At 43.1% G+C, this 72089-nt stretch overlaps 1 pseudogene; it reads right to left on the reverse strand.

Moving 5' to 3' along the window:
- Positions 1-1597: 1597 nt before the first annotated feature.
- Positions 1598-49799, reverse strand: LOC140203693 (sodium- and chloride-dependent neutral and basic amino acid transporter B(0+)-like; annotated as a pseudogene).
- Positions 49800-72089: the final 22290 nt, after the last annotated feature.

Below are 72089 nucleotides of genomic sequence, written 5' to 3' on the forward strand. Positions count from 1 at the left end.
GTGATTAAAGGCTGGCTTTTAATGGTGCAGGTGTGGAGGTCTTCCCAACATTCCCATATGGCTGTCTGGGTGTGGTCAGCCTTGTTTAGCGGGAAGACATTAAATCAAAGTTACATCTGTCATATCTGTGTACTTTGTCAAAAGAATGGACAGCCTGAAACAGTCTGTTGTAACTTAGCTCCATAAATGGACGTCCCCTCTCCCTTCTGTCTGACCTCACTCTCTGTCCGCTCTCGCCCTCAGTCTCGCACACCATACCGTTTGCATTCTCACGTACTGTATCTTTCCCTCTGTCTCATGCACACTGCACATCTCCCCAAGTCTGCACAACTCCCCTTTCTGTTGGAAGTCACAGAACAGAGTGGTACACAGGGCTAATAAACCAAAGTACATCTGGAGGGGATGCAGCTGGTTCACGCCAGAGGACAGTGAGCACTGAAGTTATCCAGGAATCTCTAAGCACTGCTGTAAATTAACATCAACGAGCACGAAACAAAAACCCCAGAGGACCTCAGTGGCTATGACAGAGATCGTCAATTCAGAATTGCACAGGAACTGATGCCACTACAGTGTGCTCTACAAAATAAAGGAGCATACAGAAGTGCTCTGACTAATGAGCACAATATCGATGGAACTGAGTGGGATCTATGTTTATTCATTATCAGTGCCTGAAGTGAAATGGAATTGAAAATAAAACAGCTTGGAGTCTGTTGCTTATCATTGCAGTGAGTTTAGATAGAAATGCAGATCTGCCTGGGATGAACATCCAGCTGTTGGAAGGGTGGACATTGGCCAGGAGGGGGTTCAGCTGGTCCCATTGCATTGCTGGGATTAGCTCAGTCAGACTTAGCACCAAACAACGTGCTGAAAATTGTCTTTGAATATTTTTCATTAAGTGTTCTGTTCAGCCCTGCTGCTCTTGAGGTCAGTTTCAGCTTGGTTCATGGTTGATTAGAACACATTAATTCTAACATTGTGATAATAATAAAAATATCTGATCAATGGGAATGAAGATTCGTACTAGTTGTGTAATTATCACATGAAAACTAGAAAAAAGGGTAATTATCCAAGAAAAGTTGCCCAGTTCACACTCAGCATCCTGTTTGATTTATAAAATCAAATCCAGCAATGATTCAGGCCCATTAGACAAGTCAAGTTGGAACCTATCAGCAAATTCTGACCATCAGCATTGTCTATGGACAGTCAATGTTTCCAAGTGTGTTGGCATCTGGTGACAAACATGAAGTGTATCAGGTCCCTTTGAACTTTGGCCATTGTGCAGGATCTCTACAACTGAATGATCTCTCCTGGATTCAGCCCACCCCATGATGATGTCATTGTGTGTTCCAGGGAATTCCTAGATCTTCTGAAGATCTTCCACTGAAGTTACAATGAAAGCATCAGAACGGCTGAAGATCTTCTCTTACAACATGTGGAACTCAGCAGGTCGGGCAGCATCCGTGGAAAAGATCGGTCGACGTTTCGGGCAGGAACCCTTCGTCAGGACTTCCTGCTGAGTTCCTCCAGCGTGTTGTGAGTGTTGCTTTGACCCCAGCATCTGCAGATTATTTTGTGTTGAAGATCTTTTCTTGACAGCTCACACCTCAGGGTCAGTAAGAAGTTTCACTTGGTTAGGGGCAACCACAGAATCAGGCTTGTTTTGGTATCTTTCTCTTCTGTGTTGTTCCAAGTATGGACCCCAATCAGGAGCTGGTGCACAAGCAGCAGAAATTTTCTGTGGAAATTAAGGTGAAAAGTTTAACACTTCGATATTTATTGACCATTGACTTCCATCAGAAGTCGTCCTGATTCAGATCAGATTTTCCTGTGGATTCTTCCAACACATTGGTAACCTAGGAACAGTACCTTTTTGCCTGCTCCTAGATTACCTCTTATTCATTTGGGAGCAAACAAGCAGCAGATGAATGAAATATACTGTATTTGTGCAACAGACATATGATCACTTTTGAAATTTCTTCCCAGCAACTATCTGCAAAACAATTTTGCAACATACACTCACTAAAAAATTAGGACACCAATTCATAACTCTCCAGTGTAGACTCTTCACTAGCTGATTATAATCAGCTTTTATCAGTGCCCTTTTCATGAAAGTGAAATCTGACTGGGGCTCTGATGTTAGCAACCCAGGCTGATGTGATTTTAGCTGAGCAGAAGATGGAATGATAAATTGGAGAAGGGTTCAAATGAATGCAATTTCTCTGCAACAACAATGTAGTTTGTCTCACTAACAGTAATTTGCCAGTCTTGTATACATTTTCTTTCTGTCACTGATCAAATCCCCCTTGGAAAGCCACAATTGAATCTCCCACTACTGCCCCATCAGGCAACATTAATGCTTGCTGTGTTGAGAAGATTTTCTTCACTCCATTGTAGGTAATGATCTTAAAGCTTTGTTTTTTGACTCTAGCACCAGTCCCAGCATCTTCACTCTTTCCCTGAAACCAAAGTTCCCCATCCATGGATTTATTTTAGTAAAACTTTCTTGGTCCTTCTCTACAGCCTTCACATCTTTCATGAGGATTCATGTCAGATTTTGGTGTGGCCATATCATGAGATGCTCTGTATACAAAGCCCAGGAATCAGTTTGCCTTTTAATTGGATTGTCAACCTGTTCTGTCACTTCCAGTGATTTATGCATCTGGGTTTCTGTTCTCACAGCTGCACTGAGCCTGTAGAACAAAGAATTGCAGAACTGTCTAACTGTGAAGCCTCTGCTACCATGGCACCTGACAACTGCAACATGCTCCTGGCTCATCTTCCTCATTCTGAGCTCTCATCAATCAAGGTTGTGTCAGTTTCTGCTGTTCATGTCATAACATTCACTAGACTCCACTTTTGCCTTGCTGTCCCAGCACCTGGTTAAATACTGCCTTGATTTTCTATGGCTTCACCACTGAGCCAAGATGAATTCTTCAAAAGATGAAGGCTGGGTGGAACATAGAAACATAAAAAGATAGAAAATAGGTGCAGGAGTAGGCCATTCGGCCCTTCGAGCCTGCACCGCCATTTATTATGATCATGGCTGATCATCCAACTCAGAACCCTGCACCAGCCTTCCCTCCATACCCCCTGATCCCCGTAGCCACAAGGGCCATATCTAACTCCCTCTTAAATATAGCCAATGAACCGGCCTCAACTGTTTCCTGTGGCAGAGAATTCCACAGATTCACCACTCTCTGTGTGAAGAAGTTTTTCCTAATCTCAGTCCTAAAAGGCTTCCCCTTTATCCTCAAACTGTGACTCCTCGTTCTGGACTTCCCCAACATCGGGAACAATCTTCCTGCATCTAGCCTGTCCAATCCCTTTAGGATTTTATATGTTTCAATCAGATCCCCCCTCAATCTTCTAAATTCCAACGAGTACAAGCCTAGTTCATCCAGTCTTTCTTCATATGAAAGTCCTGCCACCTCAGGAATCAATCTGGTGAACCTTCTTTGTACTCCCTCTATGGCAAGGATGTCTTTCCTCAGATTAGGGCACCAAAACTGCACACAATACTCCAGGTGTGGTCTCACCAAGGCCTTGTACAACTGCAGTAGTACCTCCCTGCTCCTGTACTCGAATCCTCTCGCTATAAATGCCAACATACCATTCGCCTTTTTCACCGCCTGCTGTACCTGCATGCCCACTTTCAATGACTGGCGTATAATGACACCCAGGTCTCGTTGCACCTCCCCTTTTCCTAATCAGCCACCATTCAGATAATAATCTGTTTTCCTATTTTTGCCACCAAAGTGGATAACTTCACATTTATCCACATTAAATTGCATCTGCCATGAATTTGCCCACTCACCCAACCTATCCAAGTCACCCTGCATCTTCTTATCATCCTCCTCACAGCTAACACTGCCGCCCAGCTTCATGTCATCCGCAAACTTGGAGATGCTGCATTTAATTCCCTCATCCAAGACATTAATATATATTGTAAACAACTGGGGTCCCAGCACTGAGCCTTGCGGTACCCCACTAGTCACTGCCTGCCATTCTGAAAAGGTCCCGTTTATTCCCACTCTTTGCTTCCTGTCTGCTAAGCAATTCTCTATCCACATCAATACCTTACCCCCAAAACTGCGTGCTTTAAGTTTGCACACTAATCTCCTGTGTGGGACCTTATCAAAAGCCTTTTGAAAATCCAAATATACCACAACCACTGGTTCTCCTCTATCCACTCTACTAGTTACATCCTCAAAAAATTCTGTGAGATTCGTCAGACATGAGTTTCCTTTCACAAATCCATGCTGACTTTGTCCGATGATTTCACCGCTTTCCAAATGTGCTGTTATCACATCTTTGATAACCGACTCCAGCAGTTTCCCCACCACAGACGTTAGGCTAACCGGTCTATAATTCCCCGGTTTCTCTCTCCCTCCTTTTTTAAAAAGTGGGGTTACATTAGCTACCCTCCAATCCTCAGGAACTAGTCCAGAATCTAACGAGTTTTGAAAAATTATCACTAATGCATCCACTATTTCTTGGGCTACTTCCTTAAGCACTCTGGGATGCAGACCATCTGGCCCTGGGGATTTATCTGCCTTCAATCCCTTCAATTTACCTAACACCACTTCCCTACTAACATGTATTTCGCTCAGTTCCTCCATCTAACTGGACCCTCTGTCCCCTACTATTTCTGGAAGATTATTTATGTCCTCCTTAGTGAAGACAGAACCAAAGTAATTATTCAATTGGTCTGCCTTGTCCTTGCTCCCCATAATCAATTCACCTGTTTCTGTCTGTAGGGGACCTACATTTGTCTTTACCAGTCTTTTCCTTTTTACATATCTATAAAAGCTTTTACAGTCAGTTTTTATGTTCCCTGCCAGTTTTCTCTCATAATCTTTTTTCCCCTTCCTAATTAAGCCCTTTGTCCTCCTCTGCTGAACTCTGAATTTCTCCCAGTCCTCAGGTGAGCCACTTTTTCTGGCTAATTTGTATGCTTCTTCTTTGGAATTGATACTATCCCTAATTTCTCTTGTCAGCCACGGGTGCACTACATTCCTTGATTTATTCTTTTGCCAAACTGGGATGAACAATTGTTGTAGTTCATCCATGCAATCTTTAAATGCTTGCCATTGCATATCCACCGTCAATCCTTTAAGTGTCATTTGCCAGTCTATCTTAGCTAATTCACGACTCATACCTTCAAAGTTACCCCTCTTTAAGTTCAGAACCTTTGTTTCTGAATTAACTATGTCACTCTCCATCTTAATGAAGAATTCCACCATATTATGGTCACTCTTACCCAAGGGGCCTCTCACGACAAGATTGCTAATTAACCCTTCCTCATTGCTCAAAACCCAGTCTAGAATAGCCTGCTCTCTAGTTGGTTCCTCGACATGTTTGTTCAAAAAACCATCCCGCATACATTCCAAGAAATCCTCTTCCTCAGCACCTTTACCAATTTGGTTCACCCAATCTATATGTAGATTGAACTCACCCATTATAACTGCTGTTCTTTTATTGCACACATTTCTAATTTCCTGTTTAATACCATCTCCGACCTCACTACTACTGTTAGGTGGCCTGTACACAACCCCCACCAGCGTTTTCTGCCCCTTAGTGTTATGCAGCTCCACCCATATCGATTCCACATCTTCCCAGCTTATGTCCTTCCTTTCCATTGCGTTAATCTCATCTTTAACCAGCAACGCCACCCCACCTCCTTTTCTTTCATGTCTATCCCTCTTGAATATTGAATATCCCTGAACGTTGAGCTCCCATCCTTGGTCACCCTGGAGCCATGTCTCTGTGATCCCAACTATATCATAATCATTAATAACAATCTGCACTTTCAATTCATCCACCTTGTTACGAATGCTCCTTGCATTGACACACAAAGCCTTCAGGCGCTCTTTTACAACTCTCTTAGCTCTTATACAATTATGTTGAAAAGTGGCCCTTTTTGATGCATGCCCTGGATTTGTCGGCCTGCCACTTTTACTTTTCTCCTTACTACTTTTTGCTTCTACCCTCACTTTACACCCCTCTGTCTCTCTGCACTGGTTCCCACCCCCCTGTTGTGAACTAACCTGCTCTCGCCTAACCTCTTTAATTTGATTCCCACCCCCCAACCATTCTAGTTTAAAGTCACCTCAGTAGCCCCCGCTAATCTCCCTGCCAGGATATTGGTCCCCCTAGGTTTCAAGTGTAACCCGTCCTTTTTGTACAGGTCACGCCTGCGCCAAAAGAGGTCCCAGTGATCCAAAAACTTGAATCCCTGCCCCCTGCTCCAATCCCTCAGCCACGCATTTATCCTCCACCTCATCGCATTCCTACTCTCACTGTCGCGTGGCACAGGCAGTAATCCCGAGATTACTACCTTTGCGGTCCTTTTTCTCAACTCCCTTCCTAGCTCCCTATATTCTCCTTTCAGGACCTCATCCCTTTTCCTACCTATGTCATTGGTACCTATATGTACCACGACCTCTGGCTCCTCACCCTCCCACTTCAGGATATCTTGGACGCGATCAGAAATATCCCAGACCCTGGCACCAGGGAGGCAAACTACCATCTGGGTCTCTGGACTGCATCCACAGAATCGCCTATCTGACCCCCTTACTATCGAGTCCCCTATCACAACTGCCCTCCTCTTCCTTTCCCTACCAGGGTGTGTTCACCAGCAGTAGCTGATCTTGGCCACAGGTGGGCAACATTGAGTGCAGCAACCATGTTTCCGCCCAGGACGCTCTCCCGGTGGTGTCTGCACTTAAAACCAGCTTCCTCGTAAGGGCTGGATGGAGAAACTCTCCTCAAACTGAAGCTGAAATGAAATCAAACTGGCATCATTATATAGGGTGAATTCTACACCAGGTGTCTCTCAATAGGCATTCAGAGCAATTGAATTAGAGTGAAAGATCAGTTACATAACAAAAGCAGGGAATAGTTGATAAAATTGATGGTTTGTAGGAACACACTGGAATCAACATCTAGAAAAGACCCTTTGGTCTCTCCCCCACAATTTTCAACCTTATGCACCTTAATATATTATCACTTAAGACTATGAGATCTCGTTGTGTGGGATACAAGGTGACAGACCAGATAAAATCCAAGTTGTTTTGGGTACAGAAAAAATTGGGAATTCTGCCTAGCTTGCTCAGGAAAATATGGGCCCCTGTGACTTTATGTCATTCCTTCTGCTTGTTGGATGGGATCACTACCAGAGATGCAAACAGCTCTTGCTTTTGATTGAAGAAATTAAATGAATTAGTGTCCACTGAACAACGTGGTAGCTTGTTTCAAAGATTTACAATGCATGGATCAATAAATCTAGTGAATCCTTTATTCCTGCTCTCTGCCTCCTTTCAATCAGCTAATCTTCTATCCATGCAGGTATCTTTCCTGTAATATCATGGGCTCCTACCTTGTTAAGCAGCCTCATGTGCAGCACCTTGTTAAAAGCCTTTTGAAAATCCAAATAAACAACATCCACTGACTCGCTTTTGTCTATCCTGCTGGTATTTCCTCAAAGAATTCCAACAGATTTGTCAGGCAAGATTTCCACTTCAGGAAACCATGTTGACTTTGGCCTATGTGCCTCCAAGTATCCCAGAACCTCATCCTTAATGGACTTCAACATCTTCCCAACCACTGAAGTCAGACTAACAGCTCTACAATTTCCTTTTTTCTGCCTCCCTCCCTTCTTAAAAGAGTAGAGAGACATTTGCAATGTTCGAGTCCTCTGGAACCATTCCACCAGAATATATTGATTCTTGAAAGACCATTAGTAATTCCTCCACAATCTCTTCAGCTACACTAAAGTGCAATATATATAGGTAGGGATGCTAAAATTTTTGCAGAGTACTCAAGTAATTTAATGTATTGCACAGTACTGCTGCCACAAAAAAAATTCATGATGTACGTGAGTGATGATAAACCTTATTCTGATATGGGTCTCTATTGTGGACTGAGAGTGGGAAGGCGATATGGAGTGGGAAATCATAGTTGGGAATAGGTGAAGGGAAAGTGGAGGGAGTGGGAAGCATTCTGTAATGATTAATAATTGTTTGGAATCACATGGTGTCTCAGGGTTGGGCATGTCTGGCTCCCTGTCCCTGGCTTTCCTCCTCTGCCTCTTGTCCCAAACACCTCGTATGGCACTGCACCCTCACCATTCTGAACGTCCTTTGCTCCTATCAGATTTACAAACTCACTCTCTGCTCCACATTGATAAATACAGTTCACCCTCGCTATATTTATGAGCCTAAGACTTTTGCACAGTACTGTACCATTTTCAGAACCCTGGGCTATAGTCTGTCTGGTCCAGGTGACTTCAGACCTTTCAGCTCCCCAAGCAGCTTCTCTTTCATAATAATAGCTACTCTCACTTCTGCCCCCTGACACTCTTGAAATTCTGGCATATGACTATAGTCTTTCGCAGTGAAGAGAGACACAAAATACTTATTAAGTTTGTCCACCATTTCTTTGTCCCACCTCAATACCTCTTTAGTGTCATTTTCCAGTGGTCCAATTTCCACACACACCCCTCTTTTACACTTTATATATCTGAAAAATTCTTTGGTATCCTCTTTTATATTATTGGCTAGTTTACCTTTATTTTCCATCTTTTCTTTCATTGCTTTTATAGTTGCCTTCTGTTGGTTTTTAAAAGCTTCCCAATCATGCAACTCCCCATTAATTGGTGCAATATTATATGCCCTCTCTTTTGATTTATGCTATCTTTGACTTCTCTTATCAGCCATAGTTGTGTCATCCTGCCTTTAGAATACTTATTCAACTTTGGGACGTTTCTATGCTGTGCCTTCAGAATTGCTCCCAGAATTCCCACCGTTGCTGTCATCCCTGCTCGTGTTACCTTCCAATCAACTTTGGCCAGCTGCTCTCCATGCTTCTGTAATTCCCTTTACACCACTATAATACTGATACATCTGACTTTAGCTTCTCCCTCTCAAGCTGAAGAATGAATTCTATCATATTATGATTACTGGCTCCTAAGTGTTCCTTTACCTTAAACTCTTTAATTAATTCTGGTTCATTGCACAGTGCCCAATCTAGAATTGCCTTTCTCCTAGTGGGCTCAACCATAAACTGCTCTGAAAAGCTATCTTGTAAGCATTCTACAAGATCCCTCTTTTGGGAACAACCTGATTTTCACAACATACCCGCATATTGAAATCCCCTATGACTATCACAACATTGCCCTTTTTATAAGCCTTTTCTATCTCCCTCTGTAATTTGTACCCCATATCCTGGAGCTGTTGGAAGGTCTGTATATAAACCCCATCATCCCGATGATCCAGAAATCTGATACACTGTCCTGCACCAATTCCTCAACCACTCATTCATCTGCCAAATCATTCTATTCTTCCCCTCATTGACATGTGGCTTAGGCAGCAATCCAGAATACTAACCTGGAAGTCTAGCTTCTCAGTTGTCTACCCAACTCCCCATGTTGATGGTACCAATATGTAGCATGACTCCTGCTGCTTACTGCCCCCATTAGACCTGATCCGAGACATCCCTGGCCCTGGCACCTGCGAGGTAACATACTATCCAGGTGTCTTCTGCATGTGCACAGAACCTCCTGTCTGCTCCTCAGACTATGGAATCTCCTATTACTACAGCACATTTTTTTTCTTCCCTTCCCTTCTGAGTCACAGAGCCAGACTCACGGCCAGAGACTCGGTCACTCCAGTTTCTCCCTCCTATGTCGCACCCCCCCCCCCATATAAACAGGATCCAAGGTGGTAAGTGTTATGGGGGACAGACACTGGGGTGCTCTGCATTGGCTGCCTATTTGCTTTTCCTCTTGACTGTCACACAGGGACCTCTCCCCTGCAACTTAGGGGTGACTATCTCCCTGAAGCTCCCACTTATCACCTCCTTATTCTCCTGCACGGGCCAAAAGCCATCGATCTGCAGCTCCTGTTCCCGAACGCGGTCTCTAAGAAGCTGCAATTCAATGCACTTCATGTGGATGTAGTTAACAGGGAGAGTGGGGGTCTTGCAGAGTGCCCATATCTCACATGAAGAACATACCACCAACCCTGGACCCATTCTGACCACACCAGCGATGTACTTGTAGACAAAGAAAGAAAAAAAAACTTATGTTGGCCTTCACCCCTCCTTGCTGAAGCCTGTTGAGCCAAAGTCTGACCACTCTAACACTGTCCACTTCAACAATGGCCGCTCCACTTACACCTTGCTTCTTTTTATTGTGCTTTGCCCAGTGTCTAGTAGATCATTATGATTGCAGCTGCCAAGAAGTCCCAAAAGGATGATCTGAGCTCGTTTTAAACCTCACACCACCTCAGCCAAACAAGTGACTGCTCACAATGATTGTAGCCCACCAAAAATTCCCAGAAGGTCACAAGCTTTTTTTAAACATCGCACCACCTCAGCCAGGACTTTGTTCCTTTTCCTAGTTATGTCATGGTCCTGATATATACAATTTCTGGCCGTTCACCCTCTCCTTTATAAATGCTGAGGATTCAGTCTGAGATATGCCTGGCCAATGGGAGGCAACATGGTATCCACATTTACAGAATTTTCTGTCTATAACTTCCTGATTGCTTGCTGCACCTTTTCATATTTTTCCATATTTCACTAAAACTGCAGAATTTGTTTGTCCTTCAGAGACCAATGGTAGCTCTCAGAGCAAACACAGCAATTCTATTCCTCCCTCGGTTATTTCTCTGTAATCTGTTCTCAATGACATGCCCACAAATCCTCCAATTCTTCTATTACCCCTCTACACCAGGAGCAATTTATAGTGGGCAACTGATTGAACAAGCAGGGGACACTGGATAATTGGACCATACCCTTTACAGACAGGGTCGAAGGTCTAGATTGAATACGGGTCACTGGAATTGTGAGACAGCTGCACTACCTGAAGAGGCACTGTACCATGTGAGTATGCTGTAGCGGTGTTATCAGAATTAATGCCACTCTCACCCATTTCAGATGCTAACACCAGAAACTTGTCTGATGAAAGATTAGTTCTTATTTCAGTATAAGGCACTATCAACCATGAATCAACTAAAATCATGGAATTAGAATTGAAGTACTGCATATAAGAGGCAGCGCCCTTATGACCCAGGTGGGTTGTAGGATCAATAACTGTAACAAATCAGATGGGTCCATATCAAGAGCGCAGCTGCAAATGGAAGAATGCCACTGGTCACAGGATTTGTTAACTGCTTCCACTGTGGTCAATTATTTTATAGGTTGGCTGAAAGTCTCCCACTCTGACCACTTGGTCTTGCTGTAAATGTGTAACCGCATTCTCTGCCCTGATTTCTTGCAGATTGTGCAGTCTGTGTTATAAAAGGGGTTCCTGGGAATCCAAACACAATCTGGCAGTGCTGGGACACCGGCTGGTTTTCCATATTGACTGAGGTAGTGATTTAAGTGACACTGTAGACCAAACCCACAGAGGACCAACCAAGGGTCACAGCAGAATCACCATCAGAATCAGGTCCCTGAAGATACTTTATGCTTTTTAATTTATTGTCGCCAAACAATTGATACTAGAGCGTACAATCATCACAGCAATATTTGATTCTGCTCTTCCTGCTCCCTGGAGTACAAATCAATAGTAAATATTAAAAATTTAAATTATAAATCATAAATAGAAATCAGAAAAGGGAAAGTAAGGTAGTGCAAAAAAACCGAGAAGGAAGTTCAGATATTTGGAGGGTATGGCCCAGATCCGGATCAGGATCCGTTCAGCAGTCTTATCACAGTTGGAAAGAAGCTGTTCCCAAATCTGGCCATACGAGTCTTCAAGCTCTTGAACCTTCTCCCAGAGGGAAGAGGGACGAAGAGTGTGTTGGCTGGGTGGGTCGTGTCCTTGATTATCCTGGCAGCACTGCTCCGACAGCGTGCAGTGTAAAGTGAGTCCAAGGACGGAAGATTGGTTTGTGTGATGTGCTGGGCCGTGTTCACGATCTTCTGCAGCTTCTTTCGGTCTTGGACAGGACAACTTCCATACCAGGTTGTGATGCACCCTAGAAGAATGCTTTCTACGGTGCATCTATAAAAATTAGTGAGGGTTTTAGGAGACAGGCCAAATTTCCTTAGCTTCCTCAGGAAGTAAAGGCGCTGGTGGGCCTTCTTGGCAGTGGACTCTGCTTGGTTGGACCAAGTCAGGTCATTTATGATATTGACCCTGAGGAACTTAAAGCTTTTGATCTGTTCCACTTGTGCACCACCGATGTAAATTGGGTCGTGCGGTCCGCTACTCCTTCTGAAGTCAACAACCAATTCCTTCATCTTGCTGACATTGAGGGATAGGTTATTGTCTTCGCACCATGCCACCAGGTTCTTAATTTCCTCTCTGTACTCAAACTCATCATTACCTGAGATACGGCCTACAATTGTTGTGTCATCAGCAAACTTGTATATTGAGTTTGATGGAAACTTGGCTACACAATCATGAGTGTACAGTGAGTACAGTAGGGGGCTGAGTACACAGCCTTGTGGGGCACCGGTGCTCAGAGTGATTGTAGAGGAGACCTTGTCCCCTATTTTTACAGCCTGGGTCCTGTCTGTGAGGAAGTTGAAGATCCAGCTGCAGATCTGAGTGCTAAGACCCAGATTCCGGAGCTTAGGAATCAGTTTATTTGGAATGATGGTATTAAAGGCAGAGCTGTAGTCAATGAAAAGGAGCCTTACGTATGCATCTTTATTCTCCAGGTGTTCTAAGGAGGAATGTAGGGCCAGAGAGATGGCATCTGCTGTTGACCTGTTGCTCCAGTAGGCGAATTGCTAAGCGTCGAGGTTGACCGGTAGGCTGTGGTTGATTTGTGCCATAACCAATTGCTCGAAGCATTTCATAGCAATTGATGTCAGAGCCACAGGTCGATAGTCATTCAGGCATGCCACCTTGCTCTTCTTTGGCACCAGGATTATCGTTGCCTTCTTATAACACGAGGGGATCTTCGACTGAAGCAAGGAGCACTTGAAGGTGTCAGCAAACACTCCAGCTAGCTCGCTTGCACAGGACTGGAGAACCCGTCCCGGGGCGCCATCTGGGCCCGTCGCCTTCCTTGGATTTATCTTTAGGAAGGCCCTTCTAACGTCCTCCTCGGTGACGATGAATCTCGATGCCACCAGGTCCGGTTCATCTGGAGGGAGTGGAATGCTCCTCTTCTGTTCGAATCTTGCATAGAATACGTTAAATTTGTCAGGAAGAGAAGCGCCACAGTTATTGATATTCCCAGCCTTTTCTTTGCGCCCAATGATCACATTTAGACCCTGCCATAGTCTACCGGCATCCCTCTGGTTAGCCTGCATTTCCAACTTGGCTCAATATTGCCTCTTGGTGCCCTTAATGGCCTTCCGGAGTTCACGCCTGGATTCTGTGTAGCGATCAGAAATGGAGAGAGTGAGCAGCTTCAAGTTCCTGGGTGTCAAGATGTCCTGGGTACTTTTGTAGGCTAGTACCCAAAATGGAGCTGACTAGATTTACAACCTTCTGCAGCCTCTTTCAGTCCTATGCAGTAGCCCCTCCATACCAGACAGTGATGCAGCCTGTTAGAGTACTCTCCACGATACAATTAGAAGTTTTGAGTTTATTTGTTGACATGACAAATCTCTTCAAACTCCTAGTGAAGTATAGCCGCTGTCTTGCCTTCTTTATAACTACATTGACATGTTGAGAACAGGTTAGATCCTCAGAGTTCTTGACACCCAGGAACTTGAAGCTGCTCACTCTCTCCACTTCCGATCCCTCTATGAGGATTGGTATGTGTTCCTTCGTCTTACCCTTCCGGAAGTCCACAATCAGCTCTTTCGTCTTACTGACTTTGAGTGCCAGGTAGTTGCTATGGCACCACTCCACTAGTTGGCATAGTTCACTCCCGTATGCCCTCTTGTCACCACCTGAGATTCTACCAACAATGGTTTTATCATCTGCAAATGTACAGATGGTATTTGAGCTATGCCTAGCCACACAGTCATGTGTATATAGGAATAGAGCAGTGGGCTAAGCACACAACCCTGAGATGTACCGGTATTATTCATCAGTGAGGAGGATATGTTATCACGAATCTGCAGAGATCGTGGTCTTCCAGTTAGGAAGTCAAGGATCCAATTGCAGAGGGAGGTACAGAGGCCCAGGTTCTACAATTCTCAGTCAGGATTGTGGGAATGATGGTATTAAATGCTGAGCTATAGGTGATGAACAGCATCCTGACATGGGTGTTTGTGCTGTCCAGGTGGTTGAAAGCCTTGTGGAGAGCCATTGAGATTGCATTGACCTATTGTGATCATAGGCAAACTGCAATGGGTCCAGGTCCTTGCTGAGGCAGGAGTTCAGTCTAGTCTGACCAATCTCTCAAAGCATTTCATCACTGTCGATGTGAGTGCTACCGGGCTCTTGAACTTGGAGACAGGCTGGGGTCTCGGCTCGAGGCTCAGAGGCAGGCTGGGGTCTTGGCTCTTGAGGACTGGAGACAGGCTGGTGTCTTGGCTCTTGAACTTGGAGACCGCCTGGGGTCTTGGCTCTTGAACCTGGAGACAGGCTGGGGTCTTGGCCCTTGAGGACTGGAGACAGGCTGGGGTCTTGGCTCTTGAGGACCGGAGACAAGTTGGGGTCTTGGCTCTTGAACTTGGAGACAGGCTGGGGTCTTGGCTCTTGAACTTGGAGACAGGCTGGGGTCTTGGCTCTTGAACCTGGAGACAGGCTGGGGTCTTGGCTCTTGAACTTGGAGACAGGCTGGGGTCTTGGCTCTTGAGGACCGGAGACAAGCTGGGGTCTTGGCTCTTGAACTTGGAGACAGGCTGGTGTCTTGGCTCTTGAACCTGGAGACAGGCTGGTGTCTTGGCTCTTGAACTTGGAGACAGGCTGGGGTCTTTGCTCTTGAGGTTTGGGGCTGGGAATGCGGAGGCTCATAACTCGGAGGCTGGAGCTCGGAGACAGACTGGGAACTGTACATCAACATAGAGCCGGGACTTATCCTTCGAAAAGCCGGGACTCATCTTTAACACGACACCAACATGAGACAGAACAGTACATAGACATAGAGCCGGGACTTATCCTTAGACAAGTCGGGACTCAACTTTATCTCCACACCAAGGTGGGATAGGACCATCTGTCGGGTAATGGCAGAAAGGCCGGACTTACCCAACAGAGGCAAAGACAAGACAAGACAGGACCCCACTGCAGGGCAACGGCAGAATGGCCTGACTTACCCCACGGAGGCAAGGACAAGACAAGACAGACACCGAAGAACGACAGACAGTTCCATCTCTGCATCAGGGTTGTTCCGAGTCGCAGATCGGTCAGAAACCTCAGCTGGCTACAGAAACAGCCAGATCCCTACCTAGCTCGGAGCGGCGGGCAGCCACTCAGCTGGCCCGGGAAACAGCCAAATCCATACCGCAAAGACAGCTCCAACTACCGACTGCAAGGCTCCATGAAGCCATGATTCCCCGAAGCGGCCTAGAGATGGCAAGTGGCCGCTCTAGCCTTCCACCGACACGTTGTTCCCAGGAAATCTTGACGAGACAAACCAACAGCTCACACCCAACCTCAAGGCTACTTATATTTCAAGCCCCAAGATGGGAATCAGGTCTCTATGATTAACTCAACCAAAACAAGGGACAGCTGCAAGACCCAGAGTCCTGAGTCCACGGACCGGACCGTGAACCAGAATGCGGACTTCACGGACCAGACCATGACACTTACTTTGTCTCTCATTTACCACAGGTAGTGTAACATTTCATAGCCCAAAGACCAGAACTCTAGCAGCTTCCTCCTCTCTGCCCTCTCCCTTGCATGACCCTAAATGTCAGATAAATAGTCAACAACCTGAATTTACACTTTGGAAGATTTCAAGGTGTTTTCTTACCTGATGCAATGTGGAACCCTTAGCTTGGACAGCTCTCACAATGGCAACGATAGGGACCCACATAATACAAAAGGTGACCATACACCAGCCGACTGCTGTTGCCCAGAGAGGGTATTCAACAGGTCCGTATGTTGGTGGGGAAACTGTCCTTAAAGACCAGGCTAAGATTACATGTTTGAAATAATTGGACAGAAAAGTGTCAAATATGAAATGGGATAGATAATCTGCACCACAATATTTTTAGTTTAAGTCAATACAGGATATGAACTCTTTACCACCAACAAGCACGGAACAATGAAAAGCCAGCACACTGTCCACCACAGCCAGAAAAGCCAGCTCCTTTTTCCAATCATCATCTCAATGTCCTTGATGGATCTGTTTACCCCTGTGGACAGCAGGAATATTTTTAATCACCTGTCCTTTTTCTTTCAAGGTATGTAGGTCCAGTAATTGAGGGGAAGGTGATTGGACAACATCCCCACCAGCAAATTGGCTGCAGCAAAGTTCACCCAACAACCAGCTGCTGTAACTCAGCAAGAGTAAAGGATCAAGGATGAAGAATACGGAAAGATCTCCCTGCCTCAGATTTGCCACTGGGACCATTTGTAGAAAGGACTTAGACAACTAAAGAGAGCTTGCCATTACTCAATCGATTAAGTTGTTTATACTTCGGCTGAATTTAATGTTTTGATTTGAATCCGTGCTTCCCCTGAGTTTACCATAAATCCAGGCTCAACCAACAAGTTCTAATAGGGTGTTAGTAATAAAAATCCATTCAGAACAGAAATAATCAATTAAGTTTATCCAGTAAATCCCAGCCTAAAATTAAAATGGAAAAGTTGCATGGGAAAACTCCGGCACTCAAATTTTAAGTGAGCTTACTGGGGTAGAAGTTAATTCTGCTATAAAGCACCCAGCTCAAACCTGCCTGCTCAATTTTCACTCACTCCTTTAAATTTTAGGATTATCTATGTAGTTGATCACTTCTTCTCCCCAAAATCCAAACAGAATTTTCAAAATAGATTAAGAACATTGGCATAGAGGACACATTATTCCTGATTCCTCCTGTGAATATTTGGGACATTCATAATTTAGAAGAAAACCATTTTTAATTTCTTTTGAGCTATCTTTTTGCTAGTTACATCTCTGACTGCTTCCCAGCTGTCATAAAACTGAGGGAATGGTGTTAGTTTTAGTTTTACCCCTCAGTACTGTTACTTTTTCCAGTGATTCCTTGATCACCAGCTTGCAATCTGATCTTGAACATTTTCAAGTGACGCACAACCATCAGGTCAGGATGAGATTGCCTCTTGTGGGTTTAATGCATAGAAGCAAGGAATATTCCTACATTCCATCAAGCAGATATTTCAGTTTCCCAGCTGATGTCCTTTCAAAGTAACCTTCCTTTCTTCATGAAACCTTCCTATCTCTTCATGGAGAAAACTGACAATTGTCCCCCTTCACATTCTGATCAGGGAGTATACTGCAAGTCACTAATGTTAGAAATAGCTTCATTAAACCTGTTTAACCAGCTTTCCACCTGCGAAACAATGAACTCCTTTTACCCACATGGAGCTCCTGATGCTTATGCTCCATCAGCTTCCTTTTGGCTCCAACACCTTCTCTTAATCTTCCAAATGTCATTTGGAACATTGTACTCTGTGTTTCCCCTCATTTCTACCATCTCCCCTGCATTGCAGCTCCCTACTGCTATCACGCCTGCACACGTAGTGAGTTATTACAGGACAGCATACCTGTGTTGCACACACGAGACCGAGGAGAAGTAACAACAAGCAAACTCCACTTGTCAGCAAAAGATGTTTTGATTGCAGATACTTGGGAAATTGGTCCACCAGGCATGTTAAAACCATTTCTATCAAAATATACATAACATTTGTGGTTAATTAATAAGTTTCACAACAAACTAAGTCACAGAATGTTTCTGTAGCATTGCCTCAGAGAAGAGCGCGTGCTCTTTCTCACTGTTTTCACCCCCAGTGACAGCTAGGTTCCCTAAACCTCCTCCTGCCCTTTCTGCTGAAAGTAGCAAGTTCCACCTTCAGAAATGCTATGTTAACTGACTGACTCTACCAGCTATTAAATCAAAAGGTGTTAGTCACTTGAGACAAAGATGAGGCAAAATCTTTTCTCCATAACCATCAGGCTCCTGACTGGCATGGATAACTTCACTTATCCCAACCCTGAACTGATCCCACAAACTACAGACTCACTCTACAAATTATAATCTCAGTTTTATGTTTTTATTTGTGCAATTTGTCTTCTTTTGCACATTGATTTTTTGTCAAGGTTTGTTTATGCAGTGTTTTCATAAATTCTAATGCATTTCTTTATTTTCCTGTAAATGCCTTCAGGAAAATGAATCTCTGGGAAAATACAATGGTGGGCATTTCTAAAATGGCTCTCAAGCACAGGAAGGTAGTAAATGGAAGCCCGCAAGGAGGGAAGGAGGAAGCTTGGATCTACACATCAGCAAGTCTAACATCAGCAGTGAAGGAAATATCAGAATCTATTATTGAGGAAAAGATGACAAAATACTTAGAAGATATTGGACAGAGTCCACATGGGTTTATGTGAGGGAAATTACACTTGGAGAATCTGTCAGAAAACTTTGCAGTTGCAACTAATAGAAGAGTGGACATGAGGTACTTGCTTTTCGGAAGGGCTTTAATACATTGCCAAACAAGATGTTATTAAACAAAGTTAGAGCCTAGGGATTGGGAATGATGGCCCACAGTGGGCTGAGGGTCAGCTAATGAGCAGAAGACAGACTGTAAAAAGAAATGTTTCACCTTATGAGTGGTGGGCTGACTATGAGGTGCTACAGAAATCAGTTCTGGGACTGGGACCCCAGCTGTTCACAAGCTATAACAATGATTTAGGTGAAGTTAAGGAAGTGTGCTTATGATACTACAGTGGTGGCAGAGTGAGCTGATAGGAGAATGCAGAGAGGCTTCAAAGGTACATACACAGTAAGTAAATGATCCAGATCACAAATGATCAAATGTAATGTAGGGATATGTGAGGACACTCACTTAGGTAGGAAGCTAAAGTGTAGAGTTTTTTTTTAAATACTGAGAGCTTGTATGGCGTCAGTGTTCAGAAGGATCTGTGTTTCCTTCACATGAGACACTGAATGTTAACATACCAGAACAGCAAGCAAATAGAAACACTAGAGAGGAATTATAACCTGAAGTGGGAGACTTGCAATTACTGGAATAACCACACAGTAGAGGTTCCTACTGCAGACCCACTGGCCCTTCCCTGAATTACCTTCACTTCAGATGTTAACCCACTTAACAGGTAGCGGGATGTTCCAGGAATACCATGAGCTTAGAATTGGCACAAAGCAGTGATATACGTTCAGTAATTATCATAACCATTCAGGAAACTTCATTACAAAAGAAGTCCACACTTACCTATAGCTGCAAAGTGAGAGTGGAGTCCCAGAGTGAACAACATGAGGAAAAACAAAGTGGACCATAGAGGTGCCCATGGCAACTGCACAAGGGCCTCTGGGTAGGCGATGAAAACCAAACCGAAGCCTAAACAGTGAACACAGTGGAAATGATGCAGTAAAATCATGGTACAGAGACACAGAAATACAGTGAATCTGGCACACCTGTAACATTGGAGGTGCTGGACTGGCAGGATTTCTGGACTAACAAATATTGGTCTATTAATAGTCCCACATAATTTTCATTCATTTTTATTAAAGATGCACTTATAAATATGGCAAGGAAGCTGGTAAGTTCACAGGGACTATGAAAAGCAATCTCCTGGTGAGTTTACAGAGACTGTGAAAAACAATCTCCTCGTGAGTTTACAGGGACTGTGAGAATCCCCTGGTGAGTTTACAGAGACTGTGAGAATCCCCTGGTGAGTTTACAGAGACTGTGAAAAGCAATCCCCTAGTGAGTTTACAGAGACCGTGAAAAGCAATCTCCTGGTGAGTTTACAGAGACAGTGAAAAACAATCTCTTCGTGAGTTTACAGGGACTGTGAGAATCCCCTGGTGAATTTACAGAGACTGTGAGAATCCCCTAATGAGTTTACAGAGACTGTGAAAAGCAATCCCCTGGTGAGTTTACAGAGACTGTGAAAAACAATCCCCTGGTGAGTTTACAAGGACAGTGAGAATCCCCTGGTGAGTTTACAGGGAGAGTGAGAATCCCGTGGTGAGTTTACAGAGACTCTGAAAAGCAATCACCTGGTGAGTTTACAGGGACTGTGAGAATCCTCTGGTGGGTTTACAGGGACTGTGAAAAACAATCCCCTGGTGAGTTTACAGAGACTGTGAAAAGCAATCCCCTGGTGAGTTTACAGGAACAGTGAGAATCCCCTGGTGAGTTTACGGGGACAGTGAGAATCCCGTGGTGAGTTTACAGGGAATGTGAAAAACCAATCCCCTGGTGAGTTTGCAGAGACTGTGAAAAGCAATCACCTGGTGAGTTTACAGGACTGTGAGAATCCCCTGGTGGGTTTACAGAGACTGTGAAAAACAATCCCCTGGTGGGTTTACAGAGACCGTGAAAAGCAATCTCCTGGTGAGTTTACAGAGACCGTGAAAAGCAATCTCCTGGTGAGTTTACAGAGACTGTGAAAACCAATCTCCTGGTGAGTTTACGGAGACTGTGAAAAGCAATCACCTGGTGAGTTTACAGGGACTGTGAGAATCCCCTGGTGGGTTTACAGAGACTGTGAAAAACAATCCCCTGGTGAGTTTACAGAGACCGTGAAAAGCAATCTCCTGGTGAGTTTACAGAGACTGTGAAAAACAATCTCCTGGTGAGTTTACAGAGACTGTGAAAAGCAATCCCCTGGTGAGTTTACAGAGACTGTGAAAAGCAATCCCCTGGTGAGTTTACAGAGACTGTGAAAAACAATCCCCTGGTGAGTTTACAGGGACAGTGAGAATCCACTGGTGAGTTTACGGGGACAGTGAGAATCCCGTGGTGAGTTTACAGGGAATGTGAAAAACCAATCTCCTGGTGAGTTTACGGAGACTGTGAAAAGCAATCACCTGGTGAGTTTACAGGGACTGTGAGAATCCCCTGGTGGGTTTACAGAGACTGTGAAAAACAATCCCCTGGTGAGTTTACAGAGACCGTGAAAAGCAATCTCCTGGTGAGTTTACAGAGACTGTGAAAAACAATCTCCTGGTGAGTTTACAGAGACTGTGAAAAGCAATCCCCTGGTGAGTTTACAGAGACTGTGAAAAGCAATCTCCTGGTGAGTTTACAGAGACTGTGAAAAGCAATCCCCTGGTGAGTTTACAGAGACTGTGAAAAACAATCTCTTCGTGAGTTTACAGGGACTGTGAGAATCCCCTGGTGAATTTACAGACTGTGAAAAGCAATCCCCTGGTGAGTTTACAGAGACTGTGAAAAACAATCCCCTGGTGAGTTTACAGGGATAGTGAGAATCCACTGGTGAGTTTACGGCGACAGTGAGAATCCCGTGGTGAGTTTACAGGGAATGTGAAAAACCAATCCCCTGGTGAGTTTACAGAGACTGTGAAAAGCAATCACCTGGTGAGTTTACAGGGACTGTGAGAATCCCCTGGTGGGTTTACAGAGACCGTGAAAAGCAATCTCCTGGTGAGTTTTCAGAGACTATGAGAATCTCCTGGTGAGTTTACGGAGACTGTGAGAATCCCCTGGTGAGCTTATAGGGACTGTGAAAAACAATCCCCTGGTGAGTTTACAGAGACTGTGAGAATCCCCTGGTGGGTTTACAGAGACTGTGAGAATCCCCTGGTGAGTTTACAGGGTCTGTGAGAATCCCCTGGTGAGTTTTCAGAGACTATGAGAATCTCCTGGTGAGTTTACGGAGACTGTGAGAATCCCCTGGTGAGCTTATAGGGACTGTGAAAAACAATCCCCTGGTGAGTTTACAGAGACTGTGAGAATCCCCTGGTGGGTTTACAGAGACTGTGAGAATCCCCTGGTGAGTTTACAGGGTCTGTGAGAATCCCCTGGTGAGTTTACAGAGACTGTGAGAATCCCCTGGTGAGTTTACAGAGACTGCGAGAATACCCTGGTGAGCTTACAGGGACTGTGAAAAACAATTCCCTGGTGGGTTTACAGAGACTGTGAAAAACAATTCCCTGGTGAGTTTGCAGAGACTGTGAAAAGCAATCCCCTGGTGAGTTTACAGAGACTGTTAAAAGCAATCTCCTGGTGAGTTTACAGAGACTGTGAGAATCCCCTGGTGAGTTTACAGAGACTGTGAAAAACAATCCCCTGGTGAGTTTACAGGGGCTGTGAAAAACAATCCCCTGGTGAGTTTACAGAGACTGTGAGAATCTGCTGGTGTGTTTACAGGGACTGTGAAAAGCAATTCCCCGGTGAGTTGCACAGAACACCTTTAGGGAACACAATCAGATCAGTCCCATACATCACAGTCATTGAATTCGCCACTATCCTGATACTTTCTGTTGACTAGAAACTGAACTGCAGCGGCCATGTACACAGCACAGCTACACGAGGTGAGAAATCCCTATTGCGACGAACTCACCTCCCGATTTCACAAAGCCTGACCAGCGTCAATAAAGCTCAATTCAGGAGTGCATTAGAATTACCTGGATGAATGCAGCTTCAACAGCACTCAAAAAGCTCACCCAGATACGGGGTAGAGCAATCCATTTGATAGACACACTATCCACTAACTCCAGCACTGACACACAGTACCATCTACAGGATGCACTGCAGCAAAATAAGGGCAGGAAAAGCAAGGGGGCACCACCCTGGAAGTTGTTCTCCAAGCCACATACTGTCCGGACTTGGAAATCTTCCACTGTTTGTAAACAAACACTGGAACTCTCTCCTTAACAGCATTGTAGGTCTACCCACACCTCAAAGACTGAATGGTGTGTAGCACTACCTACTCAGGGGCACCTTGGAATGGGCAAGTAAATGCTGGTCAGACTGTAAAGGTCACATCACTTGAACAAATAATTTTTTTTTATAAATCGGTGTGTTAATCATATCTTGACAAACTGCTCTAGCAAGTCTCCTGCTGTGTCTCAAACCTCCACTGGGCCACTCAAATTATGGTGAAAATCCAGAACTTTCTGACAAATTTTTGCCTCTTCCATTCTCGCTGCATGCTGACGTAAGCCCCTCCACAGAGTCCAGCAGCGGAGCACTAACTTCCCACACTTTCTCTTCAGTAAACCATGATTCCATCATTGTCAACTAGAAGGGTCAATTTCAAAGCAGGTAATTATATTTTAGGGAATTTAACCTTTCCTTGTATTTTGAAAATACATCACACTAGGGTGTATAGACGTCTAAATGTGAAGAACATTAAACTTTGATTCAGCCTAAAACTAAAGACACAGGGAGGGAATGAGCTGACATCCTACATTCGGAGTTCCAGAAACTAAAGTTAAAGTTAAAAGATAGAAATCAGAAGATATGCAAACATACTGAAATGAAGATTCAGCATATTAGTGACTGGCTAAAGACACGGCTCAGGAGGGAGAACAATGGCCCAGTATTGTAAGCTGTTCTGTGCAAGGCTCACTTTTTCAGAATAGGTTGGGTGAACTTTAACAGGGCTCAGCTCAATGTCCTAGTGGAGAGATTCACACTTTTGGTGAGGGTATACTTAAACCAAATTGACAATTGTATGAATTCCAACATAAAGTAATAGATATGAGGAATAAGAAGAATGTTGAAGTAGGAATGGTAACTATCACCAGATAAGGAAGTGTCACTGTCAGTAAGACCAAGGAACTGATAGTAGACTGTAGGAGATGGAAACCAGAGGCCCACGAGCCAGTAATCAACAGAGAATCAGAGGTGGAAAGGGTCAGTAACTTTAAACTCCTGGGTGTCATTATCTCAGAGGACCTGTTCTGGACCCATCATGTAAATATAATTGCAAAGAAAGCACAACAGCGCCTCTACTTCCTCAGGAGTCTGCAGAGGTTTGGCGTGTCATCAGAAACCTTGGCAAACTTCTACAGATGTGCGGTGGAAAGTGTGCTGACTGGCTTCATTACGGTCTGGTATGGGAACACCAATGCTTTTGAGTGGAAAATCCTACAAGAGGTAGTGGATTCAGCCCAGTACATCATTGGTAAAACCTTACCAACCATTGAGCACATCGACTGACATGAAACATTGCCATAGAAACGCAACATCCATCATCTAAAAGATCCTCACCACAGAGGCCATGCTCTTTTCTCACTGCTGCTATCAGGTAGAAGGTACAGGAGCCTCAGGACTTACACCACCAGATTCAATAACAGTTACTAACCCTTAACCATCAGGCTCTTGAACAAAAGTGGATTACTACACTCACTTAAGGACTCTTCTATCTTGTTATTTCATGCTCGTTATTTATTGCTATTTATTTATCATCTGCATTTGCACAGTTTGTTTACAGTTTACAGTTCTTGATGTTTACAATCTACAAATCCTGTTTACAGTTACATAGATTTGCTAAGTATGCTTGCAGAAAAAGAATCTCGTGTTTATATGTTAATGACATGTATGTAGTCTGGTAACAAATTTGAACTAAGTAGAATCAGACAAAGAGGGACTGCACTGGAAACAAAAATGGGTTTTGCAAACAAGGGAAAATCTGCAGATGCTGGAAATCCAAACAACATACAAAAAATGCTGGAGAAACTCAACAGGTCAGGCAGCATCTGTGGAAAAAAATAGTTGACGTTGGGCCAAAACCCTGCGACAGAACTGGAGAAAAAAAGCTGAGGAGTAGATTTAAAAATGGCTTATAATTAATTTAATATAACGACTGAATATAGTTGAGTGTCACCTGTGATTATGATTCAGTTGCAATAACTGAAACATGGTTAATTGAAGGGCAAGACCAAGCACCTAGTATTCCAATATCCAAGATGCTCGGAGGTAGGGTGAGTGGGACTTAGTCAGGGTAAAACAGAACCAAATATTGGTGCATTAAATTGAAATGGATGATCTTTCAGTCCAGTGCATGTACATTTCCCCTGGATAAGCATAAAGGGTGAGAAAATGACCAGAGCAGAAAACAGATTGTACAACAACCCTGATCAGAAACAGAATTAATGTAGTAAATTGACAGATTGACAGATGTAGTACGAGGCACTCACAATAATAAGAAATTCAAAACTTTCCTGCAGTCATTTAGTAAGGGATTAAGGAGGGAACGTTAAGGCTCATGAAAGATAGGAATGTTGATCAATGCATTGAGGTAAGGATCCAAACAAAACAAGGACGTTGACAAAATATTAGACACTTTCGGACTTCTTTTCCCCTCCTCCTCCACCTTCACCTCCGCCCCCTCCACCTTCCCCGTAACCTCTCCTCCACCTTCACCTTCACCGTAACTCCTCCACCTTCACCTTCCCCGTAACCTCTCCTCCACCTTCACCTTCACCGTAAGTCCTCCTCCACCTTCACCTCCGCCCCCTGCACCTTCCCCGTAACCTCTCCTCCACCTTCACCTTCATTGTAACCTCTCCTCCACCTTCACCTCCACCTCCTTCACCTTCACCGTAACTGCTCCTCCACCTTCACCTCCGCCCCCTGCACCTTCTCCGTAACCTCTCCTCCACCTTCACCTTCACTGTAACCTCTTCTCCACCTTCACCTTCCCCGTAACCTCTCCTCCACCTTCACCTTCACCGTAACTTCTCCTCCACTTTCACCTCCGCCCCCTGCACCTTTCCCGTAACCTCTCCTCCACCTTCACCGTAACTCCTCCTCCACCTTCACCTCCGCCTCCTTCTCCTCCACCTTCATCTTAACCATAACTCCTTTACCTTAATCGTAACTTCTCCTCCAACTCTTCCTTCATTGCCTCCATCTCCACAACCAGAGATTTTAAAAAGGCTATTGATAAGATTTTAAACTGTTTTCCAACTTTGCATTATTAGTCATTTCTTTCTTCTGCACTCTCTAGTCCTCTTCAACAGATGATTTAAGTTCTACCTCCCCATCTAATAGACACACCTCAAAGCTCCTGTTCCACTTTCTTTCTTCATCACTCTTGGTGCTCTGGGGAGACACTGTTGGTCCTGCTGCTCTCCTGTCCTTGGTTCTCCACTACCAAATGGTACTGTGAACATCTCATAGCATAAACTCAACTGAACTGAGGTACTGAAATAAGTTTGACCAGTGAGCCAGACATGAGGTTTTCTGCTCCATGAACATCGAGCACAATAAATCCAACAATTCAAGTACCTGACTGAGCAATCTCCAAAACAGGCTTGTCTTGCATGTGAGCGATATGTCTAAGGATGGAGAAGATGGAAAATCCAGCAAGCACACTTGTGGCACAATTCATAACACAGACTGTGATGGTGTCTCTGTAACAGTTGTTGTGGAACTTGTTGTAGGATGAGAGGGTTATTAAGGTGCCAGAACCCACTTCTAGTGAATAGTATATTTGTGTTGAGGCATCTTTCCAGACCTGGGGAACAGAAGGTAGAATTATTTATTTTATTTTTCAATACAATGCAGTGTAGGCCACAGCACCCAACAACCGTGTGATCTCCATTCCACAGGCCAATATCAGAACATCCTTCAGGAAGGTGAACCATTGCAAAGAGTCAGGCCACGATAATGTACCTGGTTGAGTACTGAAAACCTATTCTGACCAACTGTCTAGAGTGATCAATGACATCTTCAACCTCTCACCGATATAGTCTGAGCTCCCCACGTGCTTTAACATGGCAACAGTCATACCAGTTCTCTAGAAGATCAGGATGAGCTGCTTCGGTGACTATCTCCAGTTGAAAAAGGGTGGAATTAAAATTGGAAGAGAGTACAGATTGGATATGATGGACTACACAAAGCCAGAAGACCGAAAATTTTGCTATCAAGATGTTGGTGAAGCCAAATTCGCTAATAATCTCTTTGCTACCATGAGGAAGGGGGCACAGGAGTCTGAAGGTACACACTTCAACGACTCAGGAACAGCTTCTTCCCCTCTGCCGCCCAATTTCTGAATGGACTTTCAACCATGAACACTACTTCGCTACTTTTTATTTTTTATATTTGCACTGCTAATTTAACTATTTTATGTACAGTATATATACACATACTGCAATTCACACTTCTATTATTATGTATTTCATAGTACTGCTGTCGCAAAGGCAACAAATGTCATAGCATATGTCGGTGCTATTAAGCCTGATGCTGATTCTAATTCATGCAGTGTCATCACAATGATTCCAGATGGATTATTCCAGTGATGTGCAAGATGTCAATTATGTTGCTCAGCTTCTCCAGCATTAAGTAGCATTCTTATAGTACATGTGCTGAATCAGGGGGTTCTTTAAAGAACATACCTAAATGAAGGCATCCTTTCACAGTTTTCTTCTTGTCTCTTGGTTACACCTGTTTTTTTATGACTGGTTGAGGTTCTCAACTGTTGCTTCTGCTTTTTTCACAGATGAGGAGAGAATCAGAAACTGAAGGAGTGAAATATTAGCCAAAAAAAGTTGTGGAGAAGTCAATGGGCCTGAAGTCACATGAATCCCAAGGACCTGATGAAACACTTTAGATACCCAAGGTCTGAAAGACAGAAATGGAGGAAGCAGCTGCCTGGGAATCAATTTTCTGTTAGTTAGATGCTGAAATGTTCAATACTGTAATAAGATATAGGAGTAAAATTCGACCATTTGCCCCATCAAGTCTGTTCTGCCATTTCATCATGGCTGATTAATTTCCCTCTCAGCTCCAATCTCCTGCCTTCTCCCCGTATCCCTTCACACTGACCAATCGAGAAATCTATCAACCTCTGCCTTAAATATAAGTAAAGACTTGGCCTCCATAGCCGCCTGTGACAACATTCCACAGAATTACCACTCTCTAGCTGAAGAAATTCCTCCTCATTTCTGTTCTCTCAGAACGCTACTCTGTGTCCTCTAGTCTTACACTCGCTTCCCACAGAAAGCATCCTCTTCACATCCACTTTATCAAGGCTCTCACCATCCTATAGGTTCCAATTAGGTCAGCCCCCTTATTCTTCTGAATTCTAGAGAATAAAAGCCTAGAGCCATCAAACACTCTTTATATGACAAGCCATTTAATCCTGGAATCATTTTCATGAACCTCCTTTGAACCTTCTCCAGTTTCAGTACATCCTTTCTAAGATAATGGGCCCAAAACTGCTTGCAATACTCCAAGTGAGGCCTCACCAGTGCTTTACAGAACCTCAACATTACATCCTTCCTTTTATATTCCGGTCCTCTTGAAATGAACGCTAACACGGCATTTGCCTTCCTCACCACAGACTCAACCTGCAAACCAATCTTTAGGGAATCCTGCACAAGGACTCCCAAATCCATTTGTGTCTCAGAGTTTTGTATTTTCTCTCCATTTAGAAAATAGTCTACTCTTTTCTTTCTTCTACCAAAGTGCATTACCATACACTTTCTGACACTGTATTCCATCTGCCATTTCTTTGTCCATTCTCCTAATCTGTCTAAGTCCTTCTGTAGCCTATTTCCGCAAAACTAACTGCTCCTCCTTCTACCTTCATATCGTCTGCAAACTTTGCAAGAAAGCCATCAATTTTATCACCAAATCATTGATATAACATAAAAAGAATCAGTCCCAACACAGACCCCTAGTCACTGGCATCCAGCCAGAAAAGGCTCCCTTTATTCCCACTCTTTGCCTCCTACCAATCAGCGACTGCTCTGTCCATGCTGGAATCTTTCCTGTTATACCATGGGCTCATAGCTTGTTAAGCAGCCTCAGGTGTGGCACTTCGTCAAAGGCCTTCTGAAAACCCAAGTACACACCATCAACTGATTCTCCTTTGTCTATCCTGCTTGTTATTTCTTCAAAGAATTCCAACAGATTTGTCTGGCAAGATTTCCCTTGAGGAAACCATACTGGCTACAGCCTATTTTGTCATGCGCCTCCAAGTACCCTGAACACACACCCTTAAAAATCGACTATAACATCTTCCCAACTGCTATAGATCAGAATAACTGGACCATAATTTCTTTTCTTCTCCCATCTCCTTTCTTGAAGAGTGGAGTGACATTTGCAGTTTTCCAGTCTTCCACAGCCATTCTAGAATCTAGTGATTCTTGAAAGATCATTGCTAATGCCTCTAGTCTCTTCAGCCAGCTCTATCAGAACTCTGGGGTGTACACCAGCTGGTCCAGGTGACTTATCTACCTTCAGACCTTTCAGTTTCCAAAGAACCTTGCCCCAGTAATGGTAACTTCACACGCTTTATGATCCTTGATATGAAGAAATCAGAGGACCTCTAATTTGTCAGCCTAATATCAGTAAAAGGGAAAATTGTTGGAATCCATTTGATAAGGTATAAAATGGAATACTTGTAAACAAATGGACTGAGCAGAATTAGCATGAATTCATGAAGGAAAATAGTGTCTGACTAATCCATTGGAGTTATTTGAATATGTGACCCATGGAAATATATAAGAGGTATTATCATGCATTTAGATTTTTAGAAGGCTTTCAATAAGTCCCACAAAGGAGGATTGTTTTCAAGATTAGAGCTCATGGAATTGGTTTAATTCATAGACATATATAGGGAATTGATTATTAGTCAGAAAGCAAAGAGAGATACTAAACTCAAGCTATTCTGCAGATGTGGGAAATCCAGAGTATCACACACAAAATGTTGGAGGAACTCAGCAAGTCAGGCAGCATCTATGGAAACGTATAGGCAGTCAACGTCTTGGACTGAGATTCTTCATCAGATTGACAGGTTGTGAATAGTGAGGTACCATGAAGATCAGTGCTCGGATCTCAGCGATTCACAATCTGTATTAACAATCTGGCCTGAGGAATCAAGTCTGAATGTAGTGGGATTGTGAATAGGAAGAACACTGTAAAATGGCTTCAACGGGAAATGGATCAGATGAGTTAGTGAATGAGAACAAGGCAGGTGGAGTGTAATGTGAGGACATCCATGTTGGTGCACAGAATGTAAAACAGAGTGTCTGGTAAATGGTGGTAGATTTGGTAGTGCTGATGTTCAAAGGGCCCTGGGTTTCCTTGTATTAGTTACTAATTGTCAACATGCAGACATGGCAAGCAGTTGGGAAAGCAAAATTTTCATCTTTATTATGAACAGGATTGATCACTGATTCACTGTGAAGGACAGTACACAATTTCCACCTCCCTTTGACTGTATCTTGCAGAACAGAATACCAGGCAACAGAACTAATAGTGAGGTCCTTTTCACAACTCTACATCTACAGCTGTCGATCCAGTACTCAGCATTCCAATCTGTTCCGCTGTTACAAAATGAATTGATCCATAGGAGAAATAAGTTATTGTTTCTTGTCCCACATCCCTCTCTCCCATCTAACTCTATTTTATCTCTTCCAACACAAATCTTTCCTCTCACTTTCTGCCTTCTAACACTGTTCGTAAAGACCATTAAATAATCCAATAGACATCATCAAAAGGTCCCCATTATAACTGCATTTCATTTTACTTTGATTTGAACCAAAATGTTAAAGTTACAATCGGATTTTAAATTTTGTTTTCAATTACTTCTAAAAGGGCAAAATGAAACATAAATAATTTAATTGAAAAATAGATCTGTAGTTCTGTGCAGTAGGTTCACCTCAGCATCTGCCAGCTGAGAAATCTGATTCGCTTCCAATATAGAATTCAATCCCTTTCTGGGCTCCCTCCAGGGTCAGTCCTCGGATCAGAAGTACGATCAGAACCACATATGGGAATGTTGCAGTGAAATAAACCACCTGAGTGTACAGAAGGATTGTTAGATTGTCTAGAGTTGCTGGTTCAACACCATTGAATCTAATCGACTAAATACAAGGATTATAATCAAAGCAGAGAATGAAGCAAAAAATAATTGGATGACAATTAACCACATGAAATAAATATTTAGCAATGGTCTACAGAATCAGTTAAATTTATATGGCAGTGTTTTATTCTAACTTTTTTATCTTGTCTACAATTAACTGACATTGATAAAGTAGTGTCGGGTTGGACAGAGGAAGCGGATGAGGTCCTCCGTGACTGCTTTGAATCGGTGGACTGGTTAGTATTCAAGGACTCAGCGGCTAACCTTGATGAGTATGCCTCAGCTGTCACAGACTTTATTTGGAAACGCACAGAGGACTGTGTGTCTCGCAAGACGATCCGGGTATTCCCTAACCGGAAACCTTGGATGAATTATGAGGTCAAGTCCCTTTTAAAGGCTAGAGCTGCGGCTTTTAGGTCCGGGGATACCAGTCACTACACGGAGTCCAGGCGTGAACTCTGCAAAGCCATTAATGGCATCAAGAGGCAATATCGAGCCAAGTTGGAAGCCTAGGCTAACCAGAGGGATGCCAGTAGACTATGGCAGGGTCTAAATGAGATCACTGGGCGCAAAGAAAAGGCTGGGAATATCAATAACTGTGGCGCTTCTCTTCCTGATGAACTTAACGTATTCTACGCAAGATTCGAACAGAAGAGGAGCGTCCCGCTCCCTCCGGATGAACCGGACCTGGTGGCATTGAGATTCGTCGTCGCCAAGGAGGACGTTAGAAGGGCCTTCCTGAAGGTAAATCCAAGGAAGGCAACGGCCCAGATGGTTTCCCAGGATGGGTTCTCCGGGCCTGTGCAAGCGAGCTAGCTGGAGTGTTTGCTGACATCTTTAACTGCTCCTTGCTTCAGTCTAAGATCCCCTTGTGTTTTAAGAAGGCAACGATAAACCCGGTGCCGAAGAAGAGCAAGGTGGCATGCCTGAATGACTATCAACCTGTGGCTCTGACATCAATTGCTATGAAGTGCTTCGAGCAATTGGTTATGGCACACATCAACCACAGCCTACCGGTCAACCTCGATGCTTTGCAATTTGCCTACCGGAGCAACAGGTCAACGGCAGATGCCATCTCTCTGGCCCTACGTTCCTCCTTAGAACACCTGGAGAATAAAGACGCATACATAAGGCTCCTTTTCATTGACTACAGCTCTGCCTTTAATACCATCTTTCCAAATAAACTGATTCCTAAGCTCTGGAACCTGGGCCTCAGCACCCAGATCTGCAGCTGGATCTTCAGCTTCCTCATAGACAGGACCCAGGCTGTAAAAATAGGGGACAAGCTCTCCTCTACAATCACTCTGAGCACCGGTGCCCCATAAGGCTGTGTACTCAGCCCCCTGCTGTACTCACTGTACACCCATGAGTGTGTAGCCAAGTTTCCATCAAACTCAATATATAAGTTTGCTGATGACACAACAATTGTAGGCCGTATCTCGGGTAATGATGAGTTTGAGTACAGAGAGGAAATTAAGAACCTGGTGGCATGGTGTGAAGACAATAACCTATCCCTCAACATCAGCAAGATGAAGGAATTGGTTGTTGACTTCAGAAGGAGTAGCGGACCACGCAACCCAATTTACATCGGTGGTGCGCAAGTGGAACAGGTCAAAAGCTTTAATTTCCTTGGGGTCAATATCACAAATGACTTGACTTGGTCCAACCAAGCAGAGTTCACTGCCAAGAAGGCCCACCAGCGCCTTTACTTCCTGAGAAAACTAAAGGAATTTGGTTTGTCCCCTAAAACCCTCACTAATTTTTATAGATGCACCGTAGAAAGCATTCTTCTGGGGTGCATCACAACCTGGTATGGAAGTTGTCTTGTCCAAGACCGAAAGAAACTGCAGGAGATCGTGAACACGGCGCAGCACATCACACAAACCGATCTTCCGTCTGTGGACTCACTTTACACCGCACGCTGTCGGAGCAGTGCTGCCAGGATAATCAAGGACATGACCCACCCAGCCAACACAGTTTTCGTCCCTCTTCCCTCTGGGAGAAGGCTCAGGAGCTTGAAGACTCGTACGGCAAGATTTGGGAACAGCTTCTTTCCAACTGTGATAAGACTGCTGAACGGATCCGGACCGGTTTCTGGGCCGTACCCTCCATATATCCGGACCTGCCTCTCGGTTTTTTTGCACTACCTTACTTTCCATTTTTCTATCTTCTATTTGTGATTTATAATTAAAATTTTTATATTTACTAATTTTTACTATTTTTAATATTTTTAATATTTAATATTTGTAATCCAGGGAGTGGGAAGCGCAGAATCAAATATCACTGTGATGATTGTATGTTCTAATATCAATTTTTGGTGACAATAAACTATGAAGTATAAAAGTATAAAGTATAAGCAGATCACAATGTAATGAATATATTAGACTCATGAAAACTTGCTCCCAGGTTTCTGGTCTATTTTTGTTATTCAGACTAATCATATTTCCTTGTAATGAAAACTGGACCTGAATCTATTCAATCACTTGACTGGCCCTGATCAGCCTTCTAGTATTTGAAGCTCCTAGAGTGAGGAGCTTGTTCCAAATGTTTGGGAAGTTCTTACCATTCTTTAGTCAGAAGATCTTCAGATGGCACCTGTAGGTCACTGTAGCTCATGCATTAGGATTTTACTTTCTCTAATTACACAGTAGTGTTAACATCCCCAGGCCACCTCATAAATTGTTCTAGAAATCTGTACTTTATCACTAAGCTTTGATCCCATTCACCACCAGTCATTTTACCTTTGCAGAAGATTTGATTCCTTTGAACAGGACAGCTCCACCGATCAACCAGGCCAGAATGAGACAAAGGGCCAGGTGCCAGTCTATTCCCCCTGTCTCATCTATTGACTTTGACTGGTGTAAAACGTATTTACTGAATAAGATGACAAGAGAGAGAATGTTACATCTAAGGTAAGCTACAAATTGTAATTTTTTGGAGAAACCATAAAAACATTCAATCAATCATTTGGATTTGTTTAAAATCCAATTTAAAATTCATCAAGTGTAAAAGCCATGAAAGATAGCCCAAAAGGAGTAGCAAGGTTTAAACAAATGAGGATGAAGACAGTGAAGAGGAAAGGAAAAGCAGAACATAGGAGTTGGGGTAGCAAGAATCATAAAAATTATAGTGGGAGCTTCAGGGGAGGTTAAAAAGGAAAATAATAGCAGGTGGTAATCTGGCTCCTTGACTGAGACAAGAAATTATGTTGAGAAATTAATAAAACACAGAAAAATTAACTAAATATTTTGCATCTGTTTTCAGAGAAGATATGGAAACACTGCTGCAAATAGTGGGGTCAACATGTCTGGAGTAAATGAGGAATTAATGAAAATAGCATTAATAAAATAAATAGTATTAGAGATGATAATGGAGTGGAAAACTGACAAATCCCCAAACCTGATCAGATGCATCCGTGGAATTTGTAGGAGCCAGTTAAACTGTGTGGAATTTCTGTGAGTTAGACACCTCCTGATGTCTATTCCTAACTGAGATGAAGTGAAACTAGAGTTAGAGATGAAGAAGATTTAGTGGAGACCTTTACTTCCCACAACTTCACCTCCTGTGGTTGCCACACTATTTCAGGTGAACGCCGGCTCCCAACGATGGTTTGCCGTGATTTACACCAAGCTCCGGTGACCCATGGACTGGGTCATAATCCCACAGCTCTTCTCCTTTAATGGTTGTGGGCAGGATCTAATTAGTTCCAGCTGTTCTCAGCTGGTAAAATTCGGGCCTGTGTTTGCTGAGATAAAAGTCATGATGGCAACTGCTGGCTGGACACAGAATGTCATGTTAACAAGGGGCTGCAGCATAAACTTTGTAAACACTTGCACTGGACCAATGTGTAGGTGTAAATTACACTTCAGTCTTATTTTCTAACACTCACTGATTAAACAAACACAAACTGCTGTAACAATAACCACAGTACTTTTTCCCCATAGATACTGCCTGGCCTGCTGAGTTCCTCCAGCATTTTGTGTATGTTGCTCGGATTTCCGGCATCTGCAGGTTTCTCTTGTTTGAGATAACAATAGCCACTCTTGTTTCTAGTAAGTTCCTCAGATCAAAACGTTGAGCAAAACAGTATTCATTACAAGAACAAATCTAAACTGACCTTAACGTTTGAGCATTGTAACATTTGCAAACTTTAATGATGAATCTTTTACTAAAGGAGAAATAAAATCAAAATATTTCAAATTTTCTTTACTACATAAGTGCAATTGAACTTAGAGGTGGCAGATGGAGTTCAACCCAGAAAGGTGTGAAGTGATTCACTTCGGAAAGAAGAATTTGAAAGAAGAATGCAGGGTTCATGAAAGGATTCTTTTCAGTTTGGAGGAACAGAGGGACCTTAGGGTCCACATCTGTTAATCCCTCAAATTTGCTGTGTAACTTGATAAGGTTGTTAAGAAGGTGTGTGGTATGTTGGTTTTCATTAGTCGGGTGATTGAGTTCAAGAGCCACGAGGTCATTACAGCTCTATAACACCCTGGTTAGACCACACTTTGAATATTGTGTTCAGCTCTGTTCACCTCATTACAGGAAGGACATGGAAGCTTTAGAGAGGGTGCTGAGGAAATTTACCACGATGCTGCCTGGATTGGAGACCATCTCTTATGAAAATAGGGCTTTCTTTCTTTGGAGCAAAGGAGGATGAAAGGTGACTTGATAGAGATGTACAAGATGATAAAAGGTGTAAATTGAATGGACAGCCAGAGAATTTACAGTGCAGCAAAATGGTGCTGGTTTCTGCAGCAATTTACTTACTCCCAGTATTGTTCGGTTGGACCCTGGTGAGGAATGTGGATTTCGGATCCACTGGAACAAGTTTTGTTGTTTGTGTACAGCCATGTTGTATTAACAATTTCAGAATATCCGTTTTCCAGAGAGAGAGATTGCAGAGCGCATCTAGGAAATATGGATTGTGATTTAAAGAAAATTTCTTGGGGAATAAAGATGCACTTCTAGTTTAATGATCTGGGACACTGTGTAGTCTCAATGAATCCAGTCTTTTGTATCAAGTGACTGAGGAATACGAGATGATGAGGTCCAACATAATACAGAGGAGTAGTATCTTATTTTCCATCTGGGCACACTGCTTCTGATTAAATGCAACCCAGATTTCAACAGATTCATGTAACTCATTCTTACTCTCTGTGTCACAAATGGCCACTTCCCCTTAGGTCTCTAATCTATAATGTTGGCTCATTATGTTTTTTTTTACGTAGCATGATTGGACCTGCTCAACATTCCCTCAGGCTCTGCATTTCAAAGCACTTCCATTGCTTTGTCTTGATTTTCTCCAATTGCTTTCATTTCATATATTTAAATTTCTTCCCTCATGTAATTTCTGACTTCATGAACCCATCAACTGCTAAACTCCATGCCAACCTGGCTTCATCTTATCAAAGATCTTCTCGTTGTCCTATCCATTCCCTTCTGCAACTTGTTTACTCTCCTTCCTAGTTCTGATGAAAATCTTTGGCATGAAAGATTAAATCTGATTCACTTTCCATAGATGCTGCCTGAACCGAGGGGTGCTTCTAACATTCTCTGTTTTTAACAAAACTTTTCTTGGGTTTCCAGCCAAGTACAGGTATTGATTATACCTTACGTTTCAATGACAAACTCTGTCATCTTCTTCAGGGATGATGCCTGGGCATGTCTAGTCCAGTGGTATTTATACCCCATTAGTCTGGCCCTCCTGATTGGTTAGCCCTCCAATCAGGTTTTGTTCCCCACCTTGTTTATAATCAAATTCCAGTTCTTCTTGGAGCGATACCTTCATTTTTGTTAAACCATGGAGTGGTCCTTTCTACTTTGATTAACCATGCAAAAACTATTTTGGACCAGGAGAGTCTCCCTGAGGAAGTAAGACAATTACATACAACCACAAGACCATAAGCCATAGGAGCAGAATTAGGCTACTTAGCCCATTGAGCCCGTAAGGAGTTTGTACATTCTCCCTGTGATCATGTGGGCTTACTTCAGGTGCTCTGGTTTCCTCTCACAGCCCAAAAACATACCCATTGGTAGGTTAATTTGTCATTGTTAATTGTCCCATGATTAGACCAAAAAGACCATAAGACATAGGAGCAGAATTAGGCCATCTGGCCCATCGAGGCTGCTCTGCCATTTAATCATGGCTGATCCTTTTATTCTCCTCCTGAACCCCATTTCCCGGCCTTCTCCCCGTAAACTTTGATGCCATGTCCAATCAAGAACCTATCAATCTTAAGTACACCCAACGACCTGGCCTCCACAGCTGCACATGGCAACAAATTCCACAAATTCACCCTGCTCTGGCTAAAGAAATTTCTGCACATCTCTGTTTTGAAAGGGTGCCCCTCTATCCTGAGGCTGTGCCCTCTTGTTCTAGACTCTCCTACCATGGGGAACATCTTTTCCACATCTACTCTATCTAGGCCTTTCAATATTGGAAAGATTTCAACGAGATCACTCCTCATCCTTCTGAGTTACAGAGTATAGACCCAGAGCCATCAAATGTTCCTCGTATGATAACCCTTTCATTTTTGGAATCATCCTTGTCAAACTGCTCTGGACCCACTCCAATGCCAGCATATCTTTTATAAAATGCGGAGCCCAAAACTGGTCACAATACTCAGGGTGAGGCCTCACCAATGCCTTATAAAGCCTCAGCATCACATCCTTACTCTTGTATTCTTGACCTCTTGAAATGAATGCTAACATTCCATTTTCCTTCCTCACCACTGACTCAACCTGCAAGTTAAACTTCAGGGTGTTCTGCACAAGAACCTCTGCATCTCAGATTCCTGGATTTTCTCCCCATTTAGAAAATAGTCCGCACATTTATTTCTACAACCAAAGTGCATCACTGGTCATTTTCCAACATTGTATTTCATTTGCCACTTTCTTGCCCATTCTCTAAATCTGTCTAAATCCTTCTGCATCCTACCTGTTTCCTCAACACTACCTGTCCCTTCACCAATCTTCATATCATCTGCAAACTTGGCAACAAAGCCATCTATTCCATCATATAAATTATTTATATATAGCATGAAAAGAAGTGGTCCCAGCACTGACCCTACAGAACACCGATGGCAGCTAACCAGAAAAGGATCCTTTTATTCCCACTCGCTGTCTCCTACCAATCAGCCAATGCTCTAACCTTGTTAGTAGCTTTCCTGTAATAGTCTCATGTGTGGCACCTTGTCAAAGGCCTTCTGAAAGTCCAAATATACAACATCTACTGCATCCCCTTTATCTATCCTACCTGAAATCTCCTCAAAGAATTCCAACAGGTTCATCAGGCAGGATTTTCTCTGAAGGAAACCATGCTGACTTTGTACTATCTTGTCCTGTGTCACCAAGTACTCCATCACCCCATCCTTAACAATTGACTCTAGCATCTTCCAACCACTGAGGTCAGGCTAACTGGTTTATAACTTCCTTTCTGCTGCCTTTCTCCTTTTTTAAAGAATGGAGTGACATTTGCAATGTTCCAGTCCTCTGGCACCATGCCAGAGTCCAATGATTTTTGAAAGATCATTTCTAACGCCAGCACAATCTCTAATGCTACCTCTTTCAGACCCCTAGGGAGCAGTTCCTCTGGTCCAGGTGACTTATGTACCTTTAGGTCTTTCAGCTTTTTGAGTACCTCCTCTCTTGTGACAGTAACTGCACCCACTTCTCTTCTTTCACATACTACAACATCAGGCATTCTGCTAGCATATTCTACAATGAAGACTGATGCAAAATACTCATTTAGTTCATCAGCCATCTCCTTATCCCCCGTTATTATTTCTCCTGCCTCATTTTCCAGCAGTCATATATTAACTCTCATTTCTCTTTTAATTTTAACATACTTGTAAAAAACCTTTACTGTCCACTTTGATATTATTTGCTAGCTTGCTTTCATATTTAATGAATTTTTTAGTTGCTGTCTGTAGGTTTTTTAAAAAAACTTTCCAATCCTCTATCTTCCCACTAATTTTTGCCCTTTAGCTTTTACAATAGCTTTGACTTCCCTTGTCAGCCATAGTTTTACTATTTTACCATTTGAGTACATCTTCATTTTTGGAATACACATGTCCTGCACCTTCCTCATTTTTCCCAGAAATACACACCATTACTGCTCTGCTGACATCTCTGTCGGCAACTAGCTCCAATTTACTTTGGCCAACTCCTCTCTCATACCACTGTAATTTCCCTTACTCCACTGAAATACTGTTACATCAAACTTTATTATCAAATTTCAAGGTGAACACAATCATATTGTGATCACTGGCTCCTAAGGGTTCTTTTACCTTAAGCTCCCTAATCGCCTCCAGTTCATTACAAAACACCCAATCCAGTATAGCTGATCCCCTAGTAGGCTCAATGACAAACTGCTCTAAAAAGCTATCTCTTCGGCATTCAACAAAATCACTCTCTTGAGAGTCATCACCAACCTTATTTTCCCAATCGACCTGCATGTTAAAATCTCCCATAACTTACATAAATTTGCCCTTTAACTCGCCTTTTCTGTATCCTGTTGTAACCTGTGGTCCACCTCCCAACCACTGTGGGAGGCCTGTATATAACAGCCATCAACATCATTTCACTTTTGCAGTTTCTTAACTCAACCCACAAGGATTCAACATTTTCCAATCCTCTGTCACATCTTTCTACTGATTTGATACCATTCTTTCCCTGTAGAGCCACACCACCCCCTCTGCCTACCTTCCTATCCCTCCGATACAACATGTAACTTTGTACATTCTGCTCCCACAGAATGGCTACATGGTGAAGGAAATTAATTGACGTTCCTACGGAATGGCTAGAAGGTGCAGGAAATCAATCAAGCCCTTAAAAGAGCCAATGGAAAAACCAGAAAACCTAACAATGAGGAGAAACCTGTCATTACTGCCTTTTTCTTCCCTACATTTCCGTGGTTTCTGGAAGGATCGCCTTCGATTGGAAGGAATACCATCCACAAACCTGTAATGAAGGTCAAGTCACAGCTTCTGTAGGTCAAAGATGACTTGGAACTCAGGTCGGCTGCTGGCGTTTACAGGATTCCTCGTGAGTACGAAGCAGCGTATATCTGCCATACAGGATGCATAGTGGAAACCCGCATCGAGAAGCATAGGAAGTGTACCTGTTTGGGTTACCCAGAGAAATAGGTGGTGGAAGAACACTGCATTTGCAACAGACATAGGATTAACCTCAATGGCACAAAACTACTGTATTGTGCTAATGGTTCTGGGACCGCCTGGTGAAGGAAGCTATTGAAATAAAGCCAGAGAAAAAGAATTTTAACAAAGACGAAGGTCTCATTCTAAGTAAGAACTGGAATTCGATTGTAAGCATGGTGAGTGAGCTGAAACCTGATTGGACAAGAACTAACCAATCAGGAGGGACGGACTATGTGGGTATAAATATCACCAGACCTGACATGCCCAGGAATCAGCCCTGAAGAAAATGTGAGAATTTGTCATCGAAACATCAGTTATAATTGATACCTGTACCTGGCTGGAAGCCCAACAGGAGTTTATTCGTCATATACACTAGGAAAGTATTAGATCCTTTTTCATTCTGTGTTTTTATTGCAAACTTTCAGTATATGTGGGTCTTTTTATTTTTCATGAGCTGTGGATGATGCCTGACCCTGTTTCTCTTATTGTATCACAGCACACATTTAGTAATTTGTCAGAAACTTCATTGCATGAGGGTGAAAATATTCAGAAGCAGGTGCCAATTGCTGATGTACAAAGGCAAATCATAAACTGTAAATTGTCTTTTTTAATACTGTACTAGAGTGAGATTAAAGGGAGCACTATCCCCTCGATTGCTCTCCAAGTGGGAAACTCCAGGGAAATTGGTGGAAACCTTCAAACCCAGGCTGGGCAGTGTCTATAAAACCCTCCTGACACTAAGAACTAATGACCATATCAACTGCAATAAAAGAAGAATGTAGTCACAATTTGTCATTTGATGGAAAACACACACACTCTGAAGGCAATATTGTGAAGAAATGCAACTTAAAATCTTAGATTGTGATCACATTTGTGATCATTCTTTAAGCACCACTGAGTGCCAGCCATCACCCACACACTCAGTCAGCAAAACAAGGACAGACGTCGATCTAGCGTCAGAATGTTTCAGCCTTCATTTTCTCAATCATTCAGGCAGACAGGGTGAAAGATTAACATTTGCTGTGGATTCATTACACAGCAGATGTGAACACAGTACCTCCGGGTGTCCTGCTGCAGGTTTCATCTGCTCCCCACCAGCTGAAGCAGTCTGCCCACGGCAGAGGGGATTGGAAGGAGGCAAACAGGTAGAACAGGCTGTAGACAATGATGCAGTTGTAGGTAATGTGCACTAATGTGATTAGAAGGACCATAGAAATCCCCACACCTTCAGGCAGAGCAAGAAACAGATATTTTCTTTAGACATGATCTGAAAGAAATCTTACAAATTCAGTCAGTTTCACAGTCTGTTTTAACAAGAGCCCCATTTTAATTGTGCTGTGCTTAGTACGAATGCCTCAGATGACCTTAACTGACAAAATCACACTGCTTGGAGACACTTCTGGTCAGAGTCTTTGATACTCTGAAACTATGTGGAATGTATGTGCATTGTTATAGTTGATGTTAATTTTGAGTAATATGCAGGATTTGCACAAAAGTTCTAAATTTGAGGAAGAACTTTGAAGGGAAAAGATAAGGCTGAACAAAATGAATGGGCTGAGCTGTTTGCAGGAAAACCCATGGAAATTTTCATAGATGCTAGGGGCTATGTGTAAGCAAACCAGGCAAGAGCAAAAATGAAAACAAACTGCTGGAGAACTCAGCAGATCAAGAGTTCTGTGTGGGAGAAGCAATTGTTAGCATCTCAGGTTGAGACCCTTCACCAAACTGGAAGATGAGACCCTTCACCAAACTGGAGATCATGGATGAAGCAAGGCATCCAGTCTCTTCTGATGTAGGATCAGTCTTCTGGAGCATGAACACATGGAAAACATCAGCCATGGACGTTGCCACTGGTGTTGACCTTAGGTCTGGTGTGGATCAGCTGGCTGGGGCATTTGCAGATATATTAACCTCTCCCTGCCTCAGACTGTGCTTTCCTACTGCTTTAAGAAGACCACTCTCATTCTGGTCTTCTTGAAAAACAAGAGAATGTGATTTAATGTCTGCCGCCCAGTGGCTCTGACAACTAACATCATGAAACGCTTCAACCCTAGCTATCCAGATAACATCAATTCACTGCAATTTATCTACTGAATAAAAAGATCTATGGTGGCTGACATCTCCCCAGCTCTACACTTACCCCTTAGAATTTCTTGACAGCAAAGACACCTGCATCAGACTATAGTTCATTGACTACAGTTCTGCCTTCAATTCTATTATTCCGAGCTAACTCATCACCAAATTCCAGACCTTGGGAGTTAATGTTTCTCTCTGTCACTGGATCCTTGCCTTCCTGACCAAGACTGTAATCAGTACAGCTGGGCAGCAACAGCTCTACCATGAATATTTTAAACACTGGTGCTCCACAAGGTCGTGTCCTCAACCACCTTCTCTACACGTGTGGCTAGATTCAGCTCCAACTTCATCTACAAGTTTATTTTGTGTGATATACTGTACTGGTCCACATCTCCAGTAAAGAGTCTGACTACAGGAAGGAAATAGAAAGCTTAGTGACATGGTGTTATGATGACAACTTTTCCCTCAATCCCAACAAAAGAGCTGGTGACTGACTTCAGAAAGATGGGAGGTGTACATTTTCCTGATTATATCAGCCATGCTGAGGTTGAGGGGGATGACAAATTCAAGTTACTAACTATGAACATCACCTATAGTCTGTCCTAATCAAACCACATGAAAATCCCAGCCAGGAAAGCTCACCAACAACTCTACTTCCTTAGAAGGCTAAAGAAATTTGGCATGTCCTCGTTGACCCTTACTAATTTTTTTGATGCACCATAGAGAGCATTCCGTCTGGATGTGTAACTGCTTGGTACGGCAACTGCTCTGCACGTGACAGCAAGAAACTGCAAAGAGCTGTGGACACATCTCAGGACATCACAGGAACCAATCTTCCCACTATGAACCTCAGTAAAGCAGCCAGCATTATCAAAGACACCACTCACCCCAGGTATTCTCTCCCCTTGCCTATTGGGCAGAAGGTACAAAAGCCTGAAATCATGTCCACTAGGCTGAAAGACAGCTTCTGCCCCGCTGGTATGGGACTTTCGAACTACAAGATGAACTCTTGGCCTCACAATCTACCTCATTATGATTCTGCACTTTATTGTTTACCTGCACTGCACTTTTTTGCTTGCTTTTATACTCATTCTACATTTTTAATGTTTACCTTATTGTAGTTCAATGCACTGTGTAAGGATTTGATCTGTATGAACAGTATGCAAATGAAGCTTTTTACCGTTTCTTAGTACGTGACAATAATAAAGCAGTCCCAATCCCTGCGCCAAATAAAACTCATCATCAGGCCGTCTAAGACACTGTGTTCAGGATTCTGTCCTGTCACTCAGGATAATAGACATTCATTGGGAGCTGATTGTTGAACGTGATTGGAGAATTTGTGTGCATGAAAGTTCCTTCATATGTCGTGCACGCATACTGGGACAATTCAGTACAGTTGACTGACAACAAGCATTATTGAACACATGATTGATCTCTCGCACGTTTACTGTCTTGGATTATTGAATGTATGCACACAAAATCTCAAAGGAACTCAGCAGGTCAGGCAGCAGCTTTGCAGAGGGAAAAAACAGTTGACGGTCTGGAACGACACCCTTCATCAGGACTGGAAGGCAAGGGGAAGATGCTTGAATAAGAAGGTGGAGGAGGGGAAGAAATACAAAGTAAAAGGTGATAAGTAAGGCATGTGGATGGGGAGGGGGGGTTAAAGTAAGATGCTGGCAGGTAACAGATAGAAAAGGTAAAGGACTGGAGAAGAATGAATTTGGCAAGAGAGGAGAGTGGATCATGGGAGAAATGGAAGGAGGACAGACACCAGGAGGAGGTGATAGGTAGGTGAGGGAAGAGAAGAAGTAAGCAGGGTGCAAAAGAGGGGAAATCACAGATGAGAGGAGGGAGAAATCGATGTTCATGCTATCAGGTTGGAGGCGACCTAGATAGAATATGAGGTGTTGCTCCTTCAACCTGAGAGTGGCCTCATCGCAGCAGAAAAGAAGGTCCTGGACTGACATGTTGGAATGGGAATGGGTATTGGAATAAAAGTTGTTGGTCACCAGGAAATCTTGCTTTTTGCAGATGGAGTGAAGGTGCTTGACCACTCAGTCCTCCAATCTACATCGGATCTCGCCAATGTATAGCAGGCTGCATCAGGAGCACCTGATACAGTAGATGACAACAAAAGGTTCACAGGTGAAATGTGTTGTCTCACCTGGACGGACTGTTTAGGGCCCTGAATAAAGGTGAGGGAGGAGGTGAATGGGCAGGCATTTCATTTCTTCTGCTTGTGAGGGTAAGTGCCAGGAAGGAGATTAGTGGGGAGGGAAAAACAGACTGGGGAATCGAGAAGGGAACAGTTCCTGCAGAAAGCAGAGAGTGATGGGGGAGAAGCTAATGACGTATCTGGTGGTAGGGTCCTGTTGAAGATACAGAGAATGATGTGTTGGATTGTTTCCTCCACGATTCCCCAGTCCGTTCTTCCCTCATGGGGTGGTAGGAGAGGACAACAGGCCAGACCTCCGCTGCCTCCAGCTCCGGTTTGAGATATTTCTCACTGCCACTTTCTCCTCTACTGCTACTCTCCAACCCTGGATTTCTCCATCTCTTCCGTCACCTCTTAGTTCTTCCGAACTTCCATCTTCCTCCCCTCCAAACTTCCCTGAACACCCCACCACTCCATCAATTCTCTTACCCCCCAATCTAAGCTCTAATCCCTGCCGTGTCCTCACCATTTCTGCTGACCTTCCCTTCCCTGAGGGTAATGTTCTGTTCTCAGCAATGGCTTTCCCTTTGTCCCCTTCGTCCACACCTCTGTGACTTCCGCACCCGCCACGACGCCGAGCTCTTATTCCATCAGCTCCTTCTGCAAACCCACTTGTTTAACAAGGATTCCCCATCCTGCACCGATGACCACCTCTCCAATCCTGTTCTGGTTATCTGCCTGCTCTGGATCTTTTCATTTCTGATTGCCGGCAGGATATCAATTGGCTCAACTTCAGCACTCCTTCTCCACTTTGAGCCTTACAGCTTCTGGGCGCACTATCCTCCACTCTTTCTGCACCAATTCCAGCCTCACCATCAAACCTGCAGACAAAGGGGGTGTTTTTGTAGTTTGTCGGTCTGACCTTTACCTTGCTGAGGCCAGTTGGCAATTCTCAGGCATCTCCTCTTATTTATCCCTTGAAAAAGACCTCACACAGGACCATCAGAACATTGTCTCCAGCACCATCAGAAACCTCATCATGTCTGGAGATCTCCCATCCACTGCTCCACTGCCACTAACCTCATTGTTCCCTTACCCCTCACTGCTCATTTCTACCTTCTACCTAAAATCCACAAACCTGACTGTCCAGGTAGGCCCATTGTTTCTGTCTGCTTCTGCCCCACTGCACTCGTGTCAATATACCTCGACCCCATTTCATCCACCTTGGTTCAGTTCCTTTCTGCCTATATCCTTGACTCTTCACATGTCTTCAATCTCCTCAACAACTTTCAATTCCCTGGTCCTGATCACCTCATTTTCACTATTGATATCCAGTCCCTATACATATCTATACCCCATCAAGAAGGCCTTAAAGCTCTGTTTCTTTCTTGACAACAGACCAGACAAGTTCCCCTGAACCTCCATTCTCCTCTGTCTGGTGGAAATGGTCCTCACCCTTAACAATTTCTCTTTTGGCTCCTCCCATTTTCTCCAAACTCAAGGTGTAACCGGGAGCTGCTGCATGGGCCCCATGTATGTGGAAGAGACCATGGCCCAAGCCTTCCTTGACAATGCTCCCTAACTCTTTCTGTGCTACATTGACAACTGCATTGGTGCTGTTTCCTGCACCCATGCTGAGCTCATGAATTTCATCAACTTTGCTTCCAGATTCCACCCTGCCCTCAGATTTACTTGGTCAATTTCTGACATCTCTCTCCCCTTTCTCGATCTTCTTATCTACATTTCCGGAGATAAATAATCTTCTGATATATTTTATAAAGTTACAAATTCGCACAGTTATCTTGACTTTACCTCTTCCCACCGTCTCCTGTAAAAAACCCCTTTCTCAGTTCCTTCATCTCCACCGCATCTGTTCCCAGGATCAGGCTTTCCTTTCCAGGACATCAGAGATGTCCTCCTTCTTCAATGAATGGTGTTTCTCTTCTTCCAGCATTGATGATGCCCTGTATCTCCTCAATTTCCCAGACATCCATACTCACCGCACTTTCCTGTGCCTTACAGTGATAGAGTTACTCTTGTCCACCTCATGAGCTTCCACATCCAACACATCATCTTCCGCCATCTTTTTTTGCCCTCCCCTTCCCTCATCCTTCATTCCGCACTCTGGTGCCCTTCTTACCTTTTCTCTTCCCCTCAGCTGCTTATCACCTCCCACAGTGTGCCCCACCTCTTTCCCTTTCTCCTCTTCTATTAGATTCCTTCTTCTCCTGCCCTTTACCTTTACCACCTATCACTTCCCAGCTCCTTCCATCACCAGGCCTTTAAACAGAAGCCAAGGGTCTCTCCCCAGTTGGACTGCTGCTGGGAAGTTCAGCAGTAGACAGCCCATGGAAAGGGCTGTTCTTTATTAAGTGAGATCAAGCTTTCATTTTCACCCTTCAATCCCTTGGAATCTAATTACCCATCCCCCCATCGTCTTCCCCCACCCAAAGACAAGTAATCACTGATACATGAAGACAAAACTCTCTCAAGGCAATGCTAGTGATCCACTATTTTAAGAAATGCCACCTCTTTGAGAGATTTTGGAGGAAATTCTCAGTTTGTCCACAACCCTGGACCTGCCAAACAGTTCATGTGCGCAATACCTGAAATTCCTTATTCAAATATGAACATGTGTTTGAGGGTCACTTACATTAATGCTTAACTTGTGTTCATTTCCCATTAAACAGTATAATATTTATCTAGGCCCTTTGTTCTCCAACAGTCTGACTAAACCCCAGCTAAAGCTTCAGATTTAAACAACCATATTGACATTCTTCCCTTTAGCAATGGGTCCTATCCCAGTCCAGAGGATTTAAATATGCAATCCAGGTTGTTTGTTCATTACAGTTCTGTGGGAGTGCCATATTGTTGGTAGTGACATCTTTCAACTGGGATCGAGGGAAATTATGAAAAAAAACACAATAATAAAGTAAATAATTCACTTTCCACACAATCTCTTTAAACAACACCACCTGAAGAAAAACAAAAATGCCAACGTGCTACAAATTGAACAAGAAGTAGGAAGATTACTTGATGTTGCACTTAACATCTGGCTAATTTTAGACGATGAATGACTGTAGGATGTTCACGGAATGTGCTTCATTACTGTCTGTATCTGTCTTTGTAATAGTCTGCAATAAATATCAACTGGACTCAAGAGAAAGAAAAACAAAATGCTATTGACCATTTACATTGACATCAAGATTATTGTTACTGAATAAACAAAAACCTTCCAGCACTGACACAGCTTTCCACACTGCTACAGGTCCAAGGCTGACAAACTGACCAAAGGATGATCCAAAGAAAACCATTGGCATCCCAACAAGCACCAGCATGAGTGTGTAGGGAATTAGAAATGCACCTGAAAAAAAGAACAAATTCTTTGTTTGAGAAAGGAAATGACCAAGGAAAACATTTGACCTGAACTTCCTGCTCCCATCAGGGGAACCCAGTTAAAATAACCACTTGGAAATTTTTTCTTTCCTGACAGATTCATCAGTTATACTTATCCATCACTGAGGGCATCAATCCTGAGAAAGAAGATCAATTTATCTTCATTTCCTGAGATTTGATTGGCTGTGTCATGGTTACACAAAATGTTTCTGGGTTAACTTTTCATTAACAGTGCTCGAAATTTGAGTGTTGAGTGATTGAATTAAGTTAATTGGGAAATTCCCACCTGGGAAAATTCATTTCCTAATTAGATGGAAACAGCCAGTTGCTCACACCTCATTAAGTTATTTCCATATAACATTTGTTCAACCATTTCTATCAGTCTAGGTTTACAGGGTGTGAAAGGTTTCTGATTTAACCCACTGTGAGTCTAACATATAAATCAGACACCAGCGGAGTCTCAGCAGATCTATGCCGAGCCTCAACTTGAAAAATAAAAACTGAAAAATATTCTGAAGCATTGAATAAAGTATCAGATCAGGCTTATTTTAGCTAGCCTGATTCCTCCATAGGAGACTGCTAAGCTGTCACAGAAGCCAATCGTCAGATATTACAGTTCCTTCAAGTGAGAGATCTGAATGCAGAGAAGCCTTAAGACTCAGCAATACCCTAGATCCAGTGTTAAAATCGAGATCTCCAGAGGTAGCTGAGACAAACTGTTACAGAACAGGTACAATGATAACATTGAGCAGGCAGTATAGAGAGTTGCTCAAATCCACCTTGTCAACAAAATGCAGGGCAATTCCAATCCCATGAATTACTGCTTCACTGATAATGCCATGGGAGATATAATCAGTAATGAATCAGTGCTCTTTGCTCACCAGTAAGTTTGTTATTGATTCTCAGCTTGGGCTCTGAGGACAAAAGAGCTGAAATCCAGCGACAAGGTGGTATTGACTGTCCTCAACATCAAGGTAGCATCAACAAATCTTGTTCAGATCACTCAACAGGAATGGGGCAAGATTATCCCCCTCCAGGGATCACATCCAGAGCAAGGACTGCATTTGAATGGCTGTGGTCATTCAAACTCATTCCTTGGCTCAAGAATATTGCGTAGGATTACCTCATTGCCATGAACTCAACCCTTTGAAATTCAGCTTCTTCATCAATACTCTTGCATCGAATGTAGGTTCACAGATGGCTGTAGTGTGTTTATTCATGACATGAATTCCTCAACTCATGGAAAGTCCATGACCCATGCTCCAACTATGAAGTTCTTTGCACCTATCTAGACTTTGCAATTTTCATTTTAAAATATCATCTAAATGAAATATCAAACTCTGACTATAAATCACTGTCATATGCTAGGAAAAGATCTACAGTTTAAAGACGTAAGACTCAAGTACTTGCATTTTATAATCGACATGTAAAACCACATATAATGCTTTTGAATATATATAATTAACATTCTTTTGAATTTAATATAATTCATAAATCAACGAATTATTCCCTTGCGTCTGTATTTCTCTTCTGTATATGGTGGGTTTTCTACAGTACCTCCTCCATTCCTGTACGCCAGGTAAGGGAATCTCCAAGTATTGCCCAGACCCACAGCACAGCCGATCACTGAGGGCAGGTAGTCAGTCTTTGAAGACCAGTTGCCTCGCTCTACGTTCTCATCTCTTTTACCCACGTGTCCACTGGTGACTGCCTAGGAGAGATGAAATGGCTGACATGGTTGACTTTGTCCTAGGCAAATGCAAGCATATGATATAAACAAATCTCTCAGTCTACTTCATCATGGCAATTTATTTGTCTATCAAAACTCTCGATGTAATTCTAACACTACATTCTGCATCTTGTTTTGTTCTTCTTTTGTACTACCTGGATGTACTTATAAATGAAATGATCTGTCTGGATGGCATGCAAATAAAGCTTTTCTCTGCATCTCAGTTCATGTAACAATAACAATCCACTTACCAAAGAGGACAGTTTCTACCCATAGCTCCCACACTTCACTGCTGTTGATTTACAAGATCAATTGGTAATCTACAAACTCTCTGAACCCCACAAAGAACCTCTGCAATTCAAACAATTCAATCTTCAAATAAACAGCCTCCCTCGTGGACCAAGGAAATATTCACCATATTCTCTGGAGTGCATATCTGATGATTATTCAGTGAGGAACCCAGACAGCACCAATCTTTCTTGTCCATTTATCACAATGATGAATGATCCTTCCGCTTCTTCGGGTTGAATGTGATTTTGGGAGGACTCTCCCTCTGGAGTTACTGCTGCATTCAACTGATAAAAATTCATGTCAGCTGATGGCTCTTCCACAGTCAGAAGCCGGGTTAGAAATTCATTTCTGTGGTTCATTATTTTATGGATTAAACAGTATTTTATTTTGGATACTTGTTTTTGTTTCAGAACCTTCAGTACCAAAGTACAGATACTCTACTAATACATCTGTTCCAGCTCCAATGAAGAGCTTGGAGAATATATCTGATCAAAAATGAGTCAGCATTATTCAGTATGTGTTCTCTATGAAAATAAAAGTTGGTAAGTCCTTTGGTTCCATTTCTGTTCCTCCACAACTCTCTCTGCACAAAGTTTAACCATGTTCTGTCGTATTTTACAAGCTGGGGTAGCAAGTGGAGTGGCTGTGGAGAAAGTAGATGTTAAGTGTACATGCAAAGACAGAAACCTAAACACAGAGCCTAGTGAGTTTAATGTTCTGAGCTGTTTATATTTCAATGGAAGGGATATTGGAGGTAAAGTAGATGAACCTAGAACGTGGATAATCACATGAAATTATGATGTTGTAGCCATTAGTCAGATTTGTTTGTGGAAGGGACAGGACTGACAGCTCAATGTTATGGAGTTTCATTGCTTTAGACATTATAGTGGTGGGGTACTAAGGGTGGATTGGTGACATTACTCATCAGGGAAAATATCATGGCAGTGCCCAGAGAGGACATACTACAGGGCTCATCCACTGAGACAATATAGTTGGAACTGAGGAATAAAAATGGGATGCCCACGTTAATACAAGTATATGACAGACCTCCCAACAGTCAGTGGAATTTAGAGGAGCAAATTTGTAGTGAGATAGCAAACAGTTTCAAAAAAAAAGGTTGTGATGGTAAGTGATTTTTTTAACTATCCACATTCTGTTTAAGGTTTGCTTACTGTAAAAGGACTGGATGGGATGGAGTTTGTCAAATGTGTTCAGAAGATTTTCCTGATTACAATGTAGAGGTCTCAACTGGAAAGAGTGTGATACAGGATTTCCTATTAGAGAATGAGATAGGGCAGATGACAGAAGTATGTGTAGGGGGACACTTTGGATCTAGTGATTATAATTCCATTAGTTTGAAGATAATTATGGAGAGGATAGGACTGGTCCTTGACTGACAATCTAAATTAGAGAAAAGACAACTTTGATGGTATCAGAGGAGATCTGTGGATTAGGACAGGATGTTTTCTGCCAGGATGCTTATTAAGTGGGAGGCCTTCAAAAATGAAATATTGAGAGTACAGAATTTGTATGTTCCTGTCAGAACAAAAGGCAAGGTAACAATTTTAGGGACCTTGGTTCTTGAGGGATGTTAAGCCCCTGGTTAAGAAGAAGGAGGTGCATATCATATATAAGCAGTTAAGATCAAATGAGGTGTGTCAGGAGTGTAAGGAGTGCAAGAGACAACTTAAAAGAGAAATCAGGAGGTCTAAAATAGGACATGATGTTACTCTGATAGACAAGGTGCAAGAGAATCCCAAAGGGTTTTATAGATATATTCAGTAAAAGACAATTTGGCCCTCTTGAAGATCAGTGTGGTCATTAATACATGGAGCTGAAGGAGATGGGGGAGATCGTGAATGAACTTTTGCACATGTGTTTACTCAGGACACAGATACAGTGTGTATGGAACTGAGGCAAAGCAGTAGTGAGGTCATGGTCTGTACCCAGATTACAGAAGAGGAGGTGTTTGCTGTCATCCAATTTAGGGTAGATAATTCCCCAGGCAGCGGACCTTGCTGGAGGCTAGTGCAGAAATTGCAGGAGCCTTGATAGAGGTACTTAAACTGCTCTTGGCTACAGGGGAGATGCTGGAGGACTGGAGGATAGTAAATGTCGTCCCATTGTTCAAGAAATGCTCTAAGCCTCGAAATTACAGGCCAATGAGCCTGATGTCAATCATGAGTGAAATATTGGACAGTAGTCTAAGAGTCAGGATATACAGTGGATTCCGGTTAACTAGGCCACCAATTAATCAAGGCAGTGGCTTATTGAGACAACTCTTGAAGAACAAAAACTAGTTGAGAAAATAGCTAGGATTTCCTTCATTTATTTGGGGTACTATGCTGCTTAATTGGGGCAGAAGACTGTTGCCGGTTTCTAACTAGCATCATTCATGTGCACTTATGTGGCTGCTAAATACTACACCGTGCTTAGAGAGAACAGTGGCATGTTCATGCGTTCAAAAAGCAATGATTTTGTCACAGAGAGTAGGTGAGAAATAAGCAGCAAGATCATTCAAAACTGCTCTGCTCACTGCAGCGTTATGTACTCAAGCTTGGCAATGCAAAAAGTGGCCAGGAGTGAAAATGAAATGATTTCACTACTTTAACAAGTTAGGAACTACGAAGAACTTGAAGGTATCAACAATCACCTTGAAAATTAAAATTTAGAAGCTGCAATTAGTTAAAGCATTGTATGAAGGCAGTGCATTATTTGCACCAGTGTGACGGTGTCCTGAAGTACCCTATGAACTGTGCTTTTGAAAAGAGAGAGAGTGAGTTGTGGAACACAGACATCCTGTTAAAAAGAGAGAGAAAGAGAGAGAGAGGCAAAGACTGCTCACAGTTTGTTTATACTTTCTGCAAGGACACTGGCAGCTTTTGTGTTCTTACAGAGAGAGAAGGGAGGAGCTGTTTGATGGACAGCTAGTATTCAGCACGGTGAGATAAATAGAAGGTCAGCTGTTAGACCTGAAGGCACATGGTTTTGGACACTGAATGAGCTTTGTTGCGCCCACAGAGAAGGTGGATTTGGAGGATCGATCAGGTGGATTGATCAGTGGCTCTCACAGTGTGAAAAAAGTGTGACTGGTGGGGAGTTATTCATGTGACAACCCTCTCCTGGGTTGATAAATCCTCCACAGAAGAATGGCCCCCTTTGTTGTGGTCACAGTTGATGAGTTCTAAAGGATTTCGGAGGACAACGGGAAGATTGACGGCATCAGCTCACCTGAAGACTCAAATTTCTCCCTCTCTCTCTCTCTCTCCATCACTACTCAACTCAATACCACGAACTGAACTGAACTTTACTCATCATCGCAAGACTATCTACTTACCCCTAGACTTGAAGAAGCTTGGTTTTCATATATTTCCACACTTACTTATATATATAATCATTGCTATCCTGTTTGATATATCTGCATTTATATTACTGTATTGCATAGTTACTAATAAATATCATTAGTTAATGGCAATACCGGACTCCAAAGTGTTTTCCATCTCTGCTGGTTCTTTAACCTGTCACGGAGTACGTGACACCAGTTAAAATGCTCTTCATTGCACACCTGAAGAAGAAATTTGCAAGAGTCTTAGGAGTTTGAGGAAGCTTTGTGTGTCATCAAAGTCTCTCACAAATTTCTACAGATATAGTGTAGAGAGCATCATCTCTGGTTGTATCACCATCTGGTAAGGAAGTGACACTGCACAGAATCGGTAAAAGCTGCAGACTCATCCAGCTCCATCAAGGGCATCATCCACCCCAGCATGAGGACACTTTCAAATGACGATGCCTCAGAAAGTGGCATCCATCGTTAAGGACTCCCATCACCCAAAACATGCCCTCTTCTCATTGCTACCAACAAGGAGAATAGAGGAACTTGAAGACACACACTCAACAATTCAGGCACAGCTTCTTCCCCTCCACCATCAGCTTTCTAAACGGACAATGGACCCATGAACACTTTCTCACTATTTGCTTTGCACTGCTAATTTATATATACTCACTGTAATGTATAATTTTTATTCTGCATTGCACTTTACTGCTGCCACAAAGCAACAAATTTCCCAACATATGCCAGTGATATTAAACATGATTCTGATTCTGCACTGATTTTGTTCATTTCCAGTCAATCAAAAGAACATGGCAGCATACACTGCATGAATTCCTCTGTCTATAACTATTAGGAACTGCTATTTTATAGTATTCCAACTTGTTCTATTAAATACATAATTTGTTACTCAGTTGAATGGTAGCTTGGCTTTTTTTATACAGTTTTAACTATTTCCATGAAACTTTGGCTAATTGGGGTGATTGATTAATTGGGAAAAAATGTACTGGTCCCAATGTGTCCCAATTAACCAAAATGCATGCTAGCTGTGTTTGTACAGACGGAGTCTGATTAGGGATACGTAACATGGCTTTTGTGTGCCAGATCAAGTCTAACCAATCCAATAGAATGTTTCAAGGATGTTATCAGTAAAGCTGCTGAAGGAAAGCTAGCTAAATGGAACTCAGCAAGGCCTTTGACACAGTCCCGCATGTGAGGCTGCTCCAGAAGACTAAATCAGTCAGTAGTCAGGATGCAGTATTAAATTAGAAAATTCCGGTTCAGGATGGCTCTACGGAAGATGTGCTTTAGTTTACCGGTAGCTTGAAAGCAAAGGAATTTGATTAAAATCTTTATTAAGAACATTTTTGAACTAAATTGTGGTAAACTATCACCAAAAACAATGAAGAAGCGAGTGAAGGCAAAGCAAATTCGCAGGATGTGTCCTGCTGGAGAGCTGCAAAATCATCACGCTTAGAGTTGGGGCCGGAGCTGCCCAGATTGGAGTGAACGATTCGGAGGGGAGAAGACGGCTCAGTGGAGTTCCGCTGCCCGCTCAACTAACCTGGGTATGAGGGTGTATGGCGCTAAGCACCGGACTGATTTGGAGAGTTCGAGAACGGCTTCTTCGGCAGTAAAATCTAGGCCTGGAGCAATTCGCCAGTGGTGGTGCAGGGTCCTAGTGTGAGGTTCGGACAATTTAAATGCTGGCTCAGATAGTCTGGGGCTTCTCTCTCCACAACGCTAAGGCTGTGAGACTGCTCCCGGCTGCCGAGCTTCGTGTCTGTGAACTTTGTTTGATTTTCCCCGATAGTATAATGAACTGAATACCAAGCCTATGGGCTTACCCTGAGCTGCTCCGGTCATTTGGATCTGAGGACTCAATTTGGTTCAGAATACTGTTGTTGTTGTTGCTGCTTCTATTGTTTGCAGGATTTGTTTTGTGTTTTTTATTTATCTTTGGGTATTGGGGATTGCTCTTATTTTATCATAATTGGGTTCTTTCGGGTTCCTTGCTTTGCGACTGCCTGTAAGCAAACAAATCTCAATGTTGTGTAATTTATCAATTCTTTGAAACTTTTGAATTGGATTCAGCATTAGGTTAGTGGGAGAAAACAGAGACTGGTACTAGATAGTTGTCTCTCTGGCTGGAGGCCTGCAACTGGTGGTGTGCTACACAGACCCGCTGCTGATCTGTGAGCTTATCATCTATATTAATGATTTAGATGATAATGTGGCAAACTGCACAACAGTGCCTCTTTCACCTCAGACTGTTGAAGAAGTTTGATATGGACCCCCAAATCCTAAGAACTTTCTACAGGGGCACAATTGAGAGCATTCTGACTGGCTACATCACTGCCTGGTATGGGAACTGTACTTCCCTCAATCGCAGGACCCTGCAGAGAGTGGCGCAGACAGCCCAGCACATCTGTAGACATGAACTTCCCACTATTCAGGACACTTACAAAGACAGGTATGCAAAAAGGGCCCAAAGGATCATTGGGGACCCAAGTCACCCCAACCACAATCTATTCCAGCTTCTACCATCCAGGAAATGGTACCACAGCATAAAAGCCAGGACCAACAGGCTCCGGGACAGCTTCTTCCACCAGGCCATCAGACTGACTAATTCATGCTGATACAATTGTATTTCTATGTTATATTGACTGTCCTATTGTACCTACTATTTATTATAAATTACTATAAATTTCACATTGCACATTTAGACAGAGACGCAATATAAAGATTTTTACTTTTCATGTATATGAAGGATGTAAGTATTAGTTAATACAATTCAATTCAATTCAAATTTGCAGATTATATGAAGATTGGGGGTGTAGTGGATGGCAAGGAAGATTGTCTGAACTTGCAGTTGGAAAATGGGTTGAAAAGTAACAGATGGGATTTAATGTAGAAAAGTGTGAAGTGTTTTGCTTGAGGAGGACAAACCAGAATACGATTAACACAGTGTGAACTATAGGGAACTGAGGATTGCAACAGAAGAAAGGATCTGGGAATTTAGATCCACAATCCCTTGAGGACCTGATTGAAAGGAAAAGGTTGAACTGGTAAGAACATTATTCCCTGGAATACAGGAGAATGAAGGGAGATCTTGTAGAGGTATACAAAATTATGAAGTATATAGATAGATTGAATGGGTGCAGGCTTTTTCCCCTTGGGTTCAGTAAGACTAGAACTGAAGGTCATAGCTTAAGGGTATGTAATGTCCTGGGTAAGATTTCTACCGCGCTGTGAGGTATTTTTATTTTAGTAGATTTCTTCAAAAGCAGGGTGTCTTGCTGGTAAGAGTGTTTCAGATTTGGCTAAAGATAAGGAGCAATGTTGCCCTATTTAGGAATGTTGTGTAGCCAATCAGGATTGTCTCGGTGCATGTTGTAACTCTCTGCCCAGTGGAATGTCATGGAACATTTCAGAGGGATGAGCGGGATCAGATTTCTGGAGGACAGTAGTCTGGTTTGGGCTATTTTGGTGGGAAGTGTGGAGAGAGGAGCACCAGGGAAGGCACCTGAGTGATCCCATCGGAAGGGGAGACCCTAATGCAAAGAATGTTTTGCGAGACAAAGGATTCCAAGTAGGGAAATTCTACCTGTGGTTGCTGATGGGAATTCAGCATCGTGAGTAATGCGTTACATCCAGCTACTACAGAAATGAGCTCCAACATTAATGTGCATATTTAGACTGGTTTAACTGCAATTGGCTGTTTTCGCTTTCTTTTCATTTCCTGTTAACTATTCGATAAAGTTGAAAATTGGTAAATATACTTTCTTTATAATTTTATCTTCTCATCACTGCATCACATAGCTGTTAGCAGGGCTACAAAGCTAAGTTTGTATAAGAACCCCAGTGATAGGTTTGCATTTGTGGGAGCTCATCCGGGATTCAGATGCTGTGTGAATGCCGTTTAAGGATTGATTAAGTGTGCTTAAGTAGTATTTAAACCAGTGTTTGTGGAAAGTGAGGTGTGTCATAATTAAGGTACTTTATTACAGATGCCACAGGGATTAACGTTTATTGGTGCGATTTTGAAGAGGAGATCCATGTGCTCTGAGTGTGGATATTTGAATTCCCGATGAACTTCTACTTAGAGAGCTGAATTCTGTAAGAGTATTGTGGAAAATTATGCTGATTGAATGGCATTTTGAGGATTCAGCTGGTAAGGATGTTGTGTTTGTCCAGACTACCAGTGATGTGACTGAAGTTGCCCTGTCCAACAAGGTAGGGTGCCTGGAGAGGCAGGACCGTGGGCAGTCCATACTTTTAGAGAAAGCGGGGAATGTAGCTGAGGGTGAAGACTTTGAAGACAAGTTGTATGTAGCTGAGGGTGAAGCTTGAAAGACGAGTTGTTCTCTTTCTGAGAAGTGAGAAGAAGGAGTTGTCTGATGTGGAAGGTCTGGTGCCAGCAGTTGAATTAAATTCTGAGCTGGTTTCAGCTATTACATCACTGGTTGATAAATACCAAAGCATACCTGCGGAAAGCCAATGTTGTCATAGGCTGAGTGTTCGTTGGAGTCAAGCCCACACCCAATGGGGAAGAAGAATGAGACTTGGGTGGAGCAGACATCTCAGGTACTGGATGAATGGCAGTGCTCAAATAATATGATAAAACAGCAACTGGTAGAGAGTTTAAAAGGTTTGGCTGCAGATGCGGTGAGGTCCTTAAAGGCAGAAACCCATTGGTCACATCTGAGAATTGCAGGCAAGTGTTAGAAAGCGCTTTTGTCCAGCTGATGTTACGATGAAGTTTAGGCACACATTCCATGAGAAGCGAGAGAAACTGTTTGCCTACCTTTTCAGGCTGGATAGACAGCTGCATTGCTTGTGCCATAAAGGGGCCATTCAACTGGCTGAGATAAATCGGTTAAGGGTGGAGCAAAATGTGAAGGGTGGAATGTCACATGAGCTGAATGACTCACAAGATATGTCCCCTCCCTCGTTTGTTGAGCTGTTTAGAGGAGTAACAGAGGAGGAAAAATATGATGGAGGAGCAGGAGGCCTTCATCAGCAGGGCAATGTCCTCAGTAGCCTCTGTTGCGGGAGTGATTTTGGGGATTTTTGCAAAATGAAGTGAAAAACCTGCAAACCAAGGTATTGTTGCTGTCAGCTATTGCTGTAACCAAGAGTGACGAGTGCACTGGGAAACCTGACCCATCTTTAGGACATTCTAAGCAGAGGAATACTGCAGAAAGGGTCTTTTGACTAGGGGAGTGTCCTGTGGGGGCCTGCCTTATTCTGATTGTCGAAAGTTGCTTCCGCTGTGATTGGTTAGTTTAGAAGCTGCAGCTGCTTTTCCCATTGGATAGATGCCTGGTGTCCAGCTTCAAATATCCAGGGTATATAAAATAGCACATAGAGGGGACTTACTCTCTTCTTCCTTTGTTTAAGGCGAGACCTTTGGAAAGGCATGCTCTGTGCACACTTTTAATTAAGTATGTTTGTTGAATGTGCGTATGTTTGTTGAGTATTCAGCTTTGTAGTGTCAGTAACTTGGGGAACATGAATGTTTGGTCGAATTTTTACTGGTTGTAAATAAAGGATTAAAAAACTTATTTAAAATCCATGCATTTCCTGTCTCATTTGCCAGACCCGCAAACCTGATACAACATTACAGGGCTGGAGCCCCTGGCAATTGGCATTAGGGGCCACACACACATTGAAGGTATAAGGTTGGGCAATATTAGTGGATCAATTTACTGAAGACTTCCTGAAAAATTTGTCTTTTAGAGTAGAGAAGGACTGTTTCACCTACTTGGGGATTAAATTGACTAAGAACCCAAAGCATCTTTTCAAATTTAATTCTATAGAATCATTAGAAAAATTTAGAACAAATATCGAGTCCTGGAAGATATTGCCCTTATCCATGATTGGATGGGTAAATGTAATTAAAATGGTGAGCCTACCCAGGTTTCTATATCTTTTTCAAAACCTGCCTATATATTTAAATGCATCCTTTTTCAAGAAACTTGACTGTATCATATTGCCCTCTGTGTGGGGCTACAAATTGCACAGGATATCTAAGGCTTACCTACACAAACCTCTTAGGAAGGGCGGTCTTGGTCTGCCAAATTTCAAACATTACTACTGGGCAGCTAACTCCAGGGCTCTTACATACTGGGAATGTGGAGGTGCTGAGACCCAAGAAAAACCTTTATGGCTACAGCTGGAAGCCTCTGTTGTTAAATATTCTTCACTTCCTGCTCTTCTGCTTTCCACTTATGCCTCAACAGACAAGCTAATCCAACAAAACTTTACCTTAGAGAATTCTTTACGAATATTAAACCAGTTAAAAGTGGCTCACCAAACTCCCAGTGTTTCCATACATTCATTCATTCAAGCCTGGACAATTAGACGGGGTGTTTGCAGTCTGGAGAGAGAGGGGTATCAAAACTTTCTTAGATCTGTACGTCAATGGCCAATTTGCATCATTCACACAATTAAGCACTAAGTTCAACCTTCCAAATTCACATTTTTTTCACTATCTCCAAGTCAGACACTACGTTAATGAAAAGTGCCCACACTTCGAGCCGACTTCCACCACCATCCCTTTCTTGAAAACCTCTTGCTCCCTCCAGGCTCCAAACAGTTAATATCAAAATTTGTGAGTTGCTTTACTCCTTTGGTTTCTACAGATTTTATTTGGGAAGCCTGGGCCAGGGACTTGAACTCAGAGATACCAGCGGAACTTTGGGAGGAGGCAATGTCCCGGGTTCACTGTTGTTCTATTAATTCACGCTGCAGATTAATCCAGTACAAGGTGATGCATAGATTGCATTATTCAAAAACAAAACTGAATCGCATCTTCCCATTTGTGTCTCCTGAATGTGATAAGTGCCACTCTGCTGAGGGCTCACTAGCACATTTTTTCTGGTTTTGCCCTACATTATACAACTTTTGGACTGCAATTTTTGAGTGGTTCTCAAAAGTCTGTTCTAGAGACATTCAGGCCAATCACGACCTCGCCATCTTTGGATGCTCTGCAGAGACTCTTGAATTGCCGCACGACATGCAGATTGCTCTGTATCTAGGAATGGTGATGGCTATTCTTTTGATCGGGAAGTCTACTACTCCACCCACCTTTGCACACTGGCTGAAGGAGATGTTTTCTTTTATACAAATGGAAAGATTGCGTCTGCACAAACCCAATACACAGAATAATACATTTGAGAGAATATGGGGACCCTTATTGGCTCAGTGTCATATTACCTCAAATACATTGTGACCTTGACCTGTCTAGTCTCATGAGTGGGCGTAGTGCCTAACCAAATTTCTTTATTCATTTTACTTTACATTGCTTCCATGATGTCACTATTGTGTTAACTCTTTATCTGAACGTTTATTTAGGTAATCTTGTAAATTGTCTGGTAGCCATTTTGTTTTGTGTTTATTTTTGGTCTTGATTTGTTTTGTCTGTGCTCCACTTGGAGCTGTATTTTCTTTGTATTGCTTTGAACGTCTTTAATTTATTTTGTCTTTGTAAAACTGAAAATTGTCAATAAAGTAAATTAAAAAAAACATGACAAGAAGGAACCAGTATTTTCTGTTACAACTGCGGAGAGGGTGGACACTTTAAGCAGGAGTGTGAAGGACAGGAAAACCTTTGGAAAGTAACCCAGTGGTTGCTTAAGCAAAAAAGGAATTCAGGAAACTTCAAAGTGACCAGTAGGGAACGGCCTGTCATCTGAGAGAGACCTCGTTCTAATCAGTGAGTCAAGGAAAACACTAAAGTCTAAAACCCTATTCCTGAAGGCTTGGTGGGACCAGCTCAGTTGTACCAATATGGATTGAAGGTATTTATGCTAAAGCCATACTTGACACAGGTTCTTAAGTTACCTTACTTTACAGATCCTTTTACAACCAGCATTTGTTACATTTATCATAGATGACACTCAGTGCTCTAGAAAGTTGGGGGCTTAGTACTGATGATTACTCATATGATGGTTACTTATTGTTGAAACTGTAGTTTACAGAAGCAGATGTTTAAACAGCTGAGACTCTTGATAGATTAGTGTTGGTCTGCCTAGATCTGATCAAAGAAGGTGAAGCTTCCAATCTTGTGGGAACAAATGCTTCCACTGTGAGAAGGCTTATGGGAGCTTGCAAGGAGAGAAATGGAGAGAATTATTTGAAAACCCTGTCCATTCGCCAGGAATTTGAGAGCTTTTTTGAGAAGGTGCGAATTTCTCCTAAGCAGGATGATGAGCATAATCAAGGAACTGTGTGGTACACCCAGTTCAAACGCACCATGTTACATCCTGGGGAGGTAACTAGGCGGGAAGCCCCATGTTCCCTGGAATGCCTAATGCTAGTGGATGATCCGGAAGATCACAAGGAAGAGTCATGCTTACCTGTTGGAGTGTTAGTGAGACCTGAACTGCAGAAACCCTCAGCTGTACACATAAACAGGGTGACAGTTACTGTCAGGAATACCTCGGAGAGAGACATTACCTTCAGACGTGGAATGCGGATTGCACAGCGTTTCCTTGAGATGGTCGTTTCTAGTTTTCCGGTGAGAAAACCGGGAAAGAGACAATCTCCTGGATTGGGAAGGTTAACAGCGAAGTCATTTAACCTTATTGACTCCACAGTTCCTGAGGAATTGAAAAGGAGACTTAATGGAGAAGATGTTGAAGTTTGAAGTTGTCTTTTCTACTGACGAGTTTGATGTGGGTTGCTCCTAGAGTACTCACCACGCCAACCGAGTGACAGAGGACACCCCTTTCAGAGAAAGGTCTCGACAGTTAGCACCAGTGGAGGAGGAAAATGTTGGGCAGCATCTGCTGAATCTGAAGGATGCTGGAATTATCACTGAGTCAAGGAGCCCTTATGCATCACCCATAGTGGTGGTGAGGAAGAAGAATGGGCAGGTATGAATGTGTGTTGATTATTGGACACTTAACAGATGGAATTCATGTGCCTGCTTAGATTCTTTCAGTTTGAAAGAATACTCCAGGTCAAATCAGGAACACTGGCTACTTTCCAACATGGCATGGAGAAGACTGTTGGGGACATGAACCTGCTTGAGATACTGGTGTACTTAAATGATTACCTAGTGTTCGGGTCTACACTGGAGGAGCATGAGATGAGGTTATTGAAGGTGCTAGACTGCCTGAAAGGTGCAGGGTTAAAACTGTCACTGGGCAAGTGCAGTTCTGTAAGACGTCAGTCAACTACATTGGGCACATAGTCTCCCTGTATGGAGTAGCTATGGATTTGTCCAAAATAGAGGTGGTGACCTCATGGTCAAGGCCCAAGAATGTGAGTAGCCCTCATTCATTCCTTAAATTCTGTGGGTACTACTAGAGATTTGAGAAGGACTACTCCAGAGTGAGCCACTCTTTGAATCAGCTTCTTTGTGGCTACCCTTCCTTGGGGAAGAAAAGGAGAAGAAGGTAAAGTTTATCTTAGCCCTTCAGAGTTTTTCAGGGGAAGATGTGATGCAAAGTGTGAAGAGGCATTTCAGTTGCTGGAAGAGTTGCTGACTAAAGCACCTGTGCTGGCCTTTGCAACGCACTCTCCCCTCCCCCATTGCCATATGTACTCCATACTGACTGCAGCTGTGAGGGATTAGGCAGAGTTCTATATGAAGACAAAGGTAAAGGGTTGAGACCTGTTGCTTTTGTTTGTCGGAGTCTGTCACCATCTGAATGAAACTACCCGACATGCAGATTAGAGTTTCTGACATTGAAGTGGGCCGTGGTAGATAAATTAAGTGACTATCTATATGGTGCCAAGTTTAGATTAGATTATGAGGACACTCAGACCTCGTTTATTGTCCTTTAGAAATGCATGCATTAAAAATGATACAATGACCCTCCAGTATGATATCACAGAAACACAAGATAGACCAAGACTAAAACTGACAAAAACCACATAACTATAACATATAGTTACAACAGTGCAAAACAATACCGTAATTTGATAAAGAGCAGACCATGGGCATGGTAAAAAAAAGTCTCAAAGTCATGATAGCCCCATCATCTCACGCAGATGGTAAATGGGAGAAACTCTCCCTACCATGAACCTCCAGCACCGCTGCAGCACCCTGGAAGCACCCGACCACAATTCGACTTTGAGTCCGTCCGAAAACTTTGAGCCTCTGACCAGCCCTCCGACACTAAGCACCGAGCACCATCTCTGCCGAGCACTTCGACCCCGGCCCCGGCCACTGAGCAACAAGCAAAGCCAAGGATTCGGGGCCTCCCCCTCCAGAGAATCTGGATCACACAGTAGCAGCGGCAGCGAAACAGGCATTTCAGAAGTTTCACCAGATGTCTCTCCATGCTCTCACATCTGCCTCCATCAAATCAGAATTGTGTACGGCATCCTATTTGACAAATAACAGACATCACCACCGGAGTGACCGCTGTGCACTGCGTCGCGCCGCCATCTTCTCCTCTCCTCTCCCTCTTTGAGGTGAGGACCGACAACAATTCACTGATTTATATTCTGACCTCAGTGAAGTTGGATGCCACAGGTCATCACTAGTTGGCGGCAATATCTGCTTATGATTTCAGCCTGAAGTATTGGCTGGGGAATCAGAACATTGACGTGTTATCATGATGTTTGCATGAGGTGCAAACTCATGATTTTTCTGGCTGAGACCCCAAAGTGTCGAGTGTTTATTGCCCTCCATAGATTCTGCCTGACTTGTGGAGTTCCTCCAGCATTTTGTATGTGTTGTTTAAGAATTCCAGCATCAGCAGAAATTCCTGTGTTTACGATGTAGCAACCTTGTGGTTTGCATTAGATTAGAAAGCTTGTAAACCATTAAAGGAGCATGTAGCACATTAAAATAGATTATAGGGATAGCTGGGTTTAAAACCTTGATGGAGAAACAGGTAGCTAGTCTAGCAGAAAAGTTAAAATGACTGCTGGTAACAAACTGTTAAATAGTTAATGCATTACTTACACACACCGCCAGAGAACAGAATGAGCACTGTCAGGTGGAATAGGAATATGTGATCTATTGAGAGACAGCACAACCACATGGGCCAGTGGACAAAAATTATTTTTGTAGACCATTGGAGAGAGGTCACACCCTGTTGATCAGTGAGTGAACACAGCTTGCCAATCAAAGTTCAAAGTGAAATTTATTATCAGAGTACATACATGTCATTTGTGGGCACGTGGCCAAGTGGTTAAGGCATTTGACTAGCGACCTGAAGGTCGTGAGTTCGAGCCCCAACGGAGGCAATGTGTTGTGTCCTTGAGCAAGGAACTTAATCACACATTGCTCTGCGACGACACTGGTGCCAAGCTGTATGGGTCCTAATGCCCTTCCCTTAGACAACATTGGTGTCGTGGAGAGGGGAGACTTGCAGCATGGGCAACTGCTGGTCTTCCATACAACCTTGCCCAGGCCTGCACCCTGGAGAGTGAAGACATTCCAGGCGCAGATCCATGGTCTCGCAAGACTAACGGATGCCTTTACTTTGCTTTACATGTCATCACATACAACCCTAAGATTCTTTTCTGCAGGCATTCTTAGCAAATCTACAGAACAGTAACTGTAAACTGTAAACATCAGGAGCTGTTAACTGTAAACAAATAGCACAAATGCTGATATACATAAATAGCAGTAAATAACGAGCATGAAATGACAATAAATGAGTGTAGTTATCCCCTTTTGTTCAAGAGCCTGACGGTTGAGGGGTAGTAACTGTTCTTGAACCTGGTGGTGTGAGTCCTGAGGCACCTGTATCTTCTACCTGATGGCAGCAGCAAGAAAAGAGCATGGTCTGGGTGCTGAGGATCTTTGATGATGGATGATGCTTTTCTACAGCAATGTTTCATGTAGATATGCTCAATGGTTTGGAGGGTTTTACCCATGATATACTGGGCTGAATCCAATACCTTTTATAGGATTTTCTGCTCAAAGGCATTGGTGTTCCCATACCAGGCTTAATGAAGCCAGTCAGCACACTTTCCACCACACATCTATAGAAGTTTGCCGAGGTTTTCAAGCACATGCCAAACCTCTGCAGACTCCTGAGGAAGTAGAGGTGCTGTCGTGTTTTCTTCACAATTATATTTATATGGTGGGTCTAGGACAGGTTCTCTGAACTACTGACACCCAGAAATTTAAAGTTACTGACCCTCTCCAACTCTGATGATTACTGGCTCATGTACCTCTGGTTTCCCTCTCCAGAAGTTCACAAGCAGTTCTTTGGTCTTCTTGACATTGAGTGAGATATTGTTATTACACCAATCAGTGTTGTCGCTGAGGGAAACTCCTCAGTCCATGAAAACACTTCCAGAGACTAACCAATAAACCATCTCTTACTAGAATTACTTGAATTCTCCCATGCTTAACCCATGGTTGCACTAGAACTGCAGGAATCTAATGACTTGACCCAGGCTGACCAGCTGGGTGGTTGCAGTAGGTCCATTTTTATGTACGTCTTGAAGCCTTCACAAGGTACAAAGCCCCAAAGAACTGTCCCATGAAAGAGTCTTGTTCCACAGTAGCACAGGGAGGAGAAATGAACCTTTGCTTCTTGATAAGGCCACTAATTCAAATCTCGTTTAGCCACCGGACAGGAAAAGCTCTCGGACAGACAGATGGGGAGGTGTTGTGCTGGCTGGTGCAAGCTGTGAGATGGCATGTTTGGTACCAGAAGCTCCTACATTTAGATGGAAAATCACAACACCACCAAACATCATGGGAACTGCTGGCAGTTCCCTACCAGAGCCAAGGTTTGGCTTCTTGTGCTGACTGCTCTTTAGTGGTTCTCTAATAGTGAAAATACTGCAGATGCTGGAAATCTGAAATTAAAAGAGTCAGAAACATTCAACATCTGTGCGCAGAGAAACAAGGTTATCATTTCAGGTAAGAGAGAAATTCAATCTGAAATATTAACTCTACTTCTCTTTCCATTGACCTGCTGACCTGCCAGATCTGTTGTCATTTTTGTTCGCACCATCCTTTAGCCCCATGAACTTGCTGTAGTTCCCCAAAGGCAACACCAAGCAATCTGCCTGTTAGAATGGGCAAGGCCAGGCCCTGTACAGTAAAGAGCAAGTTCATTCATTTCAGCAGGTGTGAGGGACCCAAGTATCAATCATTCATCTTTTTGAATGAATTTGGATGGTTTAAGTTGTGATTGTGAGCAATTTTGGACCCTGTAAATAAAGAAGAAAGGGAGGGGGTCCGGAGGAGAGTCAAAAGAATGATGCCAGGAATGAAATGCTTAACTATGCTGCACGCTTGATGGATTTGATCCTGAACTTGATGAAGTTCAGAAGGATGAGGGAGGATCTCAGTAAAAGCTACTGGATACTGGAAGGCCTGGATAAAGTGGATATAGAGAGGATGTTTTCATTAGTAGGAGAGTATAGGATGTAATAGCACAACTTCTACATAATGAAAACTGAGATGAGGAGAAGTTTATCCAGCCAGATGATGGTGAATCAGTGGAACATTGCGTCAGAGGGTTGTCAAGGCAGAGATTGACAGGCCATGATTGGTAAAGGAGTTAAGAGTAATGGGAAGAAGGCAGGTGTCATGAACCCTTCAGATGAGCGAGGGGCACCAGGTAGTGGCAGGTCTTGATGCACCTGAACGTTAGTTACTTGAGTTGTTCCATGACTACTTTTATTATTAAGCTGTTCCCATGTTTTTCGATTATGCTCATTATGTGAATACAGTTTCCTTATGCTTCTTGATCTTAAGTGATTAGTTTCTGATTTCAACCCACACGGGTTTCCTGTGTTTTCTGTTCAATTGAAGGAAGGTTATTCTGGATCAGAGCTCATCGCTGAGTCCTGGATTCAAATTCTGTAAAAACTACTGTTCTGTGTGGTCAGCTCCCAAATAAGTCAGCTCTTAGTTTGATCATTCCCTGTATTATTCTCCAAATAAACCTTCATCGTAATTTCTACTATTGAGTCCTGAGCTTGTTCTGCACCTGGATCTGCTTAGCTGAAGATTGCTACAGCAGGATTCAGCCAGCAGGGATCCAGCAAAGACTGAACAACTTCACACAGCGTTGGCCTGCTGAGGACAGGCAGTTAGATGGCATGAGCAGTTTCTCCAGGAGATACTTGCATCATTATAGTAGAACCCTGAGACCGGTAAGTGGAATTCATGTTCCTCAGGGTTGACTCCAGTCTCGAGCATTCGCCTGTGTGTCCTGCTACTTGTTCCCAGAACTACCATTGAGAGTCAATTAACCTGACAGTCCCAGGGTATCACAACAGAGACCCTGAGCCTTGCTGTGGGTTCTAAACCAATGTCCCCTAGTCTTTGAATTACAACCCATAAAGTTCCCCTCGGATAGGAGTAAGGTGGTGTATATAATTTCGCTCCTCTCAGACTGGGCCCTTTCATGGGCAATGACTTTATGTGAGAAAGATGCTCCCACGTGTTCTGATAGAAATTTATTTCAGAATGATGAGGAGGGTATTCTTTCATCCAGACAGGGGCTCAGACGCAGCCAGCAGACGCACCCAGCTGTGTCAAGGAGTGCGATCCGTGGCTGACTAATCCACTGATTTCCATACCCCAGTGGCAGAGAGCAGGTGGAACAATGAGGCTTTGTTTAGACAGGGACTAAATGGCCAGCTTAAAGGCATCCTTGTGACCAGGGACCAGGTGGAGCATTTGGAGGAGCTTATGGAATGGCCATAAGAATCAACAACCATATTTCTGAAAGAAGGAGGGAGAGACATGACAAATTCACCTGGAGGGCCAGTTCTCAGAACTACCCAATGCCTACCCCGTTCCTCAGTCCGATACCTACACAGGTCCCCACAGTCATCCCTAAAAGAACCCATTCAACTTGGAAAGAGCCATGCCTCCCCAGCGGAGTGAGAGAGACATGTGAGACAGAGGTGTTGCTATACGGTGCATGGCCAGCCACTTCCAACTCACCTGCCTCAAGTTGTCGGGAAAACTCCCAGAACTATCTAGTGAGGTGAGAGCTCTCTCCCGCTTTGCCGACTCCCGGGGTGGTTTTACCAGCCCTACTATCTCGGGGGACACATCAACATTCTGTGAGAGTCTTGGCAGACTCTGGTTCAGCATGCAAGTTTTTTTTGGACATTGGACTGTTAGGGAGAATCCAGATTTCTAAGGTACACCTTGACCAGCCTATCCCTGCTGCAGCCCTGGAGGATAGACCGTTAGAACCTGGACAAATCTTTTATCTTTCCATTGCTCCCAAGTTGACTACTGGAAAGCACGAGGAGATGATTCGTTTCCTTTTTATTCGTTCTCCAGACAGCCCTCTAATCCTTGGTTATCTGTGGTTACATCTTCATAGTGCTGGGATTAACTAGCCTTCTGGCACCATTCATGGATGGTCGACCCAATGCTGAGATAAGTGCCTTCCTCAGGTTCTGATTTGCCTTCCTGAGGTTCTGAGATGCGCTCTTCAGTTTCTGAGGTGCCTGCTGTGAACCATGTCAAGTCATCAGTCGAGTTGCTTCCTGACTCCTCAAGACCCAACAGAATTGTTTGGAGTGCCTTCAGAGTATTTGGAATTGTTGGAGGTGTTCAGCAAGAGGAGAGCCACAGTGCTTACCCCATGAAGAGACTACAATTGCACCATTAATTTACTCTGGTACGTGTCCTCCCCAGGAAGGCTCTATGCCTTATTAGCTCCCAAGGGATAAACTATGGAGAATTACATTAAGGAGGCTTTGACAACATCTACTTCTTCTGCCAAAGTGTGGTTCTTTTTCAAATCCAGGAAGGACAGCAGACTGAGACCATGTATCAATTACAGATATCTAAATAGAATTACTATTAAGGACTGCTGCCCACTTCTTCAAATGAACACGGCATTTGAGTTATTACAAGGGCCACTATCATCACTAAACTAGACCTCTGGAATGCCTACAGATCCGGATCCAGAGGGACAGGACTAGAAGGCGGCATTCAACACTCCCACCGGACATTAGTGGTACCTGGTGATAACCATTCGGTTTAGTTAACACTCCAGCAGTCTTTCAGAACTTCATCAATGATGCACTGCAGGAGTTGCTTAACAACTTTGTCTTTGTTTATTTGGACAACATTCTTATTTTTTCTCGGTCACGTGTTCACCGTCTACAGATTGTTCTTCAATGCCTTCTAGAGAACCAACTTCTTGTTATATTTGAAAAGAGTGAATTGCACATCTCCAAAGTTCCTTTTCTGGGTTTTGTCATTTTCAACAGGAATTTACAGATAGACCCTGAGAAGATCCAAGCAGTATAAAATTGGCCACAACCTACGTCATTCAATCAGCTCCAATGCATTTTAGAGTTCCCCATTTCTATTGGCACTTCATTCACAATTTCAATGCAATTGCATCTCCACATACCAACCTCACGAAAAGATCAACTGGGCCTTTCTGTTGGACTCCAGAGACAGAAGCTGCTTTCAGTGATCTCAAGAACAGATTTACCATGACACCTGTACTTGTTTCCCTTGATCCAGACCTATCTTTTGTAGTGGAGGTTGACACCTCATTGCTATCTCAATGAGCCATTTTGGACCAGAAGCTACACCCATAAGCCTTCTTCTCCAGGTGTCTCACTTCCTCCGACATGTACTAAGATAGCGGCAACAGGGAATTGCTTGCTGTCAAATTGGCATTTGAAGAATGGAGGCATTGACTGGATGGAGCCAAGCACCCCTTTTTGGTTTGGACCCATCATAAGAACTTAGTTTATAACTAGGATGCCAAGAGACTGAACTCTCAGCAGGCATGCCAGTCATTGTTCTTCAATAGGTTCAATTTTATTATTACATGCATCTGGGGTTATCCGAACATCTGGTTAACCAGACACGGTTTCTAGGGAGTTTCAAACACCAGATAAGGAGGAAGTCCCAGAGACCATTCTCCCCAATTCAAGGTTAGTGGCTTTCATTAGATGAGGGATCCGTTCCATGGTGCGGTGGGCCGAGGAACAACATAAACATAAGGCTGATCCTGGCAGTGTCACCTGGTTGTATCTTTGCCAATGAGGTAGTCCACACTAAGGTATTGAATTGGGGGCATGCCTCCAACAAGGTCAGTCACCTGGGAGTTTCACATACTCTGGTGTTTATGAGGATTTCAATGGATTTTATCACTGGCCTTCCTCTGTCATGATGAAATATTGTCATTATGGTTGTGGTGCACCAGTTCTTGAACGCTTTTCATTTTGTCCCTCTCCTAAACTACCTATGACAGCAGAGACAGCTGAGCTGATGATGAAATATATCTTCTGGATTTATGGATTCTGGCAGGATATTGTCTCGGACCGTGGCCTGAAATTCACTTCCAAGTTCCGGAGGGTCTTTATCTGGGAGAATTCAATATGCAAGGGGATTTGGAAAATCAGGTTAAAAGAGAGATAATTTGTTGAATGCCTAGAAGATGGCTTTTTAGAGCAGCTTGTGATTAAACCTACTCGGGAAAAGGCCATCTTAGATTGGGTGTTGTGTAATAACCCAGATCTTGTTAGGGAGCTTAATATAGAGGAACCGTTAGGAGACAATGATCATAATCTGATTGAACTCATACTGCAATTTGAGAGGGAGAACCATAAGTCACATGTATCAGTATCACAATGGAATTAAAGAAATTACAGAGGCAAGAGAGAGGAGCTTGCCCAAGTGGATTGGAGGAGGATGCTGGTGGGGATGACGGCAGAACAGAGATGGCTGAAATTTCTGTGAATAATTTACAAGGTGCAGGATAGATATGCCCCACAGAGAAGTTCTCAAATGGCAAGGGTAGTTCAGGATTGCATAAAAGCCAAGGAAAGAGCATACAAGGTAGTAAAAGCGAGTGGCAAGTTGAATGATTGGGAAGCTTTTAGAATCCAACAAAAGGCAACTAAAAAAGCTATAAGAAGGGAAAAGATGAAATATGAGGGCAAACTAGCAGGATACTAAAAGTTTTCTCTGCTCTATAAAGAGTAAAGGGGAGGTGAGAGTTGATATTGGATCACTGGAAAATAATGCTCGTGAGGTAGTAATGGGGGAACAAAGAAACGGCAGATGAATTTAATGAGTACTTTGCATTCGTCTTCACTGTGGAAGACACTAGCAGTGTGCCAGAGGTCCGTGAGTGTCAGGTAGCAGGAGTGAGTGCCATTGCTATTACAAAGGAAAAAGTGCTAGGCAAACTGAAAGGTCTTAAGGTGGATAAGTCACCTGGACCAGGTGGACTACATCCCAGAGTCCTGAGAGAGGTTGCTGAAGAGATAACAGATGCATTGGTCATGATCACTTGATTCTGGCATGGGCCTGAAGGACTGGAAGATTGCAAATGTCACTCCACTCTTTAAGAAGGGAGGAAGGCAAAAGAAAGGAAATTATAGGCCAGTTAGCCTAACCTCAGTGGTTGGGGAAGTGTTGGAGTCACAAGGTTTCAGGATACTTGGAGAGGAATGATAAAATAAGTCAATGTCAGCATTGTTTCTTCCCTGACAATTCTGTTAGAGTTCTTTGACGAAGTGACAAGCAGAATGGACAAGAGAGAGGCAGTGGATGTCTTTAATTGGATTTTCAGAAGGCATTTGATAAGGTACCACACGTGAGGCTGCTTAACGAGATAAAATCCTATGGCATTACAGGAAGGATACTGGCATGGATAGAGGAATGGCTGACAGGCAGAAGGCAGCGAGTAGGAATAAAAGGGGCATTTTCTAGTTGGCTGCCAGTGGCTAGTGGTGTTCCTCAGGGGTCAGTATTGGAACCGCTACTTTTCACATTGTTTGTCAATGATTTGGATAATGGAATTGATGGCTTTGTGGCAAAGTTTGTGGATGATACGAAGATAGGTGGATGGGTAGGTAGTGCTGAGAAGCAATGAGATTGCAGCAGGAGTTAGACAAATTGGAAGAATGGGCAAAAAGCGGCAGATAGAATACAGTGTTGGGAAATGTATGATAATACGTTTTGGTAAAAGGAACAATAATGTAGACTATTATCTAAATGGGGAGAAAATTCAAACATCAGAGATGCAGAGGGACTTAGGAGTCCTCGTGCAAGGCTCCCCAAAGGTTAATTTACAGGTTGATTCTGTGGTAAAGAAGGCAAATGCAATATTGGCATTTATTTCAAGGAGAATAGAATATAAAAGCAAGGAGATAATGCTGAAGCTTTATAAAACACTAGTCAAGCAGCACTTGGGGTATTGTCAACAGTTTTGGGCCCCATATCTCAGAAAGGATGTATTGTCATTGGAAAGAGTCCCAAAGAGGTTCATGAGGGTGATTCTGGGAATGGAGGGGTTAACATATGAGGAGCATTTGGCAGCTTTGGGCCTGTACTCACTGGAACTTAGAAGAAAGCAGGGGGATTTTATTGAAATCTAACAAGTGT

Source organism: Mobula birostris, chromosome 10 (assembly GCF_030028105.1).
Source record: "Mobula birostris isolate sMobBir1 chromosome 10, sMobBir1.hap1, whole genome shotgun sequence".
NCBI lineage: Eukaryota > Metazoa > Chordata > Chondrichthyes > Myliobatiformes > Myliobatidae > Mobula > Mobula birostris.